Source organism: Eriocheir sinensis, unplaced genomic scaffold, assembly GCF_024679095.1.
Source record: "Eriocheir sinensis breed Jianghai 21 unplaced genomic scaffold, ASM2467909v1 Scaffold237, whole genome shotgun sequence".
Taxonomy (NCBI): Eukaryota; Metazoa; Arthropoda; class Malacostraca; order Decapoda; family Varunidae; genus Eriocheir; species Eriocheir sinensis.
In genome coordinates this window covers 352,093-424,181 of record NW_026111540.1, presented here as the reverse complement: position 1 = coordinate 424,181, position 72,089 = coordinate 352,093, and the positions used below count along the sequence as shown (strand labels likewise).

The following is a 72,089-nucleotide window of genomic DNA, read 5'->3' as shown; positions in this document are numbered from 1 at the left end:
GTTAAAATAGGTTTGACGTTTCCGTAGAGTTTTTTGGTACTAATCGTTTCAACACACACAAACAAAAACACACACACACACACACACACACACACACACACATGCACGTAATCACGCACGCACGCACACATGCACGCACGCACGCACGCACGCACGCACGCACACACACACACACAAACGCACGCACACACACATGCACGCACGCACGCACGCACCCGCACACACACACACACACACACACACACACACACACACACACACACACACACACACACACACACACACGTACCGGGAAATTTACTCAGAGGCCATCCGGAAAAGGAAACGTCAGTAGAAGTGCAGGAAGGGCAAGGAGGAGGAGGAGGAGGAAGTATGAAGGAGATGGAGCATGAAGATGAGCTAAGGAGGTTGGAGAGGAAAGGAAAAGTATAGAGAGGAAGCTTGTGATGGCGGAGACGTGCTGAGAATGGAAAAAGAGTGGGAAATTAAAGGGAAAATAATCAATAATAATAATAATAATAATAATAATAATAATAATAATAATAACAATAATATGGATTTTATTTTTGAATGATTTGTAAGGATGGTTTCAGATTTTTCTCAATGAAGTCGTTGGGCGCGCAAGAGAAATATTGTGTATGTCTGTTTATTCACTCTAGTTTCTCTTTCCATTTTTCGCTCGGCTTCTGAACCGTTCTTCGTTGTTTGTTCCCTTCCTGTCTGAGCAAAATAACGTGTAGCTACGTTATATATTTATCAATTTTTCTTTCTTTCTTCATTCGTCGCTCCAAACACTCAACCCCTAAATTTTGCTTCCGCCCTCTTTCTTTCTTTTTTTTTTTTCATTCTTCCTTATAAATCCCTCACATTCGGGCTGGGGCCAACTACTAGGCCCCACCAAGAAAGCCTATGGGCGCGATAAGGGTAAACGTTAAAAATCAATAAAATAGAAATCCGTGTTTCCTCTTTCCGTCCGTGGTAAAATAAGTACCTTTCGGTGAAGGTCGCTATAGCAGCTTTTAAAGACGCACTTGGGACATTACCTGCGCACGTCTGCCGCGAACTAAACCCATTCAGCAAGTGACCGATTGTGAAGCCAGAAGAGCGATTGATAGAGACCTGAAGTTTTTTTTTCTCTCTTTTTTAGATTTCCAGTCCGAGAGATCTTAAGTGAATAGGATGTTGGTAAAAGGAGTGAATAGGTACTCCTGCTCCACTTTTTTAATTGGGTTCGTCGGAATTTGAGCCGCGTCAAATATTTCTTGAAGACCATAACGAGAATGTTGATGAACGTGAAGTCTACCAGCGAGTCTTGAATATTCTTAGCGCGAGGGGAAGGAAGGAAAGAAGGGTGAGAGGGAGGGAGGGAGGGGACTCGATCTCTCATGCACCTCGCTCGTAATTTTGCTTTCTCTGCATATTTTTCACGAGAGGTTTTTCATAGAGTTTAGTTATTTGCTCTGTTTTTGTTGTTTGTCTGTTTGGGGGTCGAAAAAATGCGTTCGTACCTTCATATTGCGTTTAAAAAATATGGATAGAAAGACAGCCATAGACAGATAGCCCGATAAAAGATAGATAAATGTAAATAGGTTGATTCAAAAGTATATAAGTGCTTACACATAGATAGATAGATAAACAGAAGAATATTTCGAGTGTTATAGAAACTGATTAGCGAATATATGATGATACATAAAAAAGAAAATAGATAAAGATAAGCGGGTGAATAAATAGAGAAAGATAGATAGATAGATAGATAGACGAATCGATAGATAGACATTTCGACTGACGTATAAACGGATTAACAAATAAATGATGATAGTAAATAAATAAAATAAAATATAATAATGAAAAAAGTAAAATAATGAAAAATGAAAAATAAGAGAGAGAGAGAGAGAGAGGTAAATTATGAGAATGGAGGAGCCTCGAAAATTTATGGAGGCTTTTTTTGACATAAGTAAGTCCGCCTCTCTCCTGCACTTTTCCGAAAGGCTATTACGAAGGGAATCAGGCTCTTCTTTTATAACGAAGGAAGGAACTGTTTTCTTGCCATTTACTGAACTTTATTTTATTATTTTTATTTTTATTTATCTTTTCATCTTTTTTTATTTCTTATTTCGGTTCTTACTGCACTTTTGGCTTCTACACTTGTTTTGGTTTCCTTTTTCTTTTTCTTTTCTTTATATATATTTTTCTTTATTATCATCATCACCTTCTTCTTCTTCTTCTTCTTCTTCTTCTTCTTCTTCTATTTACTTAACTATAGATTATTTTTTTTTTCATTCTTGTTTATTTCATTATTTTCTATTTTTTTCTGCTACTTTTCCCCCTTCTTCCTCTTCCTCATTTTCTTATACATCTTCTTCTACTACTTCTTCTTCTTTTTAGTCTTTTTCTTTTTCTTCTTCTTCTATTTAATTATCTATTGGTTTTATTCTTTCATTCTCGCTTATTTCATTGTTTTCTTAATTTTTTTCTTCTTTTTCCCCTTCTTCTTCTTCTTTTTTTTCTTCTTCATTTTCTTCTTCTTCTTCATGATTTGAGATCGAATGTATTAGTAATATATTCTTTCTGTCTTCTGCCGTGAAGAATATCGTTCCATTGTGTCTTATATATTGTTCAAGTAATATATGTTTTTCTTGTGATATAGATAGAGATAGATAGATGGAAAGACTGAAAGACAGATGGACAGATAGATGGAAAGATAGATAGAAAGACTGATAGATAGATAGACAGATAGATGGATAAATAGATCGATCGATAGATAGATTCATAGATAGTCGTTCTTGTTGTAATTTATCTTTTGCTTGGAATATATATGGAAATAGATTTAGAAGTAGATACAGATACATAAATATATATATATATATATATATATATATATATATATATATATATATATATATATATATATATATATATATATATATATATATAGATAGATAGATAGATAGATAGATAGATAGATAGATAGATAGATATAGATATAGATAGATAGATAGATATATAGACAGATAGAATGAGAGTAGGTAGGTAGATAGACAGATAGATAGATAGATAGACTTATATAACATAAACATATAATTATTCAGATCTTCGTGCTCCCTGCAAGCGACCAAGGCAGCAAAATAGATGAAAGCGGGGCACCAAAACTGCCTCCTGTAACGGGGTACCGGGGGGCGTTTAAAGGGCGTTGATTAAGACTTCAGCTTCCTTAAGGCGAATATATTGTTAGCCTCTGTGTACAAGGAGCGTCGGAGCGAGAGCGACTGCCGTTGTGTGTCAGTCGGACTCTCGTGAAGGAGTGACGAGTTACAGCTTGGAAAATAATTGTTACAATTGGTCACGTACGTCAAAGTGACTTTCAAGCTTGATGAAATGCTGTGTATACAAACTGAGACGGTAAACACTGACGGACGACATTCCTATAAGGTGGCGTGATCTATCTGTCGTGGGTTTTTTCCATTGACAATTGTATGCCTAATTCGTGGTGATACTAAATAATAATTATAATAATAATAATAATAATAATAATAATAATAATAATAATAATACATTGATATCCTACTATAACACTCCTCGGGGAACGTGTGTTTTGTGTGAGGCGCGGAAAGACACTTCACCTCCTACCTCTAATATTAAATTCCCTTTTATTATCATTTCGACCTAAGGGATTTTACTTTCTTCTCTAAATGTCACCATGTGCTTGTGGGAAAGGATGTGTGTGTGTGTGTGTGTGTGTGTGTGTGTGTGTGTGTGTGTGTTCGAGGGAAGGGGGAGGGAGGAGGGGGGTAGATGTGTGTGTGTGTGTGTGTGTGTGTGTGTGTGTGTGTGTGTGTGTGTGTGTGTGTGTTCGAGGGACTGGGGGGGGAGGAGGGGGGTAGATGTGTGTGTGTGTGTGTGTGTGTGTGTGTGTGTGTGTGTGTGTGTGTGTGTGTGTGTGTGTGTTCGAGGGAAGGGGGAGGGAGGAAAGGGGGTAGATATGTGTGTGTGTGTGTGTGTGTGTGTGTGTTGAGGTCGTGTCGCCGGCCGCGTCATAAGTGAAGGGGCAGTGCATACATTCTACACTGGACACGTGCGCGCCTCGGCGGGAATTTTTATGAACTCATTATGAAGACAGCGGCGGAGGAGGAGGAGGCAGGAGTGCGCCGCGCCGCCACTCATTAAAGAGGCCAGGGTGCTCCTTACTCCCCGCTGAGGCGCGCCGTTACCGAGCTCCCACGTACTATTAGAGGCTACAATCTCGCTGCCAGCTGATTGTCCGCGCTTGGGTACTGTAATACAGGCACTTGAATTATTCTGAAGGGGTAAAACTATCAATGTCCTGGCTTTTACCTCTTGAAATCATTTAGTGTTCTTTTCCTACCCGGTACAATCTCGCTTCTAACATTCACGTACTCTTAGAGGCTACAATTTTGCTGCCTGGTGATTCTCCGCGCTTAGGTACTTTAATAAAGGCACTTGGATTATTCTGAAGGGGCAAAATTATCGATGTCCTGGCTTTTACCTCTTGAAATCATTTAGTGTTCTCTTCCTACCCGGTACAATCTCGCTTCTAACATTCACGTACCCTTACATTTTGCTGCCAGATGATTGTTCGCGCTTGGGTAATGTAATAAAGGTACTAGGCTTATTCTGAAGGGGTAAAACTATCACTATTCTTTATCTCGTTTATTTCGTATCCTTCTCTTTTCTTTCTTACACGGCACAAACTCGCTGCCAGCTGATTGTTCTCGCTTGCTTATTGTAACAAAGGCATTGTGGTCATTTTGAAGGAGTATCACTGTCAATATTCCTCCTTTTATCTCTTGAAATTATTTTGTATTCTTCCTTTTTCTTTTTCTTTCTTTCACACTCGCCCATTCATAGATATCACTCATAGACAACCTTATGCTCTCACCTTTCCTTAGACAAAGCAGAAATATTCTGTTTTTAGACAGTCCGCACTTCCCCATTCATAGATAACCTTATGCTTCAACTTTCTGATATGCAGAGAGAACATAATTATGCTGTTATTGCACGGTTCACACTTCTCCATTCATGGACAACCTTACGCAACATTCCCAGACAACCTTATGGTCTCACCTTCCTATAACCCAGTGGTTCCTAACCAGGGTCCATGGAAGAATTTCAAGTGGTCCATTGAGATTTTAATTATTTTAAAATTTATTATACTGGAATCAGGAGACATGCGGCTGGGAATAAAATTCATACTACTATACACATTCTTTAAAACTGAGTGCTTAATAAAATAGGACAAGTACTATAAGGATATTTTTTGTGTACAATGCCAGCAACTATAACAACATTAACTTAACATTTGTCCTAGTATGTACTTTAATGAAAAGCGTTTGTTGAAAGGAACGTCCTCTGCTTTCATATAAATAGGCCTACAGCTTAATCAGCATAACAATGCAAGGCATTTTACATGAACATATTCATTTTTTGCAGAAAAAAATATTTTATCAATTTTTGCGGCTGAACCTATTTTGTTGTAGGGGTCCACAGGTGAAAAGGTGACTGTAAAAGGGGAACGGGACAAAAAAGGTACAGGCAGAGTGAACCAGAGCGGTCAATAGTGTATGAATGGTCTGCGCCAAGTGTCAAACCATAGCCTCGCTTCGCCTCGCCTCGCCTCGCCTCGCCTCGCCCCTCCCCAACAGGTGTCTGCCCCCTATACCCTACCCCCACCCCCCGACCCTCCAGCCTGGGCCACAGTTCATGGATGCGCTGAAAACATTTCTTCTTAAAAAAATAAAAAAAAACTGCGCGAAATGTGTATGTGAGTTTTTCCCCTCAGTCCCTCATTTTCCACGGCGGAATTTCAACGGCCGCCATTGCACTCTCAGACGCAGAAGTGAAAGAAATTCCGAATATGATTTTTTGACTCGCGTTCCGAAGTATACGGCGGTGGAGAGGCCCTGTGTGTACATGTGGAGACCGGGGTTATGCTGAACACACACACACACACACACACACACACACACACACACACACAAATGAAAGAAAGATTTGGCAAAAGTAGACAAAGAGACAGGACTATCCGAGCCTAGCTCAGGCCCTGTATGCTACAAATAGGTAAATACACATAGGTAAATACGATTGGAGCTAATCTTTTCTACCTGTGTGTGTGTGCGTGTGTGTGTGTGTGTGTGTATATATATATATATATATATATATATATATATATATATATATATATATATATATATATATATATATATATATATATATATATATATATATGTATATATATATATATGTGTGTGTGTGTGTGTGTGTGTGTATATTTACCTAGTTGTGAGATACGGGAAAAGAGCTACGCTCGCGCTGTCCTGTCTCCATCTCCTCTTGTCCCGTCTCCATTTGTGTGTGTGTGTGTGTGTGTGTGTGTGTGTGTGTGTGTGTGTAATGGACCGTATTGGCTATACAGACAGCGCCACATGTGGCCACTCAACTCAAAGCTGTAATTTCCGAGATACACGGCCATGGTGCCGCCATCGCTCCAAGCCGATGTTTGCACACACTTCACTCCTACCCGATTTCAGTTTTTCCCCAGGTCAAATAGTAGTGTCAGGAAATCGAGTAGAGGTAATATGTGAGCGGTCGTTGCTCAGAGCGGTGACTCTGCCAAGGCCTTGTATCCTGGAGGCAGCCTCAGATGCACTCTAGTACATAACTTGAATTCTATGGAAAGTACTGCTTTGACAGTTCAACGAGTGGCCACGCGTGGCGCTGCCTGTATAGATCACGAGTTGGACTCGTAATCGCCAGCAGGTACCCTTCCGACATGAGCAAGTGCTCTTTATCGTCGATCTCTGGGTACTGCCAGGACCTCACACACCACACACCCCATCCCCCTTGCTCAAGGGGGGGTAGTAACCACTAATAGTCAACGGAAAGAATCCGGAGAGAATACGTGGGATGCATACTACATCCCACGTATTTTCTTTATTCATACGTATTTTGCAGACGACGTTTTTTTTATTTTTTTTATTTGTGTGCGTGTTTGTGTCTGTCTGTCTGTCTATCTTTCTATCTGTCTGTGTATCTGTCTGTTTGTCTGTATATTTTTCTGTGTTTTTTGAAGCACGAAGGCGAGGAGTCCAATTGTTTTGTGTGTCTGGATGTTAACATTCCGCCGCCTCGTGGACGAGCTCATGTTTTCCAATGAGGGAAGGAAAGTCAGTCACCGCAATCACTGCCGCCCCATCGCCTTCGCCGCGATGATGATGAAGATAATGACAATAATAATAATAATAATAATAATAATAATAATAATAATAATAATAATAATAATAATAATAATAATAATAATAATAATAGGAAAAAGAAGAGAAAGAATTAATAGTGTAGTAGTAGTAGTAGTAGTAGTAGTCGTAATAGTAGTAGTAGTAGTAGTAGTCGTAATAGTAGTAGTAGTAGCAGTAGTAGTAGTATCTTCTTTCCAAAACGAACTGTCCTATCCATTCCTACGCCGATGATTCCACTCTGCATTATTCAACTTCTTTTAATAGAAGACCCACCCTTCAGGAACTTAACGACTCAAGGCTGGAGGCTGCAGAACGCTTAGCCTCAGACCTTACTATTATTTCTGATTGGGGCAAGAAGAACCTGGTGTCCTTCAACGCCTCAAAAACACAGTTTCTCCACCTATCCACTCGACACAATCTTTCAAACAACTATCCCCTATTCTTTGACAACACCCAGCTATCACCTTCCTCAACACTAAACATTCTCGGTCTATCCTTAACTCAAAATCTCAACTGGAAACTTCATATCTCATCTCTTACTAAATCAGCTTCCTCGAGGCTGGGCGTTCTGTACCGTCTCCGCCAGTTCTTCTCCCCTGCACAGTTGCTGTCCATATACAGGGGCCTTGTCCGCCCTCGTATGGAGTATGCATCTCATGTGTGGGGGGGCTCCACTCACACAGCTCTTCTGGACAGAGTGGAGGCTAAGGCTCTTCGTCTCATCAGCTCTCCTCCTCATACTGATAGTCTTCTACCTCTTAAATTCCGCCGCAATGTTGCCTCTCTTTCTATCTTCTATCGATATTTCCACGCTGACTGCTCTTCTGAACTTGCTAACTGCATGCCTCCCCCTCCGCGGCCCTGCACTCGACTTTCTACTCATGCTCATCCCTATACTGTCCAAACCCCTTATGCAAGAGTTAACCAGCATCTTCACTCTTTCATCCCTCACGCTGGTAAACTCTGGAACACTCTTCCTTCATCTGTATTTCCTCCTGCCTACGACTTCAACTCTTTCAAGAGGAGGGTATCAGGACACCTCTCCTCCCGAAACTGATCTATCTTTCGGCCACCTCTTTGGATTCTTTTTAGGAGCAGTGAGTAGCGGGCTTTTTTATTAATGTTTGCTTTTTGTGTGCCCTTGAACTGTCTCCTTTGCTGTAGAAAAAAAAAGTAGTAGTAGTAGTAGTAGTAGTAGTAGTAGTAGTAGTAGTAGTAGTAGCAGTAGTAGTAGTAGTAGTAGTAGTAGTAGTAGTAGTAGTAGTAGTAGTAGTAGTAGTAGAGGTTGAAGTAGTAGTAATAGTAGTAGTAGTAGTAGTAGTAGTAGTAGTAGTAGTAGTAGTAGTAGTAGTAGTAGTAGTAGTAGTAGAAGTTGTAGTAGTAGTAGTAGTTGTAGTAGTAGTAGTAGTAGTAGTAGTAGTACATAAGAACATAAGAACGTTGGAATCTGCAAGAGGCCGGTGGGCCTATACAAGGCAGTTCCTTTGACCCTAAGCTCCCGTGTATCTAACCCCACCTAGTATCGCTGTCCATGAATTTATCTAGTCTATTTTTGAATGTGACAATTGTATTGGCACTCACCACATGACTGCTAAGCCTATTCCACTCATCCACAAGCCTGTTGGTAAACCAATTTTTGCCTATGTCCCTGTTAAATCTGAATTTGTCCAGTTTAAACCCATTACTTCGTGTCCTACCCGGTTCTCTTACCAACAAAACCTTATGAATGTCTCCCTTATTAAAGCCCTTTATCCATTTATAAACCTCGATCATGTCTCCACGCACCCTTCGCCTTTCTAGAGAATGCAAGTTTAACTGTTTGAGTCTTTCCTCGTATGGCAAGTTTCTCAACCCCTGAATCATCTTAGTCATCCTCCTCTACACTGATTCTAACATTTTGATATCCATTCTATAGTAAGGTAACCAGAACTGAACCGCATAGTTAAGATGAGGTCTAACTAATGCTAAATATGGTTTGAGGAAGACTTCGGCGCTTCTGTTGCTTACGCTCCTTGAAATAAATCCCAGTACCCTATTTGCTCGATTTCTAGTTTGAATGCATTGTGCCCTTGGGCGGAGATCAGAGCTCACTAAGACCCCTAAATCTCTCTCGCACCCAGACCTGCTTATGAGAGTGTCATTTAAGCAATAGTTGTGAGAGGGGTTGTTCCTACCTACACTCAGAATACTGCACTTCCCTACATTGAACTCCATCTGCCATTTATCCGCCCAGTCATACAATCTGTTTAGTTCATCCTGGAGAATACTAGCGTCCTGATCCGACTCAATTACTCTACCGATCTTGGTATCATCTGCAAATTTACTAACATCACTACTAATTCCTGTATCTAAATCATTGATATAAATAATAAACAAGAGTGAACCTAATACCGAACCTTGTGAGACCCCACTCGTAACACATCCCCAGTCAGATCTTTTACCATTGATTTGCACTCTTTGCTTCCTATTGCTAAGCCACGCCTTGACCCAGTTCAAAACCTTATCCTCTACACCGTGAGCCTGTAATTTAAGCAACAGTCGTTGGTGAGGAACTTCGTTAAACGCTTTACTAAAATCAAGATATATTACATCATAGTTTTCATCTCTGTCTGCCGCCTCGAATACTTTACTGTAGAAGGACAAGAGATTGGTGAGGCATGACCTACCTTTCGTGAACCCATGCTGCGAGTCATGAATTAAGCTGTGTTTCTCTAGATGCTCCCGAATGTTCCTGGCTATTTTGGACTCCAGCATCTTGCCTATAACCGATGTTAAGCTAATTGGGCGATAGTTTGAAGCAGCCGACCTGTCCCCCTTTTTGAAAATCGGCGTCACATTAGCTACGTTCCACAAGCTGGGCACATAGCCAGTATTTACCGACATCTTAAAGATGTCGGTTAGTGGGCCACTGATTACATCACCTAATTCATTTAATACCCTCGGAAATATCCCGTCAGGACCTGGCGACTTGTCCTTCTTAAGCTTATCTATCTCATCCTGAACTATTTGCCTGGTAATGATTATATCCCTCAATTTATCGCCATCCCCGCCCTCGAACACCTGAACCCTTTCCGGGATAGTCGTTCGATCCTCTTGCGTGAATACTGAAAGGAAGTAGTCGTTCAACAATATGCTCATATTTTCGTGATTTTATACTAGCTCCCCTGTGTTTGTTTTCAGCGGTCCAATTTTCTCCCGTGTTTTTGTTCTATACATCTAAAATAAGCCGTTAGGATTACTTTTCGCCTCATTTGCTACTTTGATATCATAATTCCTTTTTGCTATCCTGGTGTTTTTCTTCACTAATCTAGATAGTTCGACATACCGGCCCCTGAGATGTGTTTCACCATTCTTTAGTTTCTGATAAATTTTCTTCTTTAACCATATCTCGTATTTTAGTCCACGAGTCATCCACTTGGGGTGACTCGTGGACTAAAACACGAGATAGGGTTAAAGAAGTAGTAGTAGCAGTAGTAGAAGTTGTAGTAGTAGTAGTAGTAGTAGTAGTAGTAGTAGTAGTAGTAGTAGTAGTAGTAGTAGTAGTAGTAGTAGTAGTAGAAGTTGTATTATTATTATTATTATTATTATTATTATTATTATTATTATTATTATTATTATTATTATTATTATTAGTAGTAGTAGTAGTAGTATTGGCCGACCGACTTCCTAAAAGTTCAAAATTTAATGAAAACTTATTCGTACTTTTTACATTATCTTTTATATTTTATTATTATTATTATTATCATTATTATTATTATTATTATTATTATTATTATTATTATTATTATTATCATTATTATCAATATTGTTATTAGCATTTTAGATTATCATTATCATTAAAATTACTGCTTACTGCGCGGCACTGGTTAGTGAAGTGCAGGAGCTCGTGATTATAATTAACACTGCCATTAACACACCGTTCAGTAAAGGTTGAGTGTCAGAAGCAAACCAACGAGCCAAACTTGCAAATTTTTATATCCACTTTGGCAGCCATCAATATATATATATATATATATATATATATATATATATATATATATATATATATATATATATATATATATATATATATATATATATATATATATATATATACAACGGGATGAGTTACAACAAAAATTACTAAAACAAGCGTGGCAATTAAATAACAATGACAAGTGTGAAGATCACCGAGACAAGCGTGACAATTAAATAACAATGACAGTATGAAGATTACCGAGACAAGCGTGACAATTAAATAACAATGACAGTATGAAGATTACCGAGACAAGCGTGACAATTAAATAACAATGACAGTATGAAGATTACCGAGACAAGCGTGACAATTAAATAACAATGACAGTATGAAGATTACCGAGACAAGCGTGACAATTAAATAACAATGACGGTGTGAAGATTACCGAGACAAGCGTGACAATTAAATAACAATGACGATGTGAAGATTACCGAGACAAGCGTGACAATTAAATAACAATGACAGTATGAAGATTACCGAGACAAGCGTGACAATTAAATAACAATGACAGTATGAAGATTACCGGGACAAGCGTGACAATTAAATAACAATGACAGTATGAAGATCACCGAGACAAGCGTGACAATTAAATAACAATGACAGTATGAAGATTACCGGGACAAACGTGACAATTAAATAACAATGACAAGTGTGAAGATTACCGAGACAAGCGTGACAATTAAATAACAATGACAGTATGAAGATTACCGGGACAAACGTGGCAATTAAATAACAATGACAAGTGTGAAGATTACCGGGACAAACGTGGCAATTAAATAACAATGACAGTATGAAGATTACCGAGACAAGCGTGGCAATTAAATAACAATGACAGTATGAAGATTACCGAGACAAGCGTGACAATTAAATAACAATGACAGTATGAAGATTACCGAGACAAGCGTGACAATTAAATAACAATGACAGTATGAAGATTACCGAGACAAGCGTGACAATTAAATAACAATGACGGTGTGAAGATTACCGAGACAAGCGTGACAATTAAATAACAATGACGATGTGAAGATTACCGAGACAAGCGTGACAATTAAATAACAATGACGGTGTGAAGATTACCGAGACAAACGTGACAATTAAATAACAATGACGATGTGAAGATTACCGAGACAAGCGTGACAATTAAATAACAATGACGGTGTGAAGATTACCGAGACAAGCGTGACAATTAAATAACAATGACGGTGTGAAGATTACCGAGACAAGCCTGACAATTAAATAACAATGACGGTGGGAAGATTACCGAGACAAGCGTGACAATTAAATAACAATGACAGTATGAAGATTACCGAGACAAGCGTGACAATTAAATAACAATGACAGTATGAAATTACCGAGACAAGCGTGACAATTAAATAACAATGACGGTGTGAAGATTACCGAGACAAGCCTGACAATTAAATAACAATGACGGTGGGAAGATTACCGAGACAAGCGTGACAATTAAATAACAATGACAGTATGAAGCTTACCGAGACAAGCGTGACAATTAAATAACAATGACAGTATGAAGATTACCGAGACAAGCGTGACAATTAAATAACAATGACAGTATGAAGATTACCGATACAAGCGTGACAATTAAATAACAATGACTGTGTGAAGATTACCGAGACAAACGTGACAATTAAATAACAATGACAGTATGAAGATTACCGAGACAAGCGTGACAATTAAATAACAATGACAGTGTGAAGATTACCGAGACAAGAGTGACAATTAAATAACAATGACGGTGTGAAGATTACCGAGACAAACGTGACAATTAAATAACAATGACAGCACGAAGATTACCGAAAGAAGCGTAACAATGAAACAACAACAGCGACAGCGAAAATATTATGATAGAAAGGGAAACAGCTACGACAATAAGAATAATAACAAAAACGTAGCTGAGAAAATAACATTAACGCATCGTAGCTACACAAAATTCACAAAAAGAAAACAAAAACAAAAACAACAGCAACAACAATGACGGTACGAAAATATAATGATAGAAAGAGGAGAAAATGTGACGATAAGAATAATGATAAAAAAAAAAACGTTACTGAAAATAATAGCGTCGCATCGAAGCTAATTTATTTTTTTCTCATTTTCCCTCCCGCACTTTTTTCCCTTATTTTCCCTTTCATTTTCCCTCCCTCACTTTTTTCCCTAATTTTCCCTCATTTTCCCTCCCTCACTTTTTTTCCCCTTATTTTTCCTCTCATTTTTCCCTCCCTCACTTTTTTTCCCTTATTTTCCCTCTCATTATTCCCTTCCTCATATTTTCAACTTATTTTCCCACTCATTTTTCCCTCCTTCACTTTTTTTCCTTATTTTCCCTCTTTTCTTTCCCTCCCTTTTTCCCTTATTTTCCCTCTCATTTTTCCCTTATTTTCCCTCTCATTTTTTCCCTTCCTCACTTTCTTTCCCTTATTTTCTCCTCTCATTTTTCCCTCCCTCACTTTTTTCCCTTATTTTCCCTCTCATTTTCCCTCCCTCACTTTTTTTCCCTTATTTTCCTTTTTATTTTCCCTCCCTCACTTTTTCCCTTATTTTCCCTTTCATTTTCCCTCCTCATTTTTTTCCCTTATTTTTTTTCCTCTCATTTTTCCCTCCCTCACTTTTTTTTTCCTTAATTTCCCTCTCATTATTCCCTTCCTCATTTTTTCAACTTATTTTCCCTCTCTTCTTTCCCTCCCTTTTTCCCTTATTTTCTCTCTTCTTTCCCTCCCTTTTTCTCTTATTTTCCCTCTCTTCTTTCCCTCCCTTTTTCCCTTATTTTCCCTCTCATTTTTTCCCTCCCTCACTTTCTTTCCCTTATTTTCTCCTCTCATTTTTCCCTCCCTCACTTTTTTCCCTTATTTTTCCTCTCATTTTTTCCCTCCCTCATTTTGTTTCCTTTATTTTCACCGTTCATCTTTCCCTCCTTCACTTTTTTCCCTATTTTCCCTCTCATTTTTTCCCTCTCTCACTTTTTTCCCTTATTTTCCCTCATTTTTTCCCTCTCTCACTTTTTTCCCTTATTTTTCCTCTCATTTTTTCCCTTCCTCATTTTTTTCCTTTATTTCCTCCCATCATTTATTCCTTCCTGACTTTTTTTACATTCTTTTATTAATCGTGTTTTGCTTTTTATTTAATTTTCATGCCCCGAGAGAAATGATTTTTTATATTTTTTATGTTCTCACAAAAATCAATAACAAGAAGACAACAACAACAACAATGGCAATGCGAAAATATTATGATAGAAAGAGGAGGAACTACGTCAAAAGAACAGTAAAAACGTAACAGGAAATAATCGCCTCGCATTGCAGCAACAAAAACATCCACCGCCATCACTAAAATAAAAAAATAAAGGACTCCATAAAAGTTCAGTGTTGGTGGCTAATAATTATTCATTCAGCTCTATTTTAATCACCTGCCTGGCTGCCTCCCATTGCTCACCTTCTTTTGCTTTCCTTTTACTGTTGTTGTTTTTTGTATTGTTTTGGAAGAGCGACGAAAAGAGAGAAAAAAAAAGGTAACATTTTCAAAACAGATTCCTATACTCGTGTTTGTGAAATATTATGGTCTTCCAGCTGCGTATGTTAAGGGGGGGGGGTGCCTGTGTGGGTGGGTATAGGTGTGGGTGTGTGATTGGGTGGGTGTGTATAACTATATACTTGGGTGTGTATTTTTTTATATTTATCTATCTATCTGTTCGTAAGTATTCTGAGTGTGTGTGTGTGTGTGTATGTGTGTGTGTGTGTGTGTGTTATGCAGGTGATGTGTCAGGCCGTAATGACATACATTATAAACACATTGTCAGGGCTCGCCCTCGCTTCAGCCAGATTAGTCACCCCTTAGTGGAGTGACAGGCAACCCGCCCGATGTCGCCTGGTTCCTTCCCGCCTGCCGCTCTCTGCGTGTCCTGTTGGGTGTCAGTGTGCGCGTGTGTGTGTGTATGTGTGTGTGTGTGTGTGTGTGTGTGTGTGTGTGTGTGTGTGTGTGTGTTTACAGTAAAGGAAGCAGCTCAAGGGCAAAATAAAAATAATGATGATAAAAAAAGAGCTCGCTAATCACTGTCCCTATATAAAAAAGTTCAGAAGAGTTGCCAAAAGTGGTCAATCTCGGAAGGGGAGGTGTCTCGGTACTCTCCTCTTGCTTGAACTATTTCGCTTTGTATGCATAAACTATACCTGTGTCAACTTTACAATTAAGTTATTCCTTGTACAGTATTGGCGGAGAATGACTCGAAGGGGATAACTGTGCGGCCTTTCTTGCTTGAACTTATAAATGTAATCGTCTTGCGTATGAAGTATAAAGTCAGCCTCAGAAGTCTTACAGGCCAGAAGAAGTTGTCTCAAGGTAATTTGTACGGAGTTGCTGATTGTACTGTGAAGGAGCTTATGTTCATTAGCAAGAGAGAGAGAGAGAGAGAGAGAGAGAGAGAGAGAGAGAGAGAGAGAGAGAGAGAGAGACAGCACAGCACAGCACCACCGCCGGAGAACACAGCCTGCGGTGGTGAGCGGAAAATCTTCTTCAACCACTCATACCTCAGAACATATGAAGGAATACTCAAGCTGGCCCAACTAGTGAGTGCATTCAGCTTAAGTTGGCGTATAGGCTCCACCCCTTTCTGCTTAAGCTCCGCCCCTTTTCCTATAAGCCCCTCCTCCTTATTTTCCTTTCCATTTCCTTCTTCTCTCTCTTTCATTCTTCCTTTCTTTTTTTTCCTTCTTTCTATCTCTGGTCTTTTTATTTCATTCTTTCTTCCTCTCCTTCCCTTCCTTCCCTATTGCTTCCTTTCCTTTATTTTCCCTTCCTTTCCTCTACTTTCCCTTCCTTCTTTCCTTCCTTTCGCTTCTTCCTCCTCTCCTCCTCTCTCACTCAGTTTTACCTCCTCCTTCTCCTCCTCCTTATTGTCATTTCCTTTCCTTCTCCTTTCCTTCATTCTTCCTTCTTTTTTTCCTTCTCCATTCTTTTCTTTTCCTTTTTTCCATTATTTCTCCTTTGTTCTTAGTGCCTTTTTCTCCTTAAGCCCCGCCCCCTTCTCAACAAGTTCCTTCTCCTTCATAAGCTCCTCCCCCTTCTCAACAAGCTCTTCCCCTTCTCCTTAAGCCCCATTCCCTCCTCCTTAAGTCCCGCCCCCTTCTCAACAAGCTCCTCCACCTTCTCAACAAGTTCCTTCCCCTTTTCCTTAAGCCCCATTCACTGATCCTGAAGTCCCGCCCCCTTCTCCTTAAGCTTCTCCACCTTCTCAGCAAGTTCCTCCCCCTTCGCTTTAAGCCCCATCCCCTTCTCAACAAGCTCTTCCCTCTTCTTAAGTCCATCCCCCTTCTCAGAAAGCCCCGCCCCTTCTCCTTAAGCCCATTAATTGAAGTGTTCAAAATCATTAATGGCTTCGACTACATTAACCCAGATAGTCTATTTCAGAGAGACACCAACACAAAAACACGCAGCAACGGTATGAAGTTAAAGGGAAACCGATGTAAACCATTGGTGCGCAGAAGTTTTTTTCAATAATAGAGTCGTCGATCAGTGGAATAGACTCCCACCGTCAGTAGTTAGCGCACAGAGTATCAATATATTCAAGTCTTCATTGGATAAGTACTTCAAGGATATAAGCTTATACTGACCCTTCTTCGCATGTTTTCAGACAGATTCCAGCAAGATCTCAACCTAAATCCATATTATTCTCCCCCACAACCTAGATTGCAAGTAGCATAAGTTAACAATAGAGTAAAGCAACAGTTAATGTCCGCATGACAGGTGGAGTGAGGTGTGGGTGCAGTAAGGTGACAGGGTACTGGTGCGTGTATAATACCGCCGGTTAAATGAGTATCAAGCCTCCACCTGTGCCCCTGAAACTACACCTCACCCATCGTGAGTATTAGGGGGGATTCTGGGGCTTCCCTGTGTAGGCCACTCGGCCTCTTCCAGTCTGCCTGTGTTTCTTTGTTCTTATGTTCTTATGTAATGAAGTAATTTTCCCCCACAGCTTAGGTTACCAGTAGTGTAAGTTAAGGGTAGTAATTTTCTCTTATTTCTCTCTTTACTGTAAAATTTCCATGTCCCTTTCTTCTTTAAAGGTATATGGTGTTCTCTTCTAACTATTTCCTGCCGGCACGTTGCCGGAGGGAGAGGTGGGTGGGGAGGAGCCTTCATCTATTCTGTCCTGTTCTACCACACGTATATTACTAATAGTAGCGGTAGTAAACAGACACCCTCGCCATAGACCGATAGGTCTTCTGCTGTATGTTCTTCCTATGTATTCCTATGTATTCCCTTCCCCCTTCCCTATAAGCCCCGCCCCTTTCTCCTTAAGCTCCTCCCCCTTCCCATAGAAACATAATAAGAAAGGCTGAATCTATTGCATCTGGTGAGTGTGTTTAGCTTAAGTTGGCGTATTAGCCCCGCCCCCTTCTCATTAAGCCCCTCCCCCTTCTTGATAAGCTCCTCCCCTTCTCTTTCCTTTCCTTTCACTCCTTTTTTTCCTTCCTTCCCTCCTTTCCTTTCCTTCCCAGTTTTTTTCTTTTTTTTATTCTGACTTCCCTTCCTTTCACTCCTTTTCCTTATCTTCCTTTTTTTCTGCCTTCCTTCCTTCCCTCCTCTCCTTTTCTTTCTTTCCTCTCCTTTATTTTCCCTCCTTCCCCATACTTTTCCTAGCTATCCCTCTTCCTTTTAAGCCCCTCCCCTTCTTTTTCCTTTCCTTACCTTTTTTTCCTTCCCTCTCTCCTTCCTTCTCCCCACATACTTTCCCTAGCCATCCCCACACCCACACACTCATCCCAACCCCAACGTTCCCCCAATCAACGCTCCATCCCCCACAGGTCATCGCAGTGCTGGTGTTCGTCTCTGTCATGGTCTCGGAAGACCCTCGCGGCGGCACCTCGGACTGGATCTCCTTCTCGTCCATGGGCAGCTTCTGGTTCAGTGGCATGTTGTTCGTGATGTACCTCGTCAATGCTGTGGTCGTCCTCACTGACGTGCCCTGTGGAATGCTGGTAAGGAGGGTGGCTTTGTCTTCTGTGATTTCTGGCTTCCTTTTTTCCTTCATTCCTTCTCTCCTTGCTTCGTTTTCTTTTCCTTTCTTTCATTCCTTGTCTTCTTGTCATTTTCTTTATTTTTTTCTACATCAAGAGAGGCAGCTCAGTCCTTTCTTTTCCTTCCTTCCTTCCTTGGAGCCTGTGTTGTTTTCTGTGATTCCTGGCCTCCTTTTTGCCTTCATTTCTTCTCTCCTTGCTTCGTTTTCTTTCCTCTTCCTTCATTCCTTGTCTTCTTGTCATTTTCTTTATTTTTTTTACGTCAGGGGAGGCAGCTCAGTCCTTTCTTTTCCTTCCTTCCTTCCCTGGAGCCTGTGTTGTTTTCTGTGATTCCTGGCCTCCTTTTGCCTTCATTTCATCTCTCCTTGCTTCGTCTTCTTTCCTATCTATACTTCCTTGTCTTCAGTACCGTGGCCCTGCTGTCTCTCGTGCCCTGTGGAATACTGGTAAGGAGTGTGGGTTCTTTTCTATGATGCCTGGCTTTCTTTTTGCCTTCATACTTCTCTCCTTGCTTCGTTTTCTTTTCCTTTCTATCGTTCCTTGTCTTCAGTACCGTGGCCCGGCTGTCTCTCGTGTCCTGGGGAATGCTGGTAAGGAGTGTGGATTCTTTTCTGCGATGCCTGGCTTCCTTTTTCCTTCATTCATTCCCTCCTTCCTTCGTTTTCTTTTCCTTCCTATCGTTTCTTGTCTTCAGTACTGTGGCCCGGCTGTCTCTCGTGCCTTGGGGAATGCTGGTAAAGAGTACATGTGGGTTGTTTTCTGTGATCCTGTCTTCCTTTTTTCTTTCATTCCTTCTCTCCTTGCTTCATTTTCTTTCCCTTTCTTTCATTCCTTGTCTTCCTGTCATTTTCTTTTTTTTTCTACATCAAGGGAGGCAGCTCAGTACTTTCTTTTCCTTCCTTCCTTCCCTGGTGCCTGTGTTGTTTTCTGTGATTCCTGGCCTCCTTTTTGCCTTCATTTCATCTCTCCTTGCTTCGTTTTCTTTTCCTTCCTGTCCTTCCTTGTCTTCAGTACTGTGGGTCCCCCCCTGTCTCTCGTTCCCTGGGGAATGCTGGTAAGGAGGGTGGGTTCTTTTCTGCGATGCCTGGCTTCCTTTTTCCTTCATTTCTTCTCTCCTTGCGTCATATTATATTCCTTTCTATCCTTCCTTGTCTTCAGTACTGTGGCCCTGTTGTCTCTCGTGCCCTGGGGAATGCTGGTAAGGAGTACGTGTGGGCTGTTTTCTGTGATTCCTGACTTCCTTTTGTTCCTTCATTCCTTCCCTCCTTGCTTCATTTTCTTTCCCTTTCTTTCATTCCTTGTCTTATTATAATTTTTTTTTTCTACATCAAGGGAGGCAGCTCATTCCTTTCTTTTCCTTCCTTCCTTCCCTGTAGCCTGTGTTGTTTTCTGTGATTCCTGGCCTCCTTTTTGCCTTCATTTCTTCTCTCCTTGCTTCGTCTTCTTTCCCTTCCTATCGTTTCCTCTCTGTGTTGTTTTCTTCCTTCTTTTTGCTGTTTCTTCCTTCCCTCTCATCCTCTCCTCTCTTCCCTTTTCTGTCTTCCCTCCTCTTCCGTCTCTCCTTTCTTTTCCTCTCCTAGCTCTCTTCCCTCCTTCCCTTTCTTTCATCTTCTCCTTTCCCTTATACTTTCTCTTTCCTTTTCTTTGTTCCTCCCCTCCTCTTTCCCTTCTTCTTTCTTCATGTCATAACTACTAATGATAATAACAATGATGGTGTAGTTGTACTGGTGTACGTGTGTGTGTGTGTGTCATTCCGTGTGTTTGCAGGAGCTGGTCTACACATGTCTCTGGACGGCCTTCTGGCTTGTGTCGGGCTGTTTGGCGGCGGACTTCGCGAGTAAAGGGTGAGTGTGTGTGTGTGTGTGTGTGTGTGTGTGTGTGTGTGTGTGTGTGTGTGTGTGTGGAGAGTGTTGACAGTCTTCTTCTTCTTCCTCTTCTTCTTTATTTTCTTCCTCTTCTTCTTTTTTATCTTTTTCTTCCTCTTCTGTTTTATCTTCTTCATCTTCTTTTTTTATTTTCTTCCTTTTCTTTTTTATCTTCTTCTCTTCTTCTTTTTTATTTTCTTTCTCTTCTTTTTATCTTCTTCCTCTTCTTTTTCTTCCTTGATCTTCTTTTTCTTCCTCTTCCTCCTTTTTATCTTCTTCCTCTTCTTTTTCTTCTTCTTCCTCTTCTGTATCTTTTTCTTCTTCTTCCTTTTCTTCTTTGTCTTCTTCCTCTTCTTTATCTTCTTCCTCTTCTTCTTTTTCTTCCTCTTCATCTTCTTCTTCCTTGTTCCCCCTAATGTTCGATCTTTTCTCCCTAGTTTTAATTGTTATAATTTTTCTTTTTTTCTTCCACATGTTCTCATTTTCTTCCTTTGTTTTCTTCCTCGTTTTGTCATCATTTTCTTCACATACTTCCATTTGTTCTCATTTTCTTCTTACTTTTCTTCATAGTCTTGTTTTCATTTTCTTCATTTTCTTCAGTTTTTACATCGTCTGCTTTTGCTTTCTCCATTTTCTTCTTTTTTCATTTTAATTTTTTCATTTTTATTTTTTATTTTCATTTTTTCATTTTCATTTTTTTTCATTTCATTTTCATTTTCATTTTTTCATTTTTTCATTTTCATTCATTTTCATTTTTCGTTTTTTCATTTTTTTCATTATTTTCATTATTTTCTTCATTTTCTTTCTCATTTTTCATTTTCATATTCTATTTTTTTTCTTCATTTTCTTCAGTTTTTACATCACCTAGTTTTTTGTTTTCATTTTCTTCATTTTCTTCACAGTTTTTACACCACTATTCTTTTTCTTCCTTGTTTTCTCATAATTTTTTTTCACATACTTCAATTTGTCTACCTTTTCTTCTTCCCTTCCTTTATCATTGTCTTCCTGTAGTGTTAGACCATCCTGCTGTTCTCTCTCTCTCTCTCTCTCTCTCTCTCTCTCTCTCTCTCTCTCTCTCTCTCTCTCTCTCTCTCTCTCTCTCTCTTATTTATTTAAACAGGGTTTACAAAAGATTGTGCTAAAGTTGAAGGTTTTAAGCTTCATCTATCTATAGCTATGTACAAGATTACACACAGTGAGTTACTGCCCAGAGGTCCTAAGCCAGCTGTTCACCTCCCGCTTGAAGTCTTGAAGAGACGCGTGATGGTGGAGGTCGGTGTGGCGAACAAACTGGTTCCACAGGCGGCTGTAGCGGGGCTGGAAGGAGTGGAAGTGGTGTTCTGTCCTAGAGAAGGGTACAGCCGCTTGTTCCTGCCTGTGGGGTGCTGCTCGGGTGGAGTGTATGGGGCTTGGGGGCGCGGGGAGCTTGAGAGCTGCCAGGTTGGGTGTGTTTAGGTTGTGTGCCTTGAACATTACACACAGGCCTGCCACATCCCTGCGCCCCTGGAGAGGTTGCAAGGAGCCACGCGCATGCTGAGGACCTGTGCGCTGTATCAGACGCTGGGCTCTGGTCTGGACACGACCCAGCGTTGCAAGGTAGGATGGAGGGCAGGAGAACCAGGCGAGGGGGGAGTACTCCATGAGGGGACGTACTTGTGCCTTGTAGAGCACCTCAGCCCCTTTGGCGTCAAGTATATGGGAGATGCGCCGTACACAGCTGAGTTTCCATGCTGCTTTTTTTTTCTTAGCATGGTTGGTGAAGGAGAGTCCCGCGTCGAACTCCACTCCGAGAATGGAGATGGAGTCTTGAACGGGTAGCGTTTTCCCCTCCAGTTGTATCCCCGGCACGGCTAGATTGTTGATGTCTCGCCTGCGGGATATAACCATTGCTTGGGTTTTGTCAGGGGCCAGGGTGACTTGCCAGCAGCTGCTCCAGGTGACAATTTTGTTGAGTGCCATGTTGATACGACAAAATGTGCCTTGCCAGTCCTGTCTGTTGCTGGTGAAGGCAAGGGTTCAGTCGTCAGCGTATGCCTGGGCCTCTGGGATGAGCTGGAGAATGTCATTGAAATAAACATTCCACAGTAGAGGCCCGAGTACGCTGCCCTGGGGCACGCTTGCATTGATGGGGTGCTGGCTTGAGGTGTGGCCGATAATCACCACCTGTAATGCCCTGTCATGGAGGTAGTCCCCAATGAATTGCAGGAGAGCGCCTCGCACACCTAGGCTCTTCAGCTTGGCGATGAGGCCTTGGTGCCAAACCCTGTCGAAGGCACTGGCTCTCTCTCTCTCTCCTGTCCTTTTCTCTCTTCCTTCATTTCTCTCCTCTCCTTCCTTCCCTCCTTTCCTTGCTTTCTTCCTTCCCTCTTCTTCTTCTTCCTTGTTTTCCATCGACGTGTTCTCCCTATTCTTTCTTCGTCTTTCTTTATTCCTAGTTTTATATCTTGCTTCTCTCTCCTTTTCTTCCTTGTTTTCCCAAATGTTGTTTCTTCTTTTCTCCTCCCTACTAAGGATTTCAGAGGCTGTGCGGCCTCGTTTTTTGGGAATAATATCGTAACGAACAATCGTATCGGTACGAGATTTTGCGACAGTGTATTTCACACACTGCCTTAATTTTTAAGGGTATCGCCAACCGCCACAAGTAGAGAATAAAGGCACTTGTCCCTATACCAAGAGGGTAAAGTCATCAGTGTCAGGCAAAGATACGAACACAACTACCAGAGGCTCCGCCCACCTTGTTCCTCTTCCCTCCATCTCCCGCCTCCTCCCTTCTCCCTCAATCTCTCTCTCTCTCTCTCTCTCTCTCTCTCTCTCTCTCTCTCTCTCTCTGGAAGATACATACATACTCGAGAATGATTTTTTTTTTTTCAATTAAGGGATGCTTGATGTGATACTGGGACTTTAATTTTGAGCATAGTGATACACATCTGGGCCGTGGACGTATTGACATGTGAGAGTAGGGTGAGGTGGTAAATGATGACTACCATGATTGATGGTAGAACGATTGCTCGCTTGTATTTGTTTCTCTCTCGTTTTAGTAGTACCTCAAACATTTTATACCTTCGCAATTCTTCCCGTTACCATACTTTCAGCTCTTCCCTGACAATAAAATTAATAGCACCACTATAATTTGGCGATAAGAGCACCATTACTTTTATCAGTAGGTACATGCTATACAATAGCCCTACGAAAACGTACACCATAAACCACCAAACCACTACGCTACCAATAGTTACGGAGGTAATTAGGCTATGTAAGTAACACGTTACCCTACTCTCAACTTTATTTAAAGGATGCCTATCAGTATTAGAAAGAGTATATAACGCCACTACAATTAATGCATGCCTTTCATTCATTATAGTTACGAAGCTACATGAGAGAGAGAGAGAGAGAGAGAGAGAGAGAGAGAGAGAGAGAGAGAGAGAGAGAGATATTGAGGGAGAAGGGAGGAGGCGGGAGATGGAGGGAAGAGGAACAAGGTGGGCGGAGCCTCTGGTAGTTGTGTTCGTATCTTTGCCTGACACTGATGACTTTACCCTCTTGGTATAGGGACAAGTGCCTTTATTCTCTACTTGTGGCGGTTGGCGATACCCTTCAAAATTAAGGCAGTGTGTGAAATACACTGTCGCAAAATCTCGTACCGATACGATTGTTCGTTACGATATTATTCCCAAAAAACGAGGCCGCACAGCCTCTGAAATCCTTAGTAGTTTCACATCTTGCTTTTCTTCCTTGTTTTCCATCGGCTTGTTCTTTCCTCTTCTTCCTCTCCTTCTTTTCTCTATAGTCTTACACATCTTGCATATTTCTCCTTTTCCTGCTCCTCACCGCCTCTTCCTCCCGTTCCAGCGCGGATGTCGCCTTCATCGTCGCCGCCTCCCTCAGCTGCGTGGCCACTATCGTCGTCGGCCTCACCGCCTTCCTGCTGTACAAGAAGCGGAGGGCGGGAGCGCTGTCCTCTGCCCAGCCGCTCCGCACACACACCGACACCTCAGATGTGAAGTGAGTGTGTGTGTTTACCTGAAGTCTTGGGTGTTTGTTGAGTCATGTAAGGGATAAGAAGGGAAGGGAAGGGTAGGGAAGGGAAGGGAAGGGTAGGGAAGGGTAGGGAAAGGAGGGGAAGGGAAGGGAAAGTAAGGGGAGGTGAGGGATGATAAGGGAGTGCAAGGCAAAGGAAGGGAAGGGAAGGTGAGGGAAGGAAAGGGAAGGGAAGGGAAGGGAAGGTGATGGAAGGGAAGGGAAGGTATTGGAAGGGAAAGGAAAGGTGAGGGATGGGAAGGCAAGGATAGTAAGGGAAGGGCAGGAAAAGAAAGGAAAGGGAAGGGAAGGGAAGGTGAGAGAAGGGAAGGTGACGGAAGGGAAGGGAAGGTGAGGCAAGGGAAGGGAAGGCAAGGCAAGGCAAGGGAAGGTGAGGGAAAGCAAGGCAAGGGAAGGGAAAGGGAGAAAAGGCAAGGGAAGGGAAGCTGATGGAAGGGAAGGGGAAGGAAAGTAAGGTAAGGGAAAGGATAGTAAAGGAAGGGAAGGGAAGGGAAGGAAAGGAAAGGAAAGGGAAGGGAAGGGGAGGTGAGGGAAGGGAAGGGAAGGGATGAGAAGGGAAGGGATGGGAAGGGTAGGGAAAATAAGAAAAGGTAAGGGGAGGTTATGGAAGGGAAGGGAAAGTAAGAGAAGGAAGGGAAGATGATGGAAGGGAAGGAAAGGGAAGATGATGGAAGGGAAGGAAAGAGTAGGTAAGGTATGGGAAAGGAAAGGGAAGGGTGGGGAGTTAAGGGAAGGTGAGGGAAGGAAAGGCAATGGAAGGGAAGGGAAGGTGAGGGAAGCAGATGGATGGGAAGGGAAAGGGATGGAAGGGAGGGGAAGGCAAGGAGAAGGTATGAAGTGAAAGAAACAGAAATACAAGGGATGATGTATGAAAAAGTAGAAGAGGAAGAGGAAAGAATAAGAAAAACGAGGAACATAAGAGGAGTGAGAGGCGTGGGAGGAGGAATTAACTCAAGTCTTCATTATCTTCTTCTCTTTATATAAATTCCTCCCGGCATTCCCTGACCATATTCTTCCTCCTCTTCTTCTGTATTTTGCTATTTTCCTCCATTCTCTCTCTCTCTCTCTCTCTCTCTCTCTCTCTCTCTCTCTCTCTCTCTCTCTCTCTCTCTCTCTCTCTCTCTCTCTCTCTTCCCCTCCAGTGTAACATGATTGACTCCAAAAACAAGCTCGACCGTCACTTCCTTCAACTTAATATCAACTAGAGTTGAAATGCAACGTTTTGGAGCCTGCTGATTAATGTAAAACCACTTAAGTTTAAGGACAGACCACCTAGTCTGGACCATGGGGTCTGTGTGGTCTGATTTTCTATGTAAATCTATGTAAATCTCTCTCTCTCTCTCTCTCTCTCTCTCTCTCTCTCTCTCTCTCTCTCTCTCTCTCTCTCTCTCTCTCTCTCTCTCTGACACACACACACACACACACACACACACACACACACACAAGAGCAATATAATGTTTTCTTTCGTTTCAGTTACTCTTAACCCCTTGGATGAAGACTTCCTACCAGAATACATCACCAAACTACAGGAGTCGAGCACTAAGTGGCTGCTACAATTCAGTGAAGAAAAATGTAAAATCCTGCACCTTGGGAGGGGAAATCCAGCACCCCAATACCGCATGGGAAACACTCCACTATCCACCACAGACGCAGAGAATGACCTGGGAGTGTATGTTACCAGGCTACCAGTGAAGGGATATCCAACACACCAGTACCACATGGGGAACACTCCACTATTCACCACAGAGGCAGAGAAAGACCTGGGAGTGAATGTTATCGGGATACCAGTGAAGGGATATCCAACACACCAGTACCACATGGGAAACACTCCACTATCCACCACAGAGGCAGATAAAGACCTGGGAGTGTATGTTACCAGGCTACCAGTGAAGGGATATCCAACACACCAGTACCACATGGGGAACACTCCACTATCCACCACAGATGCAGAGAAAGACCTGGAAGTGAATGTCATCGGGATACCAGTGAAGGGATATCCAACACACCAATACCACATGGGAAACACTCCACTATCCACCACAGAGGCAGAGAAAGACCTGGAAGTGTATGTTACCAGGCTACCAGTGAAGGGATATCCAGCACACCAATACTACATGGGAAACACTCCACTATCCACCACAGAGGCAGAGCAAGACCTGGGAGTGTATGTTACCAGGCTACCAGTGAAGGGATATCCAGCACACCAATACCACATGGGAAACACTCCACTATCCACGACAGAGGCAGAAAAAGACCTGGTAGTGTATGTTACCAGGCTACCAGTGAAGGGATATCCAGCATACCAATACCACATGGGAAACACTCCACTATCCACCACAGAGGTAGAGAAAGACCTGGTAGTGTATGTTACCAGGCTACCAGTGAAGGGATATCCAGCATACCAATACCACACGGGAAACACTCCACTATCCACCACAGAGGCAGAGAAAGACCTGGGAGTATATGTTACCAGGCTACCAGTGAAAGCCAAACCCATGCCAATCACAGCGGATGAGTTAAGAATATTGAGCTTAGCCTCTGCCCTGAGTCATAGTTGCACAGGATTATTGTCTGGTCTGTCCGTCACCTCCTTGCCATCATGTCTTCGTGTCTGTACATCAGTCACACAGCTTTTTGGCGGCAGGCCAACAATCAACGAATCTTCACCATACAACTGTACACTCCTACTGTCTTACCCATTCCCCCACCTGTACCTTTACCACTAACCCACTTCCTCTCCCTACTATACCCTTGATTAAAAAAAAGGGGGCACATTCATAAACATTTCGCAGCCCCAGCTCCCAGGGCTTGACTGTATGAGGAATGTTATGAAAGATAAACAAAATTTCACTTCAGAAAGCATATCTTTAAGGAAAATAATCAAAGGTCAAACATTTCTTTCATATCTGTATTAGGAAAATTTTGAAGGGAGAATTATTTCTCATTAAGTTTTTAGAAAAGAAATCATCAAATAAATCTATTATTATTATTTATCTCAATTTTTATTATGGCTTCCTACACCTACTGATATTGTAGTTTTTCCTTACAATCCTATTCCTATTTATATTACTAAGAAAGCATGGCATGAAAACTGTTGTGTGACTCACCACTTGGTTGTGCTGCAACACACACACACACACACACACACACACACACACACACACACACACACACACACACACACACACACACACACACACACACAAATGATGACCCACCGGTGGGTCCCGTCGCAGGGCACGTGGTAATGGCAACGATGATCAACGAGAGCATGGGCGCACGGACTCACAAACAAGTCCTGTAAGATTTAGAGGGATTCAACTCCTGGGTGAGGAGTCTTGGCCTTGGACAAGTGGTGCATGTGAGGGGCCGGCAGACAAGAATGCAGTGAGTGTCTGGGGACAGCTCAGAAAAATTATGCCGCATGGAGCAAAGCATGAATGTAAACTTTAAGGAGGCAGCAGCCTGAGTGGCCAGGAGCAGCAGGGGCAGGCTGCCACTAGTGTGAGGACCAGGGGTGGCCAAAAGAGTCACCACCACCTCCCTGCTGCTGGCACCTCCAGCCATAGAGGAAAGGGCAAATTTGAGTGTGAGGAGATTTGAGACTAGAACGAGATCACTAGACACAGCCTTGCACTAATTAACTAACAGAAACATATACACCAGGGGGTGCATCACTTCACTCACCCACCACCTCCACACACTGGTGAAGGAAATTATGAATGCCAAGAGTGTGGAAAAAAGACCGTATGAAGGATGAGCTCAACAAATACAACCACACGTTTGAAATGAGTCATGAATGTTGTGAGTGTGGCCAAAGGTTCAGTAGGAAGAGTAACCTCAGTAAACACATCCTTACACACACAGAGAAGGTCTTGAGCTATATAAAGTCCACCCTACCATCACTCAAGCACTGGCAACACAAATGCAAATGTGGCAAACAAACATCACACTCAGCCACACCAAGGGGAAAACCATCATCCCCAAGGTCAGAATAAGAAGAGGAATCTACCAAGGAGACAGCCTATCCCCCCTTCTCTTCTGTATGGCAATAGACCCTCTCAGTAAGCTCCTAAACAAGTGCCAAAGTGGGTACAACCTAAGTCAAACTCGCAAAAAAGACCCAGACAAAACAGTGAACCATCTACTGTTCATGGATGACCTTAAGCTCTATGCAAGCTCTGACGCAGAACTCCACCAACTGCTCCAGGCTGTACACACCTTCTCCAATGACATCGGGATGAAGTTTGGCCTTGATAAATGTGCCAAATGCACAATGCGCAGTGGAAAAAAGACCCACACCGAGAACATCCAGCTAGACGAGGCCAGTGAAATCAGAGACCTAATGGAGCATGAGCCATACAAATACCTTGGCATTGAGGAAAATGACAGCATACAGCATACCACCATGAGGAAGAAGGCAGGCAGTGAATACCTCAGCCGTCTGAAGAAGATCTGCAAGACGCAACTCACCAACAAAAACAAAATAACTGCCATAAACCAACTTGCCATGCCAGTGCTAAGTTACAGCTTTGGCATTATTGACTGGCCTCAAACCGAAATAAATAAATTAGATGTAAAAACAAGGAAAACTTTAACACTCCACAAGGTCATCTACAGAAATCAGTGCCTTCCAAGACTGTATATGCCAAGAAGAGAGGGAGGCCTAGGACTGTCTGAAGTTAACCACCAGCACAGAGCCACTATGGTGAGCATCGGCCAATACCTCAGAAGCTCCCTAAGTCCAAACATTGCCAGGGTCCGGGAACACCACACCAACAAAGCCAGCAAAAACACCTCAATTACTAAGCTGGCCCAGCATTTTGGACAGGATTGTATAGTAGATGAGCAGGAAACAGAAAACACACCAGCCACCAAAATGGCCAGAAAGAGCCGTTCAAAATTCACCAGGAAGTTCCAGAACACCAACTTAACTGAGTGGGCAGAACACCAACGTGCCAAGTTTTTCCTGCAAGAGCTCTCCAAAGATTACATTGACAAGGAGAGCTCTCTGAACTGGCTCATCAAAGGAACCCTCCACTACGATCAGGAGAGGCTGATAATGGCAGCACAAGACCAGGCCATAATGACCAACGCTTTCAAAAAAATGGCTGGTCTCAGTAACAACAACAAATGCAGGTTCTGCCACACTGAAATTGAAAGTGTGAGCCACCTGATCTGCAGCTGCCAAACTCTGCTAGCCGATGGCTACTACACAGTCAGGCATGATGAAGTGTGCAAATACCTACACTGGACCATCTGCAACAGCCTGAACATCAAGTGCTCTAGCAAAGTGTGGGAACATCAGCCAGAGAAAATCACCGGAAATGAGACGCACACCATCTACTATGACCAGGTAATTCCAACAGCTACCTACCTAGATAATGCTGCAGTGAAACCGGACCTCGTTGTGTGGAACAGGAAAGAAAAAGTGGCTATGATAGTTGAGGTCAGTATCCCACATGACAGCGGGCTAAACAGAGCTGAAAGGGAGGAGGTCACCAAATATCAAGGCCTGATGCATGATATGAAAAGAAACTGGAAATTGAAGAACATCTCGATTGTGCCAGTCATTGCCGGAGCAACAGGCCTACTGAAAAAGAACTTCAAAGACCATCTAGCTAAAATCCCAGGAAACCCGAGGGCAACAGAAATCCAAACAATTGCCCTTAAGGGAACCACTACCATCCTAAAAAGAACCCTCGGTTGCAGCCTCTAAAAAGTGGGTGATTGTTAGGCACTTGGCAGAGTGCCCCATCACCCATAATCAAGACTGAAAAAGTAAACTAAAACAAAAAAAGTGAAAGTGTGGGAACATCAGCCAGAGAAAATCACCGGAAATGAGACGCACACCATCTACTATGACCAGGTAATTCCAACAGCTACCTACCTAGATAATGCTGCAGTGAAACCGGACCTGGTTGTGTGGAACAGGAAAGAAAAAGTGGCTATGATAGTTGAGGTCAGTACCCCACATGACAGCGGGCTAAACAGAGCTGAAAGGGAGGTCACCAAATATCAAGGCCTGATGCATGATATGAAAAGAAACTGGAAATTGAAGAACATCTCGATTGTGCCAGTCATTGCCGGAGCAACAGGCCTACTGAAAAAGAACTTCAAAGATCATCTAGCTAAAATCCCAGGAAACCCGAGGGCAACAGAAATCCAAATAATTGTCCTTAAGGGAACCACTACCATCTTAAAAAGAACCCTCGGTTGCAGCCTCTAAAAAGTGAGTGATTGTTAGGCACTTGGCAGAGTGTCACATCACGCATAATCAAGACTGAAAAAGTAAACTAAAACAAAAAAAGTGAAAGAAATCATGAGTGTGAAGTTCGTGGAAAGATATTTACTATGAAGAACACCCTCAACAGACGTGCCCTGACCCACACTGGTGAAAGAGTTCATGAATGACAGCTTGTGGAAAACCATACAAAGTGAAGAATTACCTCAACATGCTGATGCCCCTTACTGATTACTTGAGTCCTCCCTTCGTGCCATAAGCTTACGCCACACTACAAACTCCCCAGCGATCTCTCTCTCTCCCATTCTCCTCCCCTCCCCAGTGCAACCCTCCCCTCCTTCTCCACTCCCCTTCTAGTACATCCATCACCTCCTTCTCCTCCTCTTCCCCTCCCAACTACGGTCCTTACTTTTCCCCTTCTCCCCTCTTTCCCCAGTTCCACGCCTGCTACTTCATTTTTTTTCCTCTCCCCTCCCCAGCATCTTATCCACCACCTCCATCTTTTTCTCCCCTTCCCTTCCCATCTTCTCTCCCCCTTCCCAGCTCCTCACCTACTATCTCCCCTACCTTTCCCTCTCCCCAGTACCACGCCTCATACCTCCTTTTTCCTCTCCCCTACCAAGCAGCTTCCCTACCACCTCCCCTTGTCCCCCACTTCCCCAGCACCTCTTTCCCCTCCCATCCTCTCCCCAACACACCCCTCACCTTCCACTCTTATCCATCTCTCTAACACCTCACCCCCACCTCCCCTCCCCCTCCTCTCCTTCCCCATCATCTTCCTCCCCACCTATACTCTACCCAGGTGACTCTCCTCTCCCTAATCACTACGCTGTACCGTGTAATGCAACAAGTACGATGATGATGATGATAATGGTAATGATGATGATGATGATGATGATGATGACGATGATGAAAAGCTAACATGCCGTCCTCTATCGCCCCAACACGTGTCGCCCAGGTGTCAAGCAGGTGTTGATTAGTCATGTGCCTGCTTCACCTGGCTGCCAGCACGATTTCAATTTCTCGCAGTAAAAAAAAAAAAATTTATAAATACATGTAAAATGTCTAATTATTATTCCTCCGACGAGTAAGAAAATTTAATACTCGATCCTCCAGTTCAAAAGGTCTACATATGCATTCCAAAATAACTTATATATATATACTACAAGGAAAATGAGGAATGTCAAAAATCTAGTTATTCCCCCGATGAGAAAGAAAATCCAGTACTCGATCCTGCAGTAAAAAGGTTCATATTCCATCAAAATAACTTATAAATATGCAAGGAAACGGAGAAAGGAATAGTTAAAAAGTTGAGTCCATCATAAAAAGATAATAAAATGTAATGGAGGGGAATAAGTGAGCTATTAACCTAGAACCAAGAACACTTTATATTAATTTCAAATAAAATGTAGGAAAAAGATGAAACGTCCATGAAAGAGATGCCATGAAAATATTTAACTACATATATACACAGGTACATATATTCGAAATTCCCCTGAAAATGACACCTGGAAAAATAAATGCGGCCAAAAAGGCAACTCAACCATAAAAGAGATAAGAGTGTCGTGAAAATATTTAACGCCATAGGCATATAAACTCTAAACCTTCCATACATATACATACATGTACATACATATACATTTGACTACGTATATTCAAAATTCCACTGAAAATTGGTTACCCAGAAAAATAAATACATGTGGAAAAAGTCTACTGCACCATAACATAGATTAGTGTCATGAAAATATTTAACTCCATAGATAGACTTGAAACCTTCCTCGAGTAAATGGGAAGATTATCAATATCGTTGTACGCGCATTCGCTCCTTGTATAGCGAAGGCAAAACAGGGAGAGAATTTTTTCAAACGAAACATCACGTGCCAGTGCCAGTCACGTGTGGTGAGTGGAAAGTATGAGTCTGTACATGCGTCAGTGTTAGTGTGATATGTTTGGTATTTTTGGCTGAGTGTGTTACAAGTACGCTGACTGTTTGCGTCCTGTAAGTATGTGTGTGGGTCAATGTCAATGTAAGCGTATGTGATCTTTTAAGAATTTTAAGTATGTGCTTGTCTGCAAGTGTGAAGAGGTTACATATTAATCTGTTATTTGATCTGTGTTGTGATGCCTGGTGTTCAAGTTCATTGTTTATAATGAACCAAGCCACCTTGGTGTTGATTAGTGCTAACTTATAAATGTTTGTGTTTGTATAAGGATCCCACACCGTGGAGCAGCATGCTAGTGTTGGTCTCACAAGTGTGTTGTTCATCAGCGCTTATTTGCCTCTGGCCCTTAAGCCTGCATCAAGTGAGAACCTATTACCCTGGGACACAGGCAAGTATCTAATGTCAGTTAAAATAGTTTGCTTTCCCGGAAAACACATTTATCCATCAGCCTGATAGGGAAGATGAACAGGTGGTGTGCCATCTGCCTAGGCTGGGCCTATGAATTTTAGAGTAAAAAAGTCGACATTAAGATGGTACAGCAAGACACAGAAGCTAGAGGGGGTAGACTGGCATGTAGGAGACTGGGGGAGCAAGCTGTTGTTTAAAGCAAGAACGATAACCCCGCATCTAAATGGCAGGAACAGGGACGGGGGAAACCAGAACTGTAGCTATACGACAGGGGAGAAAGAATCAGTGGAACACCTAAAAGAAGAATGCAGCAACTATGAGAGGCAGAGAGGGGAGTTATTAGTAGCACCAGGGAGGAGTGGGCTAAGAGGCTAGAGGAAGACAACGGGGCCATCGCACGGTACGTGTTGAGGCTGTATGGAGATGCAGTGCTGGGAGAAAAGGGCACAAATGCTTGAATAAGTGCACGGATAAGCAATGTCAGTAAGTTATTCCAGCAACAAACTGAAAAGTAAAGTGTGATAGTGTATTGCAGTGAAGAAAAATTAAGCTACACAGCATAATTGAAAGGAAAAGTGTGTGAATAAACAGAACAGACGGGAGCTCCCGTGGTCCCGTGGTAGAGTCTCGGCCTTGCGCTTCGGCGGGTTGCTGGGGCGTGGGTTCGAGACCTATCCCGTGCCATGGGGGTGGAAAGGTGGGCTCTTTCCGACACCCTCAGCCCCGTTGTTGGGCCTCCTCCTTGAAAGAATTGGGTATATCTCTACCAGCCGTCTGGGGGGGTTGCGCGGCATACACCGCCTTCCTCCATTGGGGTATATCCCCAACGGAAAAAAAAAAAAAAAAAAAAAAAAAAAAAAACCCCCCGAGAGGAGGAGGACAGGTCAAAAGAAGAAGAAGAAAAATGTTTGTTTACATATCCGCCTAAATGCGTTTCATTTACGGCACGAAAACCCGGACCTGGGTCTGGGTTTAAAGCCGAACCTGGTTCCGGGTTTTGTGTTAAATGGAAGACGCCTTTAACCTTTTTACAGCTACGTAGACTTGTCCTCGTATACAGAAACCAATTTTGATCTATAGCTACTTAATTGTGGATACTTGTTGATGATTTCCAAGGCCTGGTGTTCTCATGAAGGTCACTCACTAAACTCTTCAACTCTTGACGTGTTTATGGTGGCGCGCAGATGTTCAGTGGCGCGCAGATGTTCAGTGGCGCAGTAAGGTGGGGGGGGGGGGGGTCCGCCCAGGGTGACAGCTTGAGGGGGGTGCCATGATACAGACTCAAGTCTAATGGCTAAATTCAGTGACGTAGCTAAAGGAAGGGGTGTTGGGATCATATAAAGAGACGCCCCCCCAGGCCCCCAACAAAGGGGCCCGCCGCCCCCCCAAATGATTCATTTGGGAGCCCCCATTTGTTGCCATACTCATTTGTAGAAGCTAGTGTGGGGGGGGTTAACCCCAGAATGAGACAAGACCCCCGTGCCCTCGCCCCCCAGATCTCCGGCCATGCCGGCATATATAATGCCGCTGTGGATAATGATGAAGTTTTGATAACCCAGCTCCAGCCACGCGTGATACCGTGAGTGACGGCGCCTTGTGTTTCATATGACCTTAGGAGATGAATTGCTTTGCTTGTAGCAGATATGTTATTTACTATAAAGAACATATTTTTGCATAATGTTGAAGCTAAGGAACTGTACTTTATCACGTGATGTTAAAAACTTGAATGTAAATGTTTCTTGTAGCATGAATCTCGCTGAACGGTATCGTAGGTAGTTGAGAGGGGAGGCGCTTAAGTGTTTGTTGTAGCATGAACCTCGCTGAACGGTATCGTAGGTAGGTGAGAGGGGAGACGCCTAAGTGTTTGTTGTAGCATGAATCTCGCTGAAAGGTATCGTACGTAGGTGAGAGGGGAGACGCCCAAGTGTTTGTTGTAGCATGAACCTCGCTGAACGGTATCGTAGGTAGGTGAGAGGGGAGACGCCTAAGTGTTTGTTGTAGCATGAATCTCGCTGAACGGTATCGTAGGTAGGTGAGAGGGGAGACGCCTAAGTGTTTGTTGTAGCATGAATCTCGCTGAACGGTATCGTAGGTAGGTGAGAGGGGAGACGCTTAAGTGTTTGTTGTAGAGTGAATCTCGCTGAACGGTATCGTAGGTAGGTGAGAGGGGAGACGCCTAAGTGTTTATTGTAGCATGAATCTCGCTGAACGGTATCGTAGGTAGGTGAGAGGGGAGACGCCTAAGTGTTTGTTGTAGCATGAATCTCGCTGAACGGTATCGTAGGTAGGTGAGAGGGGAGACGCCTTGTCACGGGGTAAAATAAATGTTAATAACAGAGGTGTGTGCTCAACAGCGGAAACTAGCCAACACAGGGTTTGATCCCTGCGGCGCGCCAGACACACTACGGTGTACACACAACTTACCTGCTCAAACTCCCGTGGGGTTCTTAATTATTCTCCTTATGGGGCTGGAAGGCACATAGGCACAGGCAAAAGGGTTACTGATAAAGCTCGTGTACAATTATGCATGCACAGACTTTATTACACACAAAGAAAACGGACAAATCTCACATACACACCCAGCTGAGCCTAGCGTTTCTCGTGCTCGCACAAGACTAACCTACCCTGGCTACACTAACGACTGGCTACTTAACTTGGTGCAGAGAGAAGAGTAGCGTCTTGTGCAACAGCCTTGCTCGAGGTGGCAGCAGTTAGCCTTCCTGCCGTGGACTCCTCAGACGCGTGATGTCGGCGATTGGTGCAACCGTCAGGAAGAGGCCGCCGCGGACTCGACACACCCAAGGTGAGACCTGATGCGGGGTGCGTCCCGAAGTGGTGAAGCCCAGGATCCCCACACCCAGCAGGAGGAAGGGAACCGCGTGGTCACCAAGAGAAAGGCTGAGAGCAGAGCAACGTCGCCCCGAGACTTCACCAGACGGCGGTCAAGGGGAGAAGGGCAAGCTCGCGGGCGGCGAGCTACGCTTACACGGTGACCCGACCCCGGGTCAGGCAGAGGTGCAAGACACGGCTGGCGCGGGAATACAACGGGACACTTACGAGTTACGACAGTGCTCTGAACACACTGCCATAGGCAGGTATAGTTAGCACCTCCCACCATGTTGCTAACTTGCAAGTGCAGGCACAGCCAATGTCGCGTAGCGAACTACAGCATGTTAGACAACGCAAGGAAGGAAAGGAACAATCGCGAGCTGGCAACACAGGCCGCCCATGCAGGCCGCGGGCGGCGACAGCCCCCATGGCGGGAAGCACAAAACAATAGCCAACTTCCTCACAGCAGAGGCGTACAAGGTGCAGTAATGCAAACACTAATATGCACCTGCACTGAGTGGAATGGTGACTCCTGAAAGTACGTAATAGCAGGTAAAACACAGCGGGCGACACGCACAAAATGGACGCCTTGGCATCACTATGCCGGTCGCCTAGGCAACGTGCCGTCACCGTGACCCGCCTCGCGCCATGGTCACGTGACGAACAGGGAAAACACGCCAACAGCTTCTCCTACCTATACAAATAAAATATAAAGTAACTTGTCGCGGATCTAACCCGCGACACGCCTAAGTGTTTGTTGTAGCATGAATCTCGCTGAACGGTATCGTAGGTAGGTGAGAGGGGAGACGCCGAAGTGTTTGTTGTAGCATGAATCTCGCTGAACGGTATCGTAGGTAGGTGAGAGGGGAGACGCCGAAGTGTTTGTTGTAGCATGAATCTCGCTGAACGGTATCGTAGGTAGGTGAGAGGGGAGACGCCTAAGTGTTTGTTGTAGCATGAATCTCGCTGAACGGTATCGTAGGTAGGTGAGAGGGGAGACGCCTAAGTGTTTGTTGTAGCATGAATCTCGCTGAACGGTATCGTAGGTAGGTGAGAGGGGAGACGCCGAAGTGTTTGTTGTAGCATGAATCTCGCTGAACGGTATCGTAGGTAGGTGAGAGGGGTGTAGGCGTATTGTTTGTTGTAGCATGAATATCGCTGAACGGTATCGTAGTTAGGTGAGAGGAGACGCCGAAGTGTTTGTTGTAGCATGAATCTCGCTGAACGGTATCGTAGGTAGGTGAGAGGGGAGACGCCGAAGTGTTTGTTGTAGCATGAATCTCGCTGAACGGTATCGTAGGTAGGTGAGAGGGGAGACGCCGAAGTGCGTGACGGAAACAAAACAAGCTCGTGATGGAAACATCTTCGTCGCATGCTTTTGTATCATTATCATCATCATCATAATAATAATAATAATAATAATAATAATAATAATAATAATAATAATAATAATTATTATTATTATTATTATTATTATTATCATCATCTTAAATATTATTCTCATTTTATGTAGACCACCGAAATCGTCGTTAAGTGACTGAAGTATCATGCATATACTATATAATAATAATAACAATAATGATAAGAAGAAGAACTGAAGAAGAATTATTATTATAATAATAAGAATGATGATAATAATAATGATAGTCAGCCAGTTACTCCTGCTTTTCAGTGGTTGTGAGAGAGAGAGAGAGAGAGAGAGAGAGAGAGAGAGAGAGAGAGAGAGAGAGAGAGAGAGAGAGAGATGTAGCAATTCAGTATGGCCGCCGCGCCATGCCAGAGAGGACTGCTGAGTGCTGCACCGTGCACACTGGTGACTAGAGGCTGTAATCGTGAACGCCTGCTGCTGTAAGGTATAGTTTTTTGGCAACCTTTTAGTACATGGGTCTTAAGATACAGGAGTGCTGGGGCTGTGTGCACCAGGGCCCGCAGGATGGAGGCGAGGGCTGCATGGGGCTGTGCGTTGTGGCGGTGTGTGTGTGCCGTGTGCTTGGTTATGACGGTGACGTTTGTGGCAAAAAGTGTACATAACACACCAGAACATGGCAGTAGAGGCTCAGGACAAACACGACTCGCGCCACAACACTAGTACTATGGCACACAGTAGGGTGAAGGACCATAAAAGTTTGTTAGTATTAGGCTGTGACGCTGGCAGGCGTGGCCGCGTGTGCCGTGTGTACGTATGAGTGCAGAGGTTCTCAAACTGGGTGCCGCGGCACGGACAGTGCCTAGGGGTGCCACAAGATTATGATGAATTACGAATCATGCCTCTTTTTCTTCATTTTATGTTAGTTTGCATTTATAACTCTTAAGTTAATAGTTCTACTGATGAGTTATATGTCTGGACATGTACTGTACTGTATTTTAATTTTGATTCAAGTATGGATAATAATTTTAATTGATCAAAGTAATTTAAACAGGTAATATTGTGAATAAGAAGTTAATTCATGTGAGGAAGGGGGGGAGGGTTGAAAAATGGGTGCCACAAAAGGTTTATATAAGTTCAGGGTGCCATCACTGAAAAAAGATTGAGAACCACTGTATTAGTGTTTAACGGTTTATCATCATATCAAGTTTTTAAGCACGACTTTTGAATCTTCACTCTTTTCTGGTTATATAGGTACAGGATACGCCTCAGTGTGAAAATGTCGGGTGGCTCCCAAACTTTTTTTCATGACTTCCCCTTTTAATTTTCTTGGAAATACTTACTCCCTTTTCCCCACTAAATAACTTGAGCCTGACGCTTCCCACCCACGAGCAGCAAAAGTCTGGTGAGGGAGTTCGCGTTTGAACATGCAAGGCCTTAAGGGTAAGGCCCCATTTACACGAGCGGTTTCTGCCGCTCCGGCACATGCCGGAGCTGAAATCTCGATCTTGGGAGATTTCAATGTTCACCACCAGCTTTGGCTTTCATCCTCTTTCACTGACCAGCCTGGTGAACAAGCCTGCAACTGTGCTCTCCTCAATGACCTAGAGCAGTTGGTTCAGCACCCTACACGTATTCCCGACCGTCTAAGAGACCGGCCCAACATACTACTATCCATATCAGACCCTATGACATACCGTTTTTCGCAAATATCTTTCAAACGAAGACTCGGGTCAGCATGGGACTTTGGCACAGATTGTTTCACACGCTCCGCTAATTTTTGACGCTATTGTGCAATGCCAGATGCGGTTAATTATGGCGTTTACTCTTGACTGTGATGGCAAAACCTGCGTGAGCCACTTACACATTCGAACAAGTGAGGCGTGACGTATTTGTGACGTGTATCCACCACCTACCTCCACCCGTTGCTTCCCCTACTCCCATCCCTCCCTTTCCCTCCCTCCTCCTTCTCCCTCGCACTCTCTCCCCCCGCCCTCTTTCTCCCCAATACCTTCCCCCTCCCCCCCCTCTCTCTCTCTCACAAACACTTGTGCTGTACACGAGATATGAATCCTTGCACACGTATGACTTGAATTAATGGCAGATAAATAGAAATTATATCCCGTCTGCATCAGCATCAACAGTGATGACGAGGATGACCTGTTTGTCGATGGTGATGAATGCTGAAGTAACATAGCCTATGTGGTCAGTTATTTACATTATTAATCCACCCATCATATACTCGCTATCTATTTTTGTTTGCTATGACTTTTTAACATATCTACATGAACACATATCGTATGGCAGTCTTTTCCTAACATCAGAATAAATTATTCATATATTTCTCCAATTTCGTTTCACGTTTTTACTCTGCAATGAATTCCCGCCTCAATTCCAATGTCATTCCTTTCCGTCTCTTACGCGATATCCTATAAATGATCAAGCGTCAGCTACGTGCTTCATCCCATCCTACGCTCAACGTAACCTGTGGGAAGGAGGGTCATATACTCGTACAACTTTCAATGGTTGTATAATTGCCAAACAAACCTCATACAACACTTAAGCAACATCCAGTTACGCTGGAACAGGAATCAGGGTCGTGTGCAAAAAACACCATATCATACGTAGCATATACTTTCGAGTTATCCGCCATTGCAGACAAGTCATATGTGTGCAACGCTTCACATCGCATGTACACCGAGAGAGAGAGAGAGAGAGAGAGAGAGAGAGAGAGAGAGAGAGAGAGAGAGAGAGAGAGAGAGAGAGAGAGGGGGGAGGTATGGGGGAGAAAGAGGGCGGGGGGAGAGAGTGCGGGGGAAAAGGAGGAGGGAGGGAAAGGGAGGGATGGGAGTAGGGGAAGCCAGGGGTGGAGGTAGGTGGTGGATACACGTCACAAATACGTCACGCCTCACTTTTTCAAATGTGTAAGTGGCTCACGCAGGTTTTGCCATAACAGTCAAGAGTAAACGCCATAATTAACCTCATCTGGAATTGCACAATAGCGTCAAAAATTAGCGGAGCGTGTGAAACAATCTGTGCCAAAGTCCCATGCTGATCCGAGTCTTTTTTTGAAAGATATTTGCGAAAAACGGTATGTCATAGGGTCTGATATGGATAGTAGACCTCTTCCTTACCTCTAACCCTTCTGCTTACTCCGTCAAATTGTTCTCTCCGTTAGGCTCCTCCGATCACAACCTTATTTCTGTATCCTGTCCTATCGCGCCTGTACACCCTCTGGACCCACTGAAGAGGCGATTCTTCTGGCATTTTGCTTCAACTCGGTGGGACGACCAGAGGATGTACTTTTCCGATTTCCCGCGGAATGATTACTGCTTCCAGGAGAATGACCCCTCTGTGTGTGCCCAGCGCATCACAAAGGTGATTGTCTCTTGAATGGAGGCATACATTCCACGTACTTTCTCTACTCCCCACGCTAAAAAGCCTTGGTTTAATCACGCTTGTTCTCGTGCTGTCAAAGATAGAGAGGCAGCACACAAAAGGTTCCAGAGCCTTCGAACTCCCGCTAACCATGATCTGTACATTTCCGCCCGGAATCGTACTAAATCTATTCTTAGACTTACCAAAAACTCCTTTATCCATAGCAAATGTCAACACCTTGCTTTCTCTAATTCTTCCAGAGACTTCTGGCACTTAGCCAAAAATATCTCCTCCAATATCACTTCTTCCTCTTTCCCGCCTCTTCTTAACCCTGACGGCAGCACTGCCATCTCATCTATCTTTAAGGCTGAACTCTTCGCTCAAACTTTCTGTAACAACTCCTTTATGAACTATTCTGTGCATATTTCTCCTACTTATCCCCCCTCTGACTCCTTTATGACTGTTATTAAGATTCTTAGCAATGATGTTTTTTATGCCCTCTCTGGCGGCAACTCTCAGAAGGCTTATGGACCTGATGGAGTGCCTCCTATTGTCCTTAAAAACTGTACTTCCGTGCTGACACCCTGCCTGGCCAAATTCTTTCGCCTCTGCCTATCAACATCTTTCTTTCCTTTCTGCTGGAAGTACGCCTTCGTACAGCCTGTGCCTAAGAAGGGTGACCGTTCCAATCCCTCAAACTACCGCTCTAAAGCTTTACTTTCTTGTCTATCTAAAGCTTTTGAATCAATCTTTAACCGGAAGATTCAAAAGCACCTTTCCACTTCTAACCTTCTATCTGATTGCCAGTATGGGTTCTGCAAGGGTCATTCTACTGGCGATCTTCTTGCTCTCTAAACTGATTCTTGATCATCCTCTCTTAGCCGTTTCGGTGAAGCTTTCTTAGTTGCACTAGACATATCGAAAGCCTTCGATAGAGTCTGGCACAAGTCTTTGCTTTCTAAACTGCACTGTTTCAAATTTTATCCTTCTCTCTGTTCCTTTATCTCCAGTTTCCTTTCCGGCCGTTCTTTCTCTGCTGTGGTAGACGGTTACTATTCTTTCCCTAAACCTATTAACAGTGGTGTTCCACAGGGATCTGTCCCAATGGTAGGAGTAATGGGAGAGGACATCTAGCTCGTAATATAACCAGGCAGCTTAGAAGTAATTATAGGGGAGTAACAGAGGACGGGCTAAGAATCTTCTATACTAACATCAGGAGCTTCAGAAACAGATAGACTTACTAAGGGGTGAAGCTTGTTCAGAAAATTTTGACATAATAGTGATCACTGAGACATGGATAGACACTGCCAATATAAATTTTAGATCGGAATTTGAAATAACGGGTTATCAGATGTTTCACAAAGACAGAAGGGGCAGAAAGGGAAGTGGAGTTGCGCTATATGTTGATGACTCACTTAAATGTTTAGTTGACAATTCAGTCAAAACTAACATGGATTCAGAATCAGTTTCGGTGGACGTTTACAAAGGGAAAGAAAAACTAACTCTAGGAGTTCTGCACAGGCCACCCAACCTTAACAGGCAGGACACGAATATATTACTACAGGAGATTGGCAGGGCGAGTAGGAGTAGACATGTCTGCGTAATGGGGAATTTTAATTATAGGAATATAGACTGGGAAGACCTAGAGGGTGACCTGGAAGCCGAGGATTTTCTTGAAGTTATACAAGATGTATAACTTCACCATCTTCAACACTAAACATCCTAGGTTTATCCCTAACTCAAAATCTTAACTGGAAACTTCACATCTCCTTTCTTACTAAATCAGTTTCCTCGAGGTTGGGCGTTCTGTATCGTCTCCGCCAGTTCTCCCCCGCACAGTTGCTATCCATATACAAGGGCCTTGTCCGCCATCGTATGGAGTATGCATATCACGGGGGCTCCACTCACACAGCTCTCTAGGATAGAGTGGAGTCTAAGGCTCTTCGTCTCATCAGCTCTCCTTCTATTACTGATAGTCTTCTACCTCTTAATTTCCACCGCCATGTTGCCTCTCTTTCTATCTTCTGTCGCAATTTTCACGCTGACTACTCTTCTGAACTTGCTAACTGCATGCCTCCCCCCCTCACGCGTCCCCGCTGCACGCGACTTTCTACTCATGCTCATCCCTATACTGTCCAAACCCCTTATGCAAGAGTTAACTAGCATCTTCACTTTTTCATCCTTCACGCTGGTAAACTCTGCAACAGTCTTCCTTCATCTGTATTTCCTCCTACCTTCGACTTGAACTCTTTCAAGAGGAGGGTATCAGGACACTCTCCTCCCGAAATTGACCTATCTTTTGGCCACCTCTGGATTATTTTTGGGAGCGGCGAGTAGCGGGCTTTTTTTAAATCATTGTTTCCTTTTTTTGTGTGCCCTTGGTCTGTCTCCTTCGTTGTATATATATATATATATATATATATATATATATATATATATATATATATATATATATATATATATATATATATATATATATATATATATATATACCTGGGGAAGGGGGTGCAAAATTATGCTCCGCCCCGGGTACCAAATACTCTAGGAACGCCTCTGCAGATATTGCCTGTGAAGAAAGTCATCAGATGCTTTCTATTTCACCCTTCCAACAATTTTATTTTTACAACAAAGGAGACAGCTCAAGGGCACAAAAAAAGGAATCAATAATAAAAAACCCGCTACTCGCTGCTCCTAAAAAGAATCCAAAGAGGTGGCCGAAAGAGAGGTCAATTACGCGATCCATTCTTGAAAATATTATAAGCTACTCTTGGATGAAACTTTTTCCTCGATCAATTTATACATGTCCTCTTGGTGTCTGTGTTCTTTATGGCCTTAATGATCGAAATGGGAGCTTTGAGATTGATGCCTAAAGTGGAAATGGGACCCTAGAGTATAGTTTGGTCCCTTGACTCCGACAACCATCGAGGTAAACAACCACTTAAGTAGGTAACGTTGCACTGTAGCTCGCTCTCTATAACCTCTAACAACCACTTAGGTAAACCACCACTTAGGTATTACGTAAAGTTACAACGTAGTTCACTCCCTCACCTCTTTTGCCTCTCGTAACAATCACTGAGGTAAACGACCACTTGTAGGTATAGAGGTAAAGATGCACCAAGTCATATATCTACTTGTAGACATGACACAAAAATAACTAAATGATGTACAGCCAACCTTGCTCGGTGCTTCACTACTCGTAGGCCCACACCGGGAGTGCCGTTACAAAGGCGAAACTCCCGATCGTCGAGTGAACTGAACGAAATGTGACATGTGTGGAGCGGAAGAAGAATACCTGAGGCACTTCCTGCTCTGGGTGCCAGGCCTATACAGAAGAAAGAAAGAAAAGTGTGAGGCTGCAACAACCCTATATAGAAGAAGAGGACATCATTGGGGAATATTTACCTGAAAATGATCATATTGAAGAAACAAAAGCAATTACAGTACAGAAGTTTTGGCAGTTCTCTTGCTGCCCGTTGGTTGGTTTACGACACCGCTGCCCACTCCGACTTTGTTATGCCTAACAAGGCTCGGAAACGTCACCTTGCTCGTTCCAGGCGGCTTATACAAAAAACGAAACGAACGAAAGAAAAAGAAGAAAATAACAGACCCAGACAGTGAAGAGTTACTGTTTAAAGTGTATATGTATCTCGGTTGAGCTGGTTCGTTTACTTGCAGTGTGTGTGTGTTGGGGAGGGGGAGGGGGGGGGGCAATGTGTCTGTGAGGGGCATGTGTCTGTGGGGTATCATCCTGTGGGGCTTGTGAGCTGAAGAGAGAGAGAGAGAGAGAGAGAGAGAGAGAGAGAGAGAGAGAGAGAGAGAGAGAGAGAGAGAGAGAGAATAGAAAGGACAGATGAGATAAAGGTGATACAGGAGTACTATATTCTGTAATGATTAGCAATGTCTTCAGAGAATTAACACCCTCACAGAGTAGCAGTACAGAACAGGCGCACCTAACATCACCAAATGTGGGGTACAAACTTGGCGGAGGGACTGTTTTTTGGGGGGCCATTGAAGGTAACGGGCTAACGAGTAGCCTATCCGGATATTTTGTTTTTATTTATTAATGATCCACGAGACATCCTAGAGTTAAATCAAAGTATGCGTTTATCTTTGTATTCATTCATACACACACTAGTAATATTTCTGTGAGGTCTGATGCACTTATTAGAGTGAAATTCTAATGTGATAAGCAATCACAAATTCGTGTCACTTGTAAAAATTAGACTAGTAATTTAAGTTTTGCCACCTTGAAATATACGCAAATAGATAAATATGAAACCTCATGAAGTCACAATAAGTGACATCACCTGCTTTGCGCAGTAAAAATATGCTATTTCAGGAATCTGATACCCTCAAAATGGCGGGCCTGCCTCCTGGGGCCTGCGGGCTACAGCCAGACGTATTTTCACATTATTGTTCTGTTGTTTATGCCATGTTGTGTTGAAGAAAAAAATACACATAATTTTAGTTAGTTTTTGGTTATAAGGATTCTTAACGAAATACAATTTCACTACCTCCTCTACCTTATGAAACGTCCTGAATCCTTGGCCGGCTATGGTGATATTAGGTGGATTTACGGCTTGGCGATCAGCCTGTGTTATATCTGGAAGTGGACCTCGTTGAGTGGGCTGTTCCGAGTATCTTGTCAGTCATGCAGAGTTATCAGCCAAGCTGCAGCCTGTGACAGACTGGTGCTCTCCATGATTGGTGGCCTCTATCCTTGTGATGTGTACGTGAGAGGTTACCAGACACGGAGAAGGATGCGTCAGTCTATCACAGACCAACTAGCCTGGTAAATCTCCGTGGCCGGGACAACACATGAAGCAGGCAAATCAATGAAATCCATTTCCAGCCGTTGCAGAGGCTTATCTGTGAGCGGTAATGTATGTGCTGCCACTATGAGGACATTCTGCTACAGTGGCGGATCCAGGGAGGGGCGGCCGCCCCCCCTTAGGACCAAAATTGCGCCCTTACCTTACCTTATGAACAAAATTGCGCCCTCACATTGGAAATAAAAAAAAATAAAAGTATGTCCTAATTTAATACCACTTTTTTATATTACAATGTGTGCTACAGAATTGTGATATAATAAAAAACTTATGCATATGAATTAATCAAAAACAGTGTATAAAAAAAGCCCGCTATTTGATTTGCCGCTCCCACAACGGAAAGTAGTATAGAGTGGCCAAAAGAGAGGTCAAATTCGGGTGGAGAGGTGTCTTGATACACTCGTCTTGAAAGAGGACAAGTCATAGGCAGGAGGAAATACAGATGAAGGAAGGCTGTCCCAGAGTTTACCAGTGAAGGGGATGAAAGAATGAAGATGCTGGTTAACTCTTGCATAAGGGGTTTGGACAGTATAGGGATGAGCATGAGTAGAAACTCGAGTGCAGCGGGGCCGCGGGAGGGGGGGTAGGCATGCAGTTAGCAAGTTCAGAAGAGTAGTCAGCGTGAAAATATCGATAGAAGATAGAAGGAGAGGCAACATGGCGACGGAATTTTAGCGGTAGAAGACTCAGTAAGAGGAGGAAAGCTGATGAGACGAAAAGCCTTAGACTCCACTCTGTCCAGATGAGCTGTGTGAGTGCATGGGCCCCCCCACACGTGAGATGCATACTTCATACGAGGGCGGACAAGGCCCCTATGGCTGGAGTAGGTAGGAAGACACCTACCGAACGGGCGCAAGCCACTCCCGGTGAGGTATATATGGGAGGTGAGAAGGGAGCTGAAGCACTCCAAAGACCCTTCCCATGTCCTCACTAACCGTTTCCCTATTGTCTCACCAACACCGGAGAGTAGTTCAGCATGCTCTCTAAAGACAGATCCTCTCTTTATCCACACCACACTACATTCACACAACATATACACCTTTTCCCAAAATTAAAATTTCAAAATGGCGCACATACAAGCCTCGAGTCCCGCCTGGGGGGGGGACCACAAATCCCCCCAGGGAGGACTCCCCTTCTGGCTGCCGACCCGAGAGGTTCTTGATAACTCCTCGAACCTCTTTCTTTTCAATTTCTGCAACATTCGCGGTCTTCGCTCTAATTTTCATTCTGTGGAACATCATCTCTCCTCCTCTAAACCTCACCTTCTTCCTTACCGCAACACAGGTTTCTGAGGCTACTGACAGCAATCTCTACTCTGTTCCCTCCTACTATCTCTATCCTAAATTTCAATCCAAAGCTGGATGTTGCGCCTACGTGCGCAACGACATCACTTGCTCTCGTGCCCACGACCTTGACTCTTCTGAATTTTCCACCATCTGGCTAAGACTTCATTTTCATTCTATTACTAAATACATCTGTGCTGTTTATCTCTCACCTAACTCTACCAACTATGTAAAATTCTTTGACTATTTGAATTCTAAAGTGGAGCACATCTTGACCCACTCTCCCTTCGCTGAAATCTCCATCCTAGGAGATTTCAATGTTCACCACCAGCTTTGGCTTTCATCCTCTTTCACTGACCATCCTGGTGAACAAGCCTACAACTTTGCTATCCTCAACGACCTAGAGCAGTTGGTCCAGCACCCTACACGTATTCCCGACCGTCTTGGAGATCGGCCCAACATTCTAGACCTCTTCCTTACCTCAAACCCTTCTGCTTATTCTGTCAAACTGTTCTCTCCGTTGGGCTCCTCCGATCACAATCTTATTTCTGCATCCTGTCCTATCGCTCCTGTACACCCTCTAGACCCACCGAAGAGGCGATGCTTCTGGCATTTTGCTTCTTCTCGGTGGGACGACCTGAGGATGTACTTTTCCGATTTCCCGTGGAATGATTATTGCTTCCAGGATAGAGACCCCTCTGTGTGTGCTCAGTGCATCACAGAGGTGATTGTCTCTGGAATGGAGGCATACATTCCTCGTTCTTTGTCTACTCCTCACGCTAAAAAGCCTTGGTTTAATCACGCTTGTTCTCGTGCTGTCAATGATAGAGAGGTAGCTCACAAAAGGTACCAGAGCCTTCAAACTAATGCTAATTATGAACTTTACATTTCTGCCCGAAATCGTGCCAAATCTATTCTCCGACTAACCAAAAATTCTTTCATTAATAGAAAATGTCAAAACCTTGCTTTCTCTAACTCTTCCCGTGACTTCTGGCATCTAGCCAAAAACATCTCCTCCAACTTCACTTCTTCATCTTTCCCTCCACTCCTCAGTCCTGACGGTAACACTGCCGTCTCATCTATCTCTAAGGCTGAACTCTTCTCTCAAACTTTTTCTAAAAACTCCACTCTGGACGATTCTGGGCATATTCCTCCTACTCATCCCCCCTCTGACTCCTTTATGCCTGTTATAAAGATTCTTCAAAATGATGTTTTCTATGCCCTCTCTGGCCTCAATCATCAGAAGGCTTATGGACCTGATGGAGTGCCTCCTATTGTCCTTAAAAACTGTGCTTCCGTGCTGTCACCCTGCCTGGTCAAACTCTTTCGCCTCTGCCTGTCAACATCTACCTTTCCTTCTTGCTGGAAGTATGCCTTCATACAGCCTGTACCTAAGAAAGGTGACCGCTCCAATCCCTCAAACTACCGTCCTATAGCTTTACTTTCTTGTCTATCTAAAGCTTTTGAATCAATCCTTAACCGGAAGATTCAAAAGCACCTTTCCACTTCTGACCTTCTATCTGATCGCCAGTATGGGTTCCGCAAGGGGCGTTCTACTGGTGATCTCCTAGCCTTTTTAACTGACTCTTGGTCATTCTCTCTTAGCCGTTTCGGTGAAACTTTTGCTATTGCGCTGGACATATAAAAAGCTTTTGATAGGGTCTGGCACAAATCTTTGCTTTCTAAACTACCCTCCTACGGTTTCTATCCTTCTCTCTGTACCTTTATCTCCAGTTTCCTTTCTGACCGTTCTATTTCTGCCGTGGTAGACGGTCACTGTTCTTCCCCTAAATCTATTAACAGTGGTGTCCTACAGGGTTCTGTCCTATCTCCCACTCTTTTTCTGTTGTTCATTGATGATCTTCTTTCCAAAACGAACTGTCCTATCCATTCCTACGCCGATGATTCCACTCTGCATTACTCAACTTCTTTTAATAGAAGACCCACCCTTCAGGAACTTAACGACTCAAGGCTGGAGGCTGCAGAACGCTTAGCCTCAGACCTTACTATTATTTCCGATTGGGGCAAGAAGAACCTGGTGTCCTTCAACGCCTCAAAAACACAGTTTCTCCACCTATCCACTCGACACAATCTTCCAAACAACTATCCCCTATTCTTTGACAACACCCAGCTATCACCTTCCTCAACACTAAACATCCTCGGTCTATCCTTAACTCAAAATCTCAACTGGAAACTTCATATCTCATCTCTTACTAAATCAGCTTCCTCGAGGCTGGGCGTTCTGTACCGTCTCCGCCAGTTCTTCTCCCCTGCACAGTTGCTGTCCATATACAGGGGCCTTGTCCGCCCTCGTATGGAGTATGCATCTCATGTGTGGGGGGGCTCCACTCACACAGCTCTTCTGGACAGAGTAGAAGCTAAGGCTCTTCGTCTCATCAGCTCTCCTCCTCATACTGATAGTCTTCTACATCTTAAATTCCGCCGCAACGTTGCCTCTCTTTCTATCTTCTATCGATATTTCCACGCTGACTGCTCTTCTGAACTTGCTAACTGCATGCCTCCCCCCATCCCGCGGCCCCGCTGCACTCGACTTTCTACTCATGCTCATCCCTATACTGTCCAAACCCCTTATGCAAGAGTTAACCAGCATCTTCACTCTTTCATCCCTCACGCTGGTAAACTCTGGAACAATCTTCCTTCATCTGTATTTCTTCCTGCCTACGACTTGAACTCTTTCAAAAGGAGGGTATCAGGACACCTCTCCTCCCGTATTTGATCTTCCTTTCGGCCACCTCTTAGCGGGCTTTTTTTTTATTATTGTTTTCTTTTTTTGTGTGCCCTTGAGCTGCCTCCTTTGTTGTAAAAAAAAAAAAAAAAAGAGAAAAAAAATGGAAAGCATCTTTGCGGAGGAGCAGAACTGGCGGAGACGATACAGAACGCCCAACCTCGAGGAAGCTGATTTAGTGAGAGAGGAGATGTGAAGTTTCCTGCCTGAAGGCATCAAACATTCCATGTCTCGTAGCCATGGAGTAAGACAGCGGGCACGAGCGACTGGAAGACACTGATCATTGTCCTTCGCACAAATGGCGACAGCGTCATGTACTCGTGATGAGCGAGTCTTTGACAACGTGGGCAAAGCCAATCCGCCAATTTACAATGATTTTGGCTGCTTTCACTTAGTGGCTGCCCTTTCGTCCTGGCCGACAAATGGGTATACCTAAGGAAACCTGGGGAGCTAAACTGTTCGAACCCGGATGTCACAGTGGCCCTGTCCCGGGGTAATGGGTGGGTGTGGCTGAGTCGTCAAAGTAACGGCCTCGTGTTCAGGAGGACGCGAGTTCAATCCCCGACCGGTGCCACCAAGCTGGGATTTTTCAGCCGCCGCCGAGTGGCTTAAAACTACCCACATGCTGTCCAGAAGACCACCAATCAACCCGGACTCTAGATTCTAGGATCAAAGATGAGCTCTGGGAGGGCAGCATGAGCCAATGCAAGATGGCGCCACTATAAACACTCGCCTGCGCCAGAACGGGCTGGGCCGACCATCAGGACCTACCGAAAAGAAGCCTTGGACCGACCATCAGGATCCACCGGGAAGAAGCCTAACGGCGCAATAGGCTGCAATGTAAAAAAAAACAAAAAAACCGCCATGCTCATTGGCCAATGTGACGGAGATGAACACCGAGGCCACGCGCAGCTTTAGTATAAGTTGCCAAGTTTGTTTTGACTCAACACAAAAAAAGTACATATCATAAAATAATAAAAAATGATAACAATGAAAATGAATATAAATGAAATGGGAATAACATAAATGAATACCTAAATAAGTATAGAAGAAAAAAGCCCACACACTTGTGAGGCAGCCTGCAGGTGGCCGCGCCGCGCCGCGCTCCGCCCCACGTGCAGGTATTTAAAGGGCGACTCCGCCACGACCACGCCCGCCCTGCAGCACGACCACCAGCTCTGTCTGTCTGTTTCCTGTCACCGCAGAGATCACCGACACCAGGTGAGGCCGCAAGTGCCTACACACACAAAAAAAAAAAAAAAAAAGTTGGAAAGCAAAAGGTGTGATCAGCAAGGTAAGCGCTGAGCCTGAGGACTTATCACAGTCTTGCCCGTCCAACACGCCCCATCAGGAGCGTCTGTGCTGGTGCTGTGGTTTAACGTAAAAAAGAAAAAGGCATTCCAAAAAAACTGCTAGGCTTAAGTTCCTTCAGTTGCTCTGATCACATGACCACTAAATTCGTTTCGCTACTCCTGCTCACCTAATCAATACAACCTTTCGTGCCAAGCTTCTTTTCATCTGTTTATTGAACCTTTTATCGGCCTTGTATTCATTACTGCATGTCCTAAGTTTTTTATGTAGTTGCACTACGAATACCACATTGTCAACCACTGTTTCTGTTTCTCTACGCATCCATAAGCCACGATGAGGACTGCGCTTATAGTAGGACTACTGACACTGCTGGCTCTGGACGTCTGTCAATCCGAACTTAGAACAGTAAGTAGCCTATATATAACGCCAGCACGCTGGCGCCCGTAGGAGTCACGCACTTTAACTTTGCTTATATTACATAACTAGACTTTCTTCAGTTCAGAGTTCAATTTTGACGGTATTTGAAGCGGGACACTGTCTACATCTACTGTTATCAACCATTACTTTTTCCAAATGCAAGGCGGGATGTCAAGGATACTTTTATTCTAAAAGATACACCCAAAGTTGTTTCATGGCATACTCTCCCTGGTGATATACAAGGCAATGTAGTTTTTTCTCTCACCTATATATTCAACAATTGATAAATATAATTATAAGCATAGAGCAATCCAACTCGGAAATATTAAATAACTTTGGTGTGCTATTTTGTTGGCTGAGAATGAAATCAGCAAAGACTGGGTCATAAACAAACAGGAGAATGATTTAATAAACAGTCTTGGTGGTGGGAATACGACAGAGCTTCTCAGAGCTTAGAGAAACATGTGGATAAAAGACTTACGAATATGATAACTTGTGGATGGCTTTCAAGATTTGCTTTGTATGGACTGACAATTATTGCCCTTGTCTATTCCTAGCTCAGTACCTTCCCTTCCGTTCTCTACTTGCTCAACTCCCCTTCCCCCAACTTTCTCCCTCAACAGTGCTCTCAAATCGGCCCCTGTCTTGATGGCCCCAGCCCGGGGGAATGCGTTTTTAGTGCTGATGTGTGCGACGGTGGAAATGAATACATAACAGATGATAACTGTGGTTTCTGCACGTGTTGCAAGACCTGTGAGCCAGACGATTCGTGTGCCCGTAAGAATGGGATATGCGTCAACCCAACTCACGTATCTGGACCGACATACTTTCCTCACGGTGAGTTATGTCTGTTGAACTCCCTAGTTCCTATACCTCAGGCTAAGACATATAATTGTACAGCACTAATCATGTAATTAGCTCTGCAGAATTTCCGAGCGTAGGGAGATGTGGGTTGAGGTATGAATCGTTCAAGTCCCAGGCAAGATGACTGATGGGATACGACGTGCGTTCTAAGGGCTGCCTTGTGGTTAAGGGACTGGGACTGGTAATTTTTGTTTGCTTTTGGCCTTTCTGTTCAATATGCTTCTCAAGATAATAACAAAGTAGGAGCGCAGGTCTGAAGGTGTGCCCTCGTTGGTGGCTGATTGCAAAGAGGCGCCCTGGCGAATTCAAACTCTCCAAGCTAAGTTTGCCTTGGTCATCAACTCATCAGACGATCGAATCCTTATTCACTGTGCTTTAAATTAACTTTGCTTATCTAATGCTTACCTTACTAAATCCGAATTACCACTAACATTCCCTTGTTCTTAATTGAACATCCCCAGATTAATAATGATATACAGTATGTATACCAACTGGAATACTTTCCACAGATCTATGTCCCGAGGGATATCGTCATTTTATGGGAGGCAATTGCGGCACTGATAACTGCATCTGCTGTGTTCTAAGGGTGAGTTGTCGTGTGTGTGTGTGTGTGTGTGTGTGTGTGTGTGTGTGTGTGTAATAATAATAATAATAATAATAATAATAATAATAATAATAATAATAATAATAATAATAATAGGTTTATTAATGTAAGGCAGCCGTCAGGCTGAAAATATACAAATTAAAAATACAAGAAACTAATAGTAAATAGGCTACGCTAGAGGGAGGGAGAGGGTGGGGGGTGGTTTGGGAGAGCTAAAAATAGAGACATAAGGGAGAGGGAGGGTGGTGTGAAGGGGGAACTTAGAGGGGTAGCGGCGAGGTGCTAAACTCCACCGCGGCCCTTTGGGTATGACTGTCACTGGGCATTGTTTATCATCCGCACCATCGCGGGCACTGCGCTACGTTTGTAACGGTTCGCGGCGCTCTGGAGGGGTTGAGTTTGTTGTGGTGTCTGGTGAAGCGGGTGGGAGGAGGCGCGTCGGGAGGCAGAAGGTGGCGATGGCGAGGATGGTGAAGCAGGGAGATTCCGAATTTTCTGAGGGCGTCCTGGTGCCTGTCAGAGAGCCTCGGAAGACTCAGAGTGGCCAGGGCATTGTCGTAGGTGCGGTAGTGAGGGCCTAACATGACCCTGAATGCTCTCTTTTGAACCCTCTCAAGCTGCTGTTGTTGGGTGAGGGTGAGCTTTGGCAATATGAATGATGAATAAATACTGCACAGCTCAGCAGCTGGTGCCCCCAGCGTCCTGAGTCTACGCAGCATGTACAGCTTGTAGGAGGCTGCTCTGACGGTGTTGGAGACGTGGAGCTTCCAGTTGAGCTGGTAGTCCACAGTGATGCCTTGTAGTTTGGTGGACTGGACAACCTGGAGGTGGTGTGAGCCAATATACAGCAGCGGAGGTGGCACATCTCTCTTGGACGTGTAAACGTGCATCACCATGGTCTTGGTGTGGTTGATAGTGGCACTGTTGTCAACCGTCCATGCCTGAAGGTTGTCGAGCGACGCTTGAAGAGGTGCATAGTCAGGATCCCTGTTGTTAACGGGGACGCCCAAGGTGCTGTCGTCAACATATTTCCAGCGATGCGGTGTGTCCATGAGGGCGTTGTTAATGAGCACCAAGAAGCAAAGCGGACCCATTTTGGTGCCTTGCGGGACGCCACACGTCAGCTCAAGAGGAGTGGAGACCGAACCCTGGGAGTGAATTATTTGCTGGCGTGCGCTGAGGAAATCAGTCGGCCACGATATTAAATTAGGGTGAAGCCCCAGCTCAATGGCCTTAGTAATGCCAACAGTGTGGTCTACAACAGTGATAGTCAACCTGGGTGCATGGTGCACCCCAGGGTGCATGATTTTTTTCAAAGGGTACATGGAAATAATGGGGTACATGGGGGGTATTGATGTAGGGCTGTGTACAAGAATGCACACTACGAAAAGGTGTTTTAGGAAGAAAATTGTAAAGTGTGTAATAGAAATTAAATATTGAGATTATAGTATTAAAAAATGTGTTATATTATTATATTATATTACACTCATTAACTATATAGTTACTATACACAGTATAAAGCCATTCCCCCCCAGATTAGGCAGATACCCCCCCAAAGTGTGGGAAAAAGTGAGAACTTTTTTTTAAATATTTATTTTAAAAAAAAAAAAAATTTTTTTTTTTTTTTTTTTTTTTTTTTTTTTCGCGCATGTTTTTAGAGGAGAATTTTTCAGAGCTCCCCGGAAAAGGTTGAAAAAAAAAAGAGAACACTGGTCTACAAGATCAAAAGCTTTCCTGAAGTCGACAAAAGCAAGGGCAAGGGAGGTGTCTCGTTTGTCCAGGTGGCTGTGTATGAAATCTAGAAAGCTGACCAGGCAATGAGTGGTGGAGGAGTGCTTCATGTTGCCAAATTGTTGGGTGTCAATGAGGCTACTAATATCATCATAAGCCCAGTTAAAAATAAAATCTTCACAAATGAGTGTGTGTGTGTGTGTGTGTGTGTCTGTGTGTGTGTGTGTGTGTGTGTGTGTTCATACTAGTTACCTACTTTTGAGTGATTCCCGCCCTCTCTTCCCTTAGCCTCAATCTGAGGGGTGAAACTGACCCTGAGCCACCGCCACCGCCTGCACGACCGCCGCCCTGACCGAGGACTGACCCTGCCCTGACCTGCCCTTGACCTGGCCCGCCTCACCTTCATGCACGGACTTCCTGCACCTGCGCCGTGCACGCTGATCCTCTGCAGAGTATTCAATTCTCCTTCTTCTTGGGCTTGATGCCAGAGCACCCTTCTGGAAAGAAAAAAAAAAAAAGCACAAACGTAAATAGAGAGATTACAGAAAACTTAACATTTCAGCAGACATGAATTTTGACTTTCCAAATTCTATGTATGCTCAGCTCGCAGTATGTGTGTACCAACTGTTCAGAATTATGCTGCAAATAAAATAGAAGCAATCCTTAAAAGTTTTGATGTAGGCAAGTACCAGCGTAGAGTCCTTCAGGAAGGTAGGATATCCTGTCCCCTTTATCATCAGAGCCTCAACTCCTAACGATACTGCTCTAGGATTACTTTCTATACATCTTTAAGGGGTTGCAAAGGCCGATAATTCAGTGCCATGTTTCCAAGCTCCTTTGTCACATGCCAATACCTAAACTATCAGCTCCGGTTGTATCTACAAGCAATACAAGTCAATGCACTAATCCCCTTTGTCTATCTGATTCTTTAGTTACATTCTTACATCAGAGGAAGCAGTCAAAGGCACAAACACACGTAAAAATCAGGAGAGGGAAAAAAGACCACAAAACCAAGTCAATGCACTAGTCCCCTTTGTCTATCTGATTCTTTAGTTACTTTCTTACATCAGAGGAAGCAGTCAAAGGCACAAACACACGTAAAAATCATCAGGGGGGAAAAAGATCGCAAAAGTGGGCTACTGCTCCTCAAACGGATAACTGATAGATAGCCTAAGTCCGAGTCAACGCTTTAGTCCCCTCTGTCTATCCGATTCTTTAGTTCCTTCCCTACATCAGGGGAAGCTGTCAAGGGCAAAAACACACAAAAACAAACAGGGGAACCCCCCCCCACAAACTACAGCACCCCGAACGGAAAAGTGTGATAGATTAGTCCAAGTCAACGCGTTAGTACCCATTGCTTGTCTGATTCTTTAGTTATTTCTTACATCAGAGGAGGTTGTCAAGGGTAAAATCACACACTAAAATAACAACAGGAAACAAAACTCTCTAAACTACAGTACCCCAAACGGAAAAAGTGTGATAGATAAGTCCCAAAGATTAACCAGAAACGGATTTGATATTGAACTCTCCGCGTAAGGACTTTCATCACCAGCAGAATTTCGCATTACACTGTCACTATATCACCCATAGGAACTAACCCCGGAAAAATACAAGAGGGAGTAGACTTAAAATTTCCCTCCTATGGCTCCTGAAAGTCTAAAATCGCCACTGGGAACTATTAATAATTTTGAAGATAGACTCAGCGGAATTTTTTTTACCTAATCTTGTGTGTTAGGAAGAGGAATTGACCCCGGGTAAATACATGAGGGAGTAGACTGTGTGGTGGGGAAGAGGTATTTAAATACTTTCTCCGATGTCTCCTGGAAGTCTAAAATTGCCACTGGGAACTATTAATAATTTTGAACACAGACTCAGCGGAATTTTCTGACCTATTCTTGTGTGTAAAGCTACGGTTCAGTAGTATTCAGTAGGGATGGGCAAGTACCGTACGTTAATTTGAGTACCGGTAGTACCGGTACCGAAAACTCAGGTACTGTATTACCGGTACCGGTACTGGTACCCAAAGGAGTATTTTTTTTATTTTTATCTTAATGACTTCTGATGAAATTCCCAAATAAATTTCCTGTAAAGAAAACTCTCTCTCTCTCTCTCTCTCTCTCTCTGAATGAAGTGAACATTTATTTTTTCGGTAAAAAAATAGCATGTATAGTTATTATGGATGTACTCGATCATAGTCTAATAACAATAAGAATATATATTAGCAACCCCCAAAAAGAATCGGACATGAAGAATTATCCAGTAACTCCAATAAATAGGTAAAATAATAAAATAATGGAGACGGGAGCTGTGATGGAAACGAAAAGCAGGACAAAATGGTGGGAACTTGGGGAGACGGTCAGCGAGGTAGTGACTCAGCAGCGAGCACAACATTCAAGGCTTTAAAGCGTCTCCACAGGGCCCGTACCGAGCATCACTAAGATCCAAACGGTACCGGCACTAGTGGTAATGCTCAGTGCCGAGTGATCATGAGTCTTCCCGGCACTGGGTACCGGTACCGGGTGCCGGCTGAGTAGATTCTTCTCGGCACCAGGTACCGGTACCGGGTGCCGGCTGAATCGATTATTCTCGGCACCCGGTACCGGTACCGGGTGCCGGCTGAATCGATTCTTCTCGACACCCGGTACCGGTACTTGGTGCCGAGAAGCCTCATGATCACTCGGCACTGAGCATTACCGCTTGTGCCGGTACCGTTTGGATCCTAGTGACGCTCGGCGCTCGCCCGTTTCCATGCGGTATGGGCCCTGTGGAGATGCTTTAAGCCTTGAATGTTGTGCTCGCTGCTGAGTCACTGCCTAGCTAAGCGTCTTCCCAAGTTCCCACCATTTTGTCCTGCTTTTCGTTTCCATCACAGCTCCCGTTTCCATTATTTTATTGTTTGATTTATTTTTGATTTACTGATACTTCATGTCCGTTACATGCTATTTTTATCGAAAAATAAATATTCACTTCAGAGAGAGAGAGAGTACAACAGAAGACATATCCTAATAATAAATTATTGGCAGAAATAAATGAGAGAAAAGTTGTGTGTGTGTGTGTGTACACACACACACAAACACACCCACACACACACACACACACATGTGCAGACACATATACACACACAGTGGTCTTTTTCCTCTCATTTATTTCTGCCCTCAATTAGGATGTTTCTTCTTTGTCTCTCTCTCTCTCTCTCTGAATGATGTGAATATTTATTTTTTCGATAAAAAAATAGCATGTATAGTTATATGGATGTACTCGATCATAGTCTAATAACAATAACAATATTTATTAGCAACCTAAAAAAAAAAAGTATCGGACATGAAGAATTATCAATAAATCCAATAAATAAATCCAAGAATCTGGTACCGGTACCGAGCAATCTGGTACTGTTACTGTACTGTTTAGCTGGTACCGTTAGTACCGGTACTGGTACCGATACCTGCCAACCCCCTACAGTAAGTATGCTAGGGATGGGCAAGTACCGTTAATTTGAGTACCGGTAGTACCGGTACCAAAAACTCAGATACCGTTAATACCTGTACCGGTACCCAAAGGAGTATTTTTTTTTATCTTAATGACTTCTGATGAAATTCCCAAATAAATTTCCTGTAAAGAAAACTCTCTCTCTCTCTCTCTCTCTCTGAATGAAGTGAATATTTATCTTTTCGGTAAAAAAATAGCATGTATAGATATTATGAAAGTACTCGATCATAGTCTAAAAACAATAACAATATAATATATTAGCAACCTAAAAAAAAGAATCGAACATGAAGAATTATCCAGTAACTCCAATAAATAAATAAAATAATAAAATAATGGAAACGGGAGCTGTGATGGAAACAAAAAGCAGGACAAAATGGTGGGAACTTGGGGAGACGGTCACCGGGTGCCGGCTGATTCTCTTCGCGGCACCAGGTACCGGAACCGGGTGCCGAGAAGAATCGATTCAGCCGGCACCCGGTACCGGTGCCAGGTGCCGCGAATAATCTATTCAGCCGGCACCCGGTACCGGTACCTGGTGCCGCGAAGACTCATGATCACTCGGCGCTGAGCATTGCCGCTAGTACCAGTACCGTTTGGATGTTAGTGACGCTCGGCGCTCGCCCGTCGCCATGTGGTTTGGGCCCTGTAGAGACGCTTTAAGCCTAATTGAATATTGTGCTCGCTGCTGAGTCACGGCCTCGCTGACCGTCTCCCCAAGTTCCCACCATTTTGTCCTGCTTTTCTTTCCATCACAGCTACCGTTTCCATTATTTTATTATTTGATTTATTTATTTGAGTTACTAATACCTTTCATGTCCGATTTTTTTTTATGTTAAAATATTGTTGTTATAAATTAGACTATCGAAAAAAAAAAATAATATCTATACATGCTGTTTTTAGAGAGAGGCAATAATAATAATTACTGACGCAGAAATAAATGAGAAAAGTCCACTGTGTGTGTGTGTGTGTGTGTGTGTGTCACACACACACACACACACACACACACACATATACACATACTGGTCTTTTTCCTCTCATTTATTTCTGCCCTCAATTAGGATGTTTCTTCTGTTGTACACTCTCTCTCTCTCTGGATGATTATTTATTTTTTCGAAAAAAAATAGCATGTATAGTTATTATGGATGTCCTCGATCATAGTCTAATAACAATAACAATATTTATTAGCAACCTAAATAAAGAAAATAACCGGATATGAAGAATTATCAATAAATCCAATAAATAAATCCGAGCAATTTAGTACCGGTACCGAGCAATCCAGTACCGGTACCGTACCGTTTAGCTGGTACTGTTTGTACCGGTACTGGTACCGGCACCTGCCCACCCCTAACGTCTGCGCGGATGCGCGGAGACGTGTGTCGCCCTGCTGTGTTTGGGTTGTCCATGCCTAAACACGGTTTCAAGCGGAAGAAGAGGCACTTTCTAAGTGAGCACGCGTACTCGTGCTTGCTAGGGTCTCCCAAACCTCCCCCGGCCAACCCAGCGACGACGAGCCAGCTGAGAGTGAGCACAATGGACGCCATGAAAGGCAAGACACCTCGCCTGGACGAGGCCCAAGTACTGGTGCGGTCTCCCACACCTGGCCTGGTTGGTGATTCGTCTCTTTCTGAGGGTGTAGCGGCTCCCCAAAGAGCTGAACATACTGTGGATATGATGGACGTTGACTCTTCTTTACCGTCGGGAACATCGCCATCATCAGCAACCTCGGCGCCAGCTGTTGGCCCCGTTGGAAACACGGACCAAAATACCGGCGACAACGAGACCAGCAGCAGTGGCAGCAACACGACCACCGCCAGCAGCAGCAGCGGGACTACCACCACCACTACCAGCAGCAGTACTCCAGCCAACACCCACGGTATGAATACCAGGCTTTCCAGTCACTCCGGCCCTGGTCACTCCGGCCTTCAACCTTGATCACTCCGGCCCCCACCTTGGTCACTCCGGCCTCGAAACTGATACCATAATACGAACGAACCCTTGGTGTTTTAATCTGAGGCAAGTTGTTTATCCATCACTTCTTATTGAATGAAGAGTTGAACTTAAGGTGGTCGAGCCAATATTTAAAGTCAATGAGTTTGGTGCCGAAACTATGCCCGCACCCAAAATGAGATCGTGTGATTAGAGCTTTGGTGACTCACAGTTACTGTTTAATATTCACAATAATTTTTTTTGTGATACACGAAGCATTTTGATACGAAAGAATTGATGAGATCGTATGAGTAGAGCTTCGGTGATTCACAGTTACTATTTAAAATCACAATCAAAATATTTTGTTACACGAAACATTTTGATTCGATTTGTATTTCGAGGCGCTTAAGCTTCGAGGCAATATAGTGTATAAAAGTCTCTGCAATTTGAGGACACCCACCACTTCTGTGATTTACAACATGCCATGCCTGAGTTTCCCTGCTTTTTTTGTGCTGCTGAGGTTCGACCTCGTCAGCACGCGTTACAGTGTGATGGATGTAACTAGAGTCCCTTGATAGAGTGAGTCCCGACAACCTATCATTTGTACGCTATTATTGGCCCTGTTTTCGCCGTGCTTTTCAAACGCTAGCACATGCTCTCTTTTGTATTTCTGTTTCACAGCCATACGGGTCGTCCAATGAAACTGAGCACACTTGTGTCAGACCTGCACACCTTCCCCTAACAGCCAGCAGGGAGCCAGCAGCCAACGAGCTCTGGGAAAGTAAATAAGAGACAGTTTGTGTCTACATCAACAGGTGTCGCCAACCCACCATTACGCCCTTATACTTTACCATAATTTGGTCACCAGCCGTTGTAATGTGCCGTAAGAAGGTGACAGGATTTTATTATTAGCTTTACGAATTTACGATCAGCCACTGTCTCCGTATAGGCACTCAGTAACCCACGTAGCCTGTGATATATGCGTGTCACGGCGGGCTGCTGACGACCTTGAGAGGCGGCAGCGCTCAGAGGGTACTGAGAGACTTCACACAAGTCTGGATGCTTCTCTTTGAGTGTTGCTGCTGTGATGGATGGATTTAACAATACTTTTTTTTTTTTCACAGCTAAGGAGACAGCTCAAGGGTGCGTAGGTGGTAGCGTAGGTGGTAGCGTACTGGGCCCACATTCACCGCGTGATGGACGACGCGGGTTCGAATCCCCACGCTACCACTCGGATTTTTCAGTCACCGCCGAGTGGCTTAAAACTACCCACATGCTGTCCTGAAGACCACCCATCAACCCGGACTCTAGAGGAAGCCGTCCAAGCGAATCAAGAACGAGTTCCGGGGGGCAGCATGAGCCAATGCAAGATGGCGCCACTATAAACACTCGCCTGCGCCAGAACGGGCTGGGCCGACCATCAGGCCCCACCGGGAAGATGCCTACCGGCGCAATAGGCAATCAACGTAAAAAAAAAAAAAGAAAAAAAAAGAAAAAAAAAAAAGGCCCGGTACTCACTGCTCCCGAACAGAGGTTAAAGGAATGTCCAAAATCAGAGGTCAATTTCGGGAAGAGAGGTGTCCTGATGGCCTCCTCTTGAAAGCGTTCAAGTTGTAGGCAGGAGGGAACACAGATGAAGGAAGATTGTTCCAGAGTTTACCAGCGTGAGGAATGAAAGAGTGAAGATGCTGGTTAACTCTTGCATAATGGTTTTGGACAGTATAGGGATGAGCATGAGTAGAAAGTCGTGTGCAGCGGGGCCGCGGGAGGAGGGGAGGCATGCAGTTAGCAAGTTCAGAAGAGCAGTGAGCATGAAAATATCGATAGAAGATAGAAAAAGAGGCAACATGGCGGCGGAATTTGAGAGGTAGAAGACTATCAGTATGAGGAGGAGAGCTGATGAGACGAAGAGCCTTTGATTCCACTCTGTCAAGGAGAGCTGTGTGAGTGGACCCCCCCCTACATATGAGATGCATACTCCATACGAGGGCGGACAAGGCCCCTGTAAATGGACAGCAACTGTGCGGGGGAGAAGAACTGGTGGAGACGGTACAGAACCCCCAGCCTCGAGGAAGCTGATTTAGTAAGAGATGAGATATGAAGTTTCCAGTTGAGATTTTGAGTTAAGGATAGACCGAGGATGTTTAGTGTTGAGGAAGGTGATAGCTGAGTGTTGTCAAAGAATAGGGGATATTGCTGTATGTAAATATTGCTGTAAAACATTATCGGCAGCAGTTGGGGAAGTCTTTCTCGTACCAGCATATCCCTTCATCACCTGACCCTTGCCTCCAGGGAGGGACGCTGCCTCCTGAACGTCATGAGCCTTGATAGGTATACTTGTCATGGGCCACGTGGCTGACACACTATCCAAGCTCCATCAATGCATAGGCACTTTGCTTCCTTTCCATTACCTGCTTGCATGCAGTAAACTTTAGCATTTGGAGAGAAAATTAGTGTAAACTAATGCTCTGGGGGTGGAGGGGGCCCTGATTCCATTACTCGCCGTGCTGCTCTCTTTATTGTGTTAACACACACACACACACACACACACACACACACACACACACACACACACACACACACACACTATTGCTGCAATAAATGTTCTGTGCAATTCCAAGGTATTGTGAAGATAAGTCATCAATGATTATAATTCAAAAGCATTTAATTTAATTTTATTACTTATTGTTGATTAAAAAAAAAAATACAGTAAAATACTAAGGCCATGTAAATGTGTTTCATTTTGCTTGAGGGTCAAAATAGCTATAGGTATAGATAATACTGTAAGAAAATGTCTTCAACATATTATAGTGACATTGGTACCCATGAAAATGAAAACTGCAACCTTATACATTAGGCTGTTAAATAAAGATGGACTTATAACCCAACCTAGAGGAGTTTCTAGCTGAAGACCCTTCACATGAACAAATAGTAACCTAACCTATCACCGCTGAAATAGGAATATTTATCCGCATTTTAAAATCTCATAAACAAGTAATAATAATGGAAACGGTTACCAGAGTGATGATTAGCAAATACAATCTAAACAAATAATAGGTTAACGTTTAGAGTGAGTTGGGTGTGATTCTAGAGTTTTACCAAGACAGGTATGGCTCACCAAAAGCTAGCTTCTGTTTATTAAACTCTTGTAACACGTCCAGTTTATGAGTGTGAAATACCCATTGTGAGTCTATAAGAACAGCTAGAGCCCTGTGGGAGAGATCACATCCAATGATTTGGGCCATAATTTTTTATAAGGACCACAGTTTCCTCATCAACTTCGATGTCTGGACCTGCGGTGAACGATTGTTTAAGTCCTTGTAGCTGTGCCTCTCTCACAATGATTTCCAATTTTCCATAGACAGTACAAAGGGAGGGCGGTTATGACAGCAAGACACACACAAGGACAGTGTGTGTGTCTTGCTGTCATAACCGATGGTTTCCTCCCAAGACGACTGACTGTTTGCACACCCCTGTCTTCTCAGCGGCCTTGCAGTTAAATTATACGCTTTGTATCCCCTCTGTGGCATGTTGCTACACCCGAAGGCTAGGCAGCAAGGCATTGTTACATTAAAAAGCAGCCGAATCCGCTTCCAAAATAGGTAAAATTATGTTTTTATTACCTCAGTTCAAAGTTGGCGCGATGCTCGAAGGGCCAAAAGGGGCGCCCAGCAGCCTTATACACAGGGCCGCCCATGTCGGGACTCTCTATAAAGGGACTCTAGATGTAACCAGTGACAGCACCGTACTTGTCACTCAGGCATAAATGTAGTGCGGCGACTATGCCTGATGAACGAGCCTCCCGTAACCCACTTAGCCAGTGGGGTACCTCTTTGGCCGACTCGGTAAGGAGTGGCTCTCCCGTCACGCTGGTCGCGGGTTCAGTCCCAGGCAGCCGGCGAATCCCCTGATCTTGATTAATTTCTCGTGTGTTTCGATACACGCAGAGGACGTGTGGGACCGAGAGAGTAATAGAAAAAGAGAATAGAAAATCTCTCTTTTAAATAAACATAAAGGATTATCGACGGCTGAACCGCAGTGGTACTGCTGCAAGTGCCAGGATAACAATAGCACAGGTACCTACTCCTATGACGACCGAAACTTTATTTAGTTTTTATTTTAAATGTCACATCTGGTGGTAGTGGAGGTGACGTGTGGTGAGCAGTACATGCGGCGGAGTGGTGGTGGTGGAGGTGTGGCGCGTGGTGAGCAGTGTGGCGTTGTGCTGGTGGTGGTGGTGGAGGTGATGTGTGTGGTGATCAGTGTGGCGTTATGCTGGTGGTGGTGGTGGAGGTGATGTGTGTGGTGATCAGTGTGGCGTTGTGCTGGTGGTGGTGGTGGTGGTGGTGGTGAGCAGTGTGGCGTTGTGCTGGTGGTGGTGGTGGAGGTGATGTGTGTGGTGAGCAGTGTGGCGTTGTGCTGGTGGTGGTGGTGGAGGTGATGTGTGTGGTGAGCAGTGTGGCGTTATGCTGGTGGTGGTGGTGGAGGTGATGTGTGTGGTGAGCAGTGTGGCGTTATGCTGGTGGTGGTGGTGGAGGTGAAGTGTGTGTTGAGCAGTGTTGCGTTATGTTGGTGCTGGTGGTGGAGGTGATGTGTGGTGAGCAGTGTGGCGTTGTGCTGGTGGTGGTGGTGGAGGTGATGTGTGGTGAGCAGTGTGGCGTTTTGCTGGTGGTGGTGGTGGCGGTGATGTGTGTGGAGAGCAGTGTGGCGTTGTGCTGGTAGTGGTGGTGGTGGTGGCTGGTAGAATTCAATGAAGAAAATGTAGTCATGCACCTTGGGAGGGGATATTCAGCATACCAATACCACACGGGAAACACTCCACTATCCACAAGGAGATATGTTACCATGCTACCAGTGAAAGCCAAATCCGTGCCAATTGCAGCGGACGGGTTAATCAGATTTTAATGAGTAGCTTTGTAGGTCCACATTATAAAAGCTTCGTCAATCTGTTGGTGGTAGCGAGTGTTCTAAGTGCTAATCGGCTCACGGATAGAGAAACTCAATATCCGTTAGGGTTACTTTATTGGACGAAAATACATCAAGTCATTGAGACAAATACAACACAAGGAAAAGGTGTTTGTGTGGGTATGCGTTTGTGTGAATGTTGTTTGTGTAGGTTAACATTTAAGTGTTGGTGTATGTGTATAACAATGTGTAACGGTGGACAACAAAAGGACATAGACGGACAGTCAAAGGTAAACGAGTACAAGAAAGATAAACATTGAAGACACGACGCGGACAGAGACAAGTACTAACGATGAACATGAAAACACAATTTTAAAGTATTCTGTGCAGTGCACCATTTTCTTATGTCACTGAGGGGAAGGAACACGCGATTCGAGCGGTGACTGCTACAAATCTACCACTAGTATCCATGGAAATACCTAGGAATCCTACGAAAGCCTAGTCAAGTATGTGAGCTTGGGCACTGAAATGTATAAAAATATGGTCCTTAGGTTGTTGGAGGAAATGTTTTGAGGCAGCAGGAAATACCAAATGTTACAAGGGAAATTGATAACACAGAGGAAATGGAGATAGAAAATGAACAAGTTAGAGAAATAATAAGACTCGGAAGACTGACATACACACTGTTGTTGCAAAGAAAAATGAAGACTGAGAAAATAGAGATGGAAAATGAACATGTTAGGGAAATATTTAGACTCAGGTTTGACTCTGGTGACTCAACTCCGACTCTTCACCCATGGCCGTGAGTAAGTGGATGAATTACCTCGGCTGTGGATGATCTGCGCCACGGTGACCTCGCCGGTGGTGGGGTTGACTGAGAAGAGCTCCAGCGCCTCAGAACTGTTGGCTTCATACATGCGGTACCTCACTTCACTGTTTACCCCTTCATCTGCGTCAATGGCCTCGACCTGTGATGGCGAGCAGGGAGGAAGTATAACAAACAAGATCTATAAGTAGGTAAGGGTAATCTGGAACCACTGCACGTATTCTCAAACTATTTTTCACTTCCTTCTCTTTCCCCTTCCATCTCTCCTTCCTCTTTCCTATATTCTCCTCCTTGTAGCCTTGCTTTACTTGACATTTCCTTTACTTCTCCCTGTCTCCCTCTCTTCCCTGTTTTATCTTTCCTTTCTCCTCTTTTTGGCTCTCACAACAGATATTTCCCACGGCCACAAACAGTGGCGTACCCAGAAATATATATACATATATATATATATATATATATATATATATATATATATATATATATATATATATATATATATATATATATATATATATATATATATTTCTGCGTCCAGTATTATTGCAAGCGCAGGGATCCCATACAGCTTGAGGATTCGGGTTAGATCGCTAGGGTAAATTTATCATTTTTCATACATACCTGCATTGATACATACATTTACATACATTGTACATTTTTGAAGTTTGTTGGTAGCATATAAGTACAACATAAATCTGGGATATTTAAATAATCTTAAAAATACTAATTTTATGTTACTTGAGCGAACATTACTTTTAAAATCTTGTTCATTTCTGTAATTTGGACTGCAAAAAGTTACCCTCGAAACAACACTGCTGACTTTAAAGCTACATGTTCTGATAAAAAAGTAATATACTGGTAAGGAAAAAAATGTTATATTCATATAACATGTATAATCTTTGTTTATACAGGCTGGTGCTGTAATATTTTTACAAAATACATGGAAACTGGGTCAGGTATTTTATGAATATAAAATAAAAATTAACTAGATGAATTAGATTAGTTACTGTTAACAACAATACATTGAAACTGGTTTACCTGAAATTTATGCGTCTGTTCTTACGTGCAAATTCATCAAGGACTTCATGATCAAGATTTGTGTCACAATAGACAAAGTAAGGCCAGTCCATTTAAACGACTTTCACTCATTGCGTTCCTAATTAAGGTATGTTTTAAGCAATTTAAGGGCACTAAAGGCTCGCTCATCGGTGGAAGTGCTAACAGGTAGGGTTGAAAAAAATTGCAATAAGGTGGAAAATTTTGAATATGTGCCCAATTTTTTGGCACATGCCAATGTCTCAACAACTTGCCTTGACCTCTCATGAGATTCACGACGCTTCCAATAACATCCGCCCCCGTAGATATTCATCTTCAACGAGATCTGCATATCCATTAAGAAATTTTCCATAAAATTCAACTGCCTCCTTCAGTTCACTAAAATCAGTATCAACTGAAAGAGAGGGAACAAGATTTCCCAACAAAAAACTCCTAATGTGTTTAGATGCAAACCTTTCCCTGAGTTGTGCTATAGCAGTGTCCGAAAATAGGAAGAAAATAGCTCTTCGATAGTACTCCTATGGAGTTGCTGTTGGAGGGTTAGCCTTAATTATGTTTCTGATGACCACTGATTGTTCAAGGCTTCTGGATGATATCTCCGTACCTTTCCTCAGCTTGGGCAAAAAGTTGGTTGAACTTATTTCCATCACGATATGACTGAAATGCATCTATGCAACTCTGTACACTTCCAAGAGTACCCATCAGTTCTTGTTGTGACCCCTGCAGCTTTTCTGGCAAGGGTTTAGTGACACTTAGAACTGAGGTGAGCACTTCCAAACTCATGAGAAAACCTGGGTCACTTATTGCTTTAAATTAGGCTTGGCTGCTGATTCTTCACCTAACGTGTTTTGCAGTAATTATTCTTAATCATTATTTCATTATTTACCTACCTGATTAACTGAATTATCCGGGGCATCAGCCGAGTCAGTGGTGACTTTCTTACACCAGATGGGGTACGTACGAGAAGCGTTTTCTGCCGTTTTGTGACCAAGGAGGAAATATGTAAAGAATGGAAAGGCACAAATCCCAAGCCTGCGTGAATTCAAGAAATGACACACGCTATAGTAAAAGAGTACTACATAAACATAAATTGAAGTCTATCAGGCATAATTTTCAGAAATTTGGAATTTGTGGTCAGAAAAATATTATACGGATAACATGAATAGGCTACGGTCACGTGAACCTACGTCGTCAATGAATGTTTCTCAAAATAGATCACCTGCTCTTATTCAACTCAGCAGCTCCATTGTTCAGGTGCTGAACATACAATAGTTACTCAGCCACTCTACACTGTCACTATCAAGCTCAAAACGGTCATTAAAGGTGGTAATATAGCGGCAAAGGTCGACTTTACAGGTCCCATACGCGTCTCGCGTCGCCTGCCACTCTCCCCGTCATAATACAGAATCAATTATTACATACTCACCACTGTCACCAGACAAATTCACTTGGTGCCTCTACAGTATAATTATATAGTCCTCCAATCACTTTGACTGCACCTTACACCTAAAATCAAGTAAATATGAGAGGCAAGAAGGAGAGAAGGCACACTTACGACTTTCGTGCTCTCTCTCTCTGCCAGAGCCGTCCCAATCTCGTATTCCTCTCCCTCCTGTCTCCCCGCTCCCGCTACAAACAAATCTCCGCCGCTTACAGTCGACAGCTTGACATCGCACTCTACACACAATTTTATGAACCCATCATTTAACATCTTAATTAACTCAAAACAAAACCAAAGGGGAAATAACTCGGTCACTCAGTGCCACTGAGCTCTCAACTCCACACACACACACACACATATTCGTAATCGTAATACTAATATTCATATTCCTATTATTTTCCTGTAACATTTATTTATTCATTATTATTTTTCTTTGCAAAAGGGGGGGCCATGGCCCCATGCCACCCCCCCCCCCCTCGGTACGCCACTAGACACAAAGGTGATTGGCTGAGTTCACATGATTGTTTTTCATAGTCATGGTGCGAAAGCCTTGTGAAACTATAACTAGACTCATTGGCCTACCTATGGAAATACTTACACAACCTCTACAAAAGCCTTACCAAATACCTATGGGTGTGTAAGCCCAGAAATGCTAGAGAATATGGACCTAATGCAGCCATACAGTTTCATCGATCAGTTTTCCCGACACTAAGGTTGGTATTCTCAGATGCTTCCTTCTCTTACATCTATTTTCAAAGGCCAAAAAGGAGACCAGTCAGGTTCTCAAGGGTGTTTCTTTAGATTCATGGTACAGAGGAAGGGTCAGACTACCACCGGGGTCATTAAACTACTCCTGGATATCACCACAACCCATATGAAAGCCTTGTCAAATATGTGAGCTTGGGTGTCAAAATGTTTGATGATACAGTCCTAAATGATGGCTTGCAGTCCCTTGTGATACATACATACAGAAAAATAGCGCAGCAAATTAACCCCTTGACTGCAGATTTCCTACCAGAAGACCTCACCAAGCTACATAGTCCAGTTGGAAATAGGGGTCATCATGCACCCCCCTGAAATATACTTCTAATTGGTGTTTCTAGATTGGAAAAAATGTGTAGAAAATGATTAGCTATAAAAAGTTGCCCGGATGTCCCACGTATGATTTTTATGCAAATTAGTGCCGCCATTACCGACAAATCTATTATTCGCTATATCTCAGCCTGTAGTGCAGATAACTCAACAAATAAGGTGTCTAGACCCATGTTTTCATGGTTAAAGATTGTGATAAAACTACTCTTGAAGTAACAGCACGTGTTCTTAGTATATAAATTAGTGCCGCCATTACGGAACAATCGATTTTTGCTATATCTTAGTCAATATTGCAGATAACTCAACAAATAAGGTGTCTAGACCCATGCTTTGAGGGGCATATATTATAAAATTACTCTTGAAGTGACCTCATGTGTCTGTGACAAATTAATGCTGTCATAGCTGACAAAAATCTGTGGTTTTTTCCCTGATCTAGCAACATTGATCAGAAGATTTCTGGGGGTTGCATGATACTCTTTTCTTAACCTGTTGCTATCAGCCTTGGTATTAATAGTCATTTCTCTTTCCATTCCAGATAAACAGTAGTAGGTGGTAGCATAGTGTAGTTTGGTGGTGGTAGAAGTACTAACCCATCATGCCCAAAAGAAAGCGTGGACGCAGCATGGATGCTGCAACCCCCACCCCCCAAAGACTTACCTGCATTCTTCATGTACAAGCCTTGTCTGACCATGGTCGTTTTACACCCTTCAGTAAAATCAAAGGAACTGCCAATGAAAAACTACAGCAGCTTCATAACATCCGAGACCGACGTCTCCACCAAGCACATGACTCCCCATATCGTATGCAGTCAGTGTGTGACCAGATCCCCACAACTCTCCCTGATGACCTGGAAAGTTTTGGGTATCACCGCCAGTGTTATCAGCGATTTACTAGCAACCTCCATCTTCTGGGAGATGACGCAGAACCAGAAGCATCAACCTCACAATGGCATCACTCCCCTCGTAAACTGTCTTCTGCACCCATCTTCCCACCACAGTGTATTTTCTGTGACAAAGTGGAGATCAAAGGTGCTGATCGCAAAACTGAGAGAGCTGAAAACTTCTCGTCCTATAAGAATAAAGTCAATGCATGGGAGCAAATCGAAACACGGGCCGAGAAATTGGGTCTTGTTCGACTTCATCGACAGGTAAAAGACAAAGACCTTTTTGCTTGTGAGGCCAAACACCATCCATCATGCTTCAAATCTTTCCGCACAGCATTCGCTAACTATGAACGCAAGATTCACAAGGCCAAAGGAGCAAAGGATACTGATCATGCTTGCATGTCAGCTGCCCATGAGAAGGCACTCAGCTTAGTATTGGAGCATATTCAAAACCATGTTGTCCAGCAGAATGAGGTACTTCAGCTATCTTCCTTGCGTTTGCTTTATGTTGAGGAACTGAAGCAGCATGGATATGAGAACCCAAACTATCGCTCTGAGAAACTACTGAAACGCCTACAGAATGACCCAATCAAGGACGATGTCAGCTTCGTGAAGGTGAATCGTGACAAAGGCGATGCTATTTCATTCTGGCTTGTGTACAGTTCAAAAACCACTGTTTCTAATGCCCTTGCAAGAGCCTACACTCTCGGAAGCGCAGATAAGTACCAAGATGTTGCTCTCCTCCTTCGGCATAATATTCTTCAAGCTTTCAGCGAGTCCAAAGGCCTGCCCTGGCCACCGACAGCTGATGACATGGAGCTCCGTTGTGAAAAGCTCCTACCTCCAGACCTTGTCCGTTTCCTCAGCATTGTTATGGTTGGCAAGGAAGATTTAGAGATGAGCGATAAGATGAAGCGTCTGGTATTCTCCATTGGGCAAGACCTGTGCCGTGCAGTGTCTGAGGGAAAATGGAAGTTACCAAAACACATGCTCCTCTGTATGACTGTCAGGCACCTGTTCCGAAGCAAGCAGCTCACCACAGTATTGCACAGGCTTGGCCACTCTGAGAGCTACGATTTTTTGTTATAACAGCACTTATTTGCATACTAAGATGCTACAGACACATATTTTCATTTCAAGAATAGTTTTATCATAATCTTTGCCCCTCAAAACATGGGTCTAGACACCTTATTTGTTAAGTTATCTGCAATATTGACTGAGATATAGAAAAAAAAAAAAAAATTTCCGTAATGGCGGCACTAATATGCATACTAAGATGCCATGGACATCTGCTGTTACTTCAAGAGTAGTTTTATCACAATCTTTAACCATGAAAACATGGGTCTAGACACCTTATTTGTTGAGTTATCTGCATTACTGGCTGATATATAGCGAATAATAGATTTTTTGGTAATGGCGGCACTAATTTGCATAGAAATCATACGTGGGACATCCGGACAACTTTTTAACATAGCTAATCATTTTCTACACATTGTTGCCAATCTAGAAACACCAATTAGAAGTATATTTCAGGGGGGTGCATGATGACCCCTATTTCCTACTAGACTAACAGGAATGGAACAAAAAGTGGCTGCTACAATTCAGTGAAGAAAAATGTGATGTCATACACCTTGGGAGGGAATATCCAGCATACCAATACGGCTACCCTCTGACTGGAAGGTAGCCTACCCCATCCTCACCTTCACGTAGTGCGCACCGTTACTATACTCTGCGGGGTAGAACCAATGGGGAGGGGGGCAGGGACCATCAGCTGCTTTGTTTTAATCCTTTTAGCCTTGACAAGGAGCAAGTCTCCATAACACTACATTGGACTGGCCACCCATTGGTGGCCTCTAATACTTTTATCGAGTTTTTAGAGGCAGGAGCGATGGCCAGAGGGCGGCAGAAGAAAAAGGAATGTATGAGACTGGTATCTATAAATGTGAATGGTTTAGGTGGTGAGGAAAAGAGGAGTGTGATGATTGAAAATTTTGTAAATGGTAGAGTGGATGTGTTGGGAGTGAGTGAAACACATATTCGAGGAACTGGTGTGAGTGATTGTAGAGAGGGTACGTGGGAGGGTGTGCCTGGGGAGGTTGTATGGACGGGGATAAATGAGAAGTATAGAGGCAGGAGTAAGGAAGGATGTGTTATTGTGATGTCTGAAAGAGTGTGGAATGGTGTGACTGATTATGGTTGGAAGGGATCAAGAATTGTGTGGGTGAAAGGAAAAGTAGGTTTAGTAAAGTATGCATGGGTGTGTATTTATGCACCAGTAAATGTGAAAAGTGAAAAAGGACTGATAGAAAGGGAAGCTTTTTGGGAGGAAG

At 43.5% G+C, this 72,089-nt stretch overlaps 1 protein-coding gene and 2 long non-coding RNA genes across 4 annotated transcripts; all 3 read left to right on the top strand.

Moving 5' to 3' along the window:
• Positions 1 to 17,712: 17,712 nt before the first annotated feature.
• On the top strand, positions 17,713 to 27,199 carry LOC126991072 (uncharacterized). Of its 2 annotated transcripts, none has more exons than XM_050849768.1 (4): positions 17,713 to 18,251; positions 20,058 to 20,134; positions 24,005 to 24,157; positions 25,668 to 27,199. In XM_050849768.1, exons 1-4 carry the CDS (start codon positions 18,108 to 18,110, stop codon positions 25,675 to 25,677), a joined length of 384 nt encoding a protein of 127 aa, XP_050705725.1. In that variant the 5' UTR covers positions 17,713 to 18,107; the 3' UTR covers positions 25,678 to 27,199. The 2 variants fall into 2 exon arrangements, with proteins under 2 accessions (XP_050705725.1, XP_050705724.1); XM_050849767.1 differs by having other exon boundaries at positions 17,865 to 18,251.
• A 7,547-nt stretch (positions 27,200 to 34,746) lies between these two features.
• On the top strand, positions 34,747 to 37,011 carry LOC126991074 (uncharacterized). The gene is made up of 3 exons (XR_007745086.1): positions 34,747 to 34,885; positions 36,541 to 36,668; positions 36,923 to 37,011. It is a non-coding gene; the product is annotated as an uncharacterized LOC126991074 (long non-coding RNA).
• Positions 37,012 to 37,366: 355 nt separating this feature from the next.
• Positions 37,367 to 54,809, top strand: LOC126991073 (uncharacterized). Its single transcript, XR_007745085.1, has 5 exons — positions 37,367 to 37,471; positions 50,860 to 50,936; positions 51,572 to 51,785; positions 52,322 to 52,398; positions 54,436 to 54,809. It is a non-coding gene; the product is annotated as an uncharacterized LOC126991073 (long non-coding RNA).
• Positions 54,810 to 72,089: the final 17,280 nt, after the last annotated feature.

Excerpts from the sequence above, each read along its gene's own strand:
- LOC126991072 (XM_050849767.1), top strand. The coding sequence starts at position 25,814 with ATGGGAAACACTCCACTATCCACCACAGACGCAGAGAATGACCTGGGA.